Below are 72,089 nucleotides of genomic sequence, written 5' to 3'. Positions count from 1 at the left end.
AACTGGCGAGCAGATTGGGGGTCTTTGGGGCCAAGAATCTAAAAAAAGAATGCAGGACTAAGAAAAAATGAGGAAAGAAAGAAAAGGATGAGAAAAAGGTGAAGTATATTATTTTTGAATATGTCAAACTCGATCGATTTTTGTATTAAAAATGTGAGAAAAGAAGTTTGTTCGCTCGAATGACTTCGTTGCAGTCTTTTTTAATAAGATCTGCCACTTATGCCATGTCTGCCCCCCCCCCCCCACTTAAATTTTCGGCTCATTACGCGGTTCCTTTTTTTTTTGTGTATCTACAGTTTATTTCGTTATTTCAAATGCCTTTTGTGTTTTCAATTGACATTTTGGCTATAGTTTTCTTCTTCATTATTAACTCGACATTTTTCCCTAATTGCTTTCACCTTCTCCAAACAAGGCGTTTGTTTTTATAGTGACATAAGTTATATTTCGATCGTGATCGTGATTAGTAAGCAATCAAATGGCTCCTAAGAATAAAGGACTTAATTGTATTCGATCAAATATACTTGATTCTTATCATCATGATCGTCGAATATTCAATACTGCTTTGTTTCAGCATAAATCCTTTCACTGAAACGAAAATAAAACTGGCGTAAAATATGAAATACATAAAATTCAGTCTCCAATTAAAATTGAGAAGCACGCGCTGGCTATTAAGGGGTCTTTACGCATCAGTTGCTTGAAATTACTCCTTTAAAAGACCGGAAAGGGCATGGATATACCCAATGAAACATTACTGCTGTGTTGATTAAAGAGGAATCCCTTTAGTATCATATAGGTCGGCTCGAGAAAATGCTCTGTCCTTGCAGAAACGTGTTACGAATTCAAATGTCACGGCTTTGCAATTCATACTGATAAACAGCTAAAGCTGGTAAACAGTCATATTATATATAGACATGGTTAGATTATACCTGTTTGGCGAAGGGCCGGGTTACACCGGAACCGAATCAGTTGCGAATCCATCCGAATACACGTGTTTGGATGGTTTCGGGAGTTTTCTGTTCTCCCTCCGCGAATGCGAGAAAATTCAGGAAAGATTCGGGAACATTCGAATCCATCGAAACCATCCGAATTAGGCCGGACTCAGCTAGAATCGGGCCGAATTTATTCGAGAGAATTCGGTTTGGGTGTAACCCTGGCTTAAAACAGTTGTTTTCACATCCGTATTTTGACGATCCATACACAGATTTGAAATAAAAAGATAAGATGCGACATTAAATCATGATTAAACTGCAGAATGGGTTCCATGACAATTGCTTCGCTATTAATTCCAGACACTAATCGAATCACTAGCTTCAACCACTGATTTAATACAATACCCTAAAACCAACCATATCCACTGTAAAAACTGTGGTGTTAAAACTTACACCAGTGGGTGTTAATAGAGGACCACACCCTCTGGTGTTAAAATTACACCCTAGAGATTGAATATAACACCAAAGAGTGTACATGTAACAACCAAATGTGTTACAATAACACCTATAGGTACTAAACTAACACTGTCAATTTAACACCGGTGTAAAATAACTGGTGTGGTCCTCTATGTACACCGGTTAACACCGTATTTTTTGCTGTGTATGCCTAACTTAAAACCAGATTGCAACCCTACCCATATAAAGCCTGGAGCAATTGTCGCAGGAGTAAATGTCTTGTTCCTTTTCATATGTTAATCATAATCTCTAATTTGTTTAATTATCCAAATGTATGTTGAAAGAACGATTTATATTCACATATTTTCCATCTTTATCACTGCAGTATTTTGTATGTATACATTTGTATATGTTTATTGTTATGTTCATTATTTGAAAATAAAAATGAATTCATACTTGAAACGTGTCACTACAAAATTGCATCCATTTTCAGTTTTACTCAAAATGAATATATCGACATTGGAATGTTCTTCGCAAACGTCATCGAAATAATCTAATAACATTAATAATGGCATATGGCATACCCAAAATAAATGTACAAAGATCGAGTTTTACGAAAGCTTGCTTTCTCCATCTATTTTTTCTAACCGTATTTTGTGAACGCTATCAGTTGAGAATTATCTGGAAAAAATATTTAAAAATTACAGTAATATCATAGTTGGTTACGTTCCATAGTGATGGCTCTTCAATTCAAAGTATTCATGGCAGAGCTTTAAAAAGGTGAGAAGTAGCCTCTTTATGACTTTGTGAGATCTCAGTTATATACTTAAAGGTAAGCCTTTAAGAGCTACATGATTCCCATCCGAAGGAATTAACGTTATCTAACGTCAACAAACAAGGCACTAAGACACCTGAAGGCACAAGGAGACGGAATCCCCGCCCTCACCCCCCCCCCCCTCCTTTGACAAAATTCTTGGGCATTATTTTTTACATAACAATATTAATAACAGTGACATTCATATAGCGTTGATTACACTTTGTTTCTCAGCGCTTTACAACGTAATTATTATTACATCGGTCATCGGATCCTGGCATGCCCGCATACAATATCTGCACTTTCTCCACTCGCTGGGAGCATCCCAAAAGAGTTCCAATACTAAAAAAAACATACTACATAGGCTTTCGCATCCAACCTGGTACCCATTTAACACCTGGCTGGAGAGTGGCAAAGTGTGAACTGACGCCTTGTCAAAGGTGGCGAGGCCTCGGTGGGATTCGAACACACAACCATCTTGAGTGCAAGGCCAGAGTCCGAACCGCTACACCACGACGCTATGGTTGCTTGTCTCAAACATGTCAAATGTCTCCCTCCCCTTGATGAGATTTACCAGATATGAAAAAAGAAATTTCGCTAGGTATGGTGTTCGTCTGACCCAGGGGCGGATCCAGGATTTTCCAGGAGGGCGGGCACATTTTCCCGATGAAAATTTAACAATTAAAAAAAATAAGAAAAAAAGTTCCTCACTTTCAAAAAGGGGGAACATTTTGGTATAAACGGCATATTTACACTAAAAATGTGATTGTGGCTTTTAAAAGGGGCACGGGCCGAATGCCCCCCCCCCCCCTCGATCCGCCACTGGTCTAACCCCTAGATATGACAATTAAGGACAATGGGATTTAACTTTTTCTATTCAAAATCGACCTGTCCCTCGCGTGGGCTTTCCAACGAAATGGGAATCGCCATATCCTTCGCCACTCCCCCCCCCCCAAAAAAAAAAATGAAACATGGATTTACATCCAGGCACGTTGCCATGGTAATGAAACTGTAATGTTCTGCAAGATAAGGGGCAAATGCGAAGACATTATGCGTTCATAACAAAGCCCTTCATCTCAAGCATGCCAAGTGAAAATACAGGGCACTTGAGTCAAAATGGCGAACTTTATTCCGTTTCTAAAAAGAAGCCATGGAGAGCCAAGATTTGAGATGGCTTTCCTCCCTACAATAACTAGGACGGTTGTATCCATAATCATCCAATTTAGCAAGTCAGTAAACACTTATTTTGAAAGCAATTACAAACATTGTCAGCATAGATTGTCTTTGAAATCCAGTACGCGTGATATTCAACGAGAAAAAGTATACTTCACTTGAAACCATGATTTTTAGTCTTGAAAAGCGAAGTCTGCTCGTAAGTAAACAGATAAACTATAGAGACTTTTGATAATTTGAAAATACACGTACTGCGACCAAAGTTTGATTGGCTTCTTCTTTTTTTATTTAAAAATATTATGAAAAGATATTCGAAAATTCTCTGGAGGAACAGTTAACATGTTTACTTCTTTTGTAATCGAAGTCCATGTTTAATGTTTGCGGTGCAGTGGCTGTTCGTTTAAAAATGCTAGCATTTATCTACCCTTGTAAAAAGAATAAATGAATAAAATAAACAAAAACAAAGCATAGACGATAAAGAAGTGAATTCTATTTGCAAAGTCAATTAGAAGAAATATCAGCTCGAAAAAATACCTTTGAAGTTAATGAATAATCAGATTTGATTAACAGTAATTGGGTCTAATTTACCCAGGGACGGCACATGAGTGTAAGAGCTAATCTCCTGGCAGGCACTGGAATTACTATTACGCTATTTTGATATAATCATCATTGAATTTCAAGCGGGATACGAAAGTAGTTAGAAGTGGAATATGTCACGTCCCATAGCATGCGAACAGCTGGTGATATAGTTAATGGTCAACTACTATGCTGGCTATTTGGTCATGATCAACCTGCAACCAAACTAATAAGATATTAATACACTCAAGGTTATGATCATGAGATTATGCACTCCCAAATTACACATGAGGAAGTTCCGCAACCGATGCTTTCTGGAACCTAGTAATCCACTGTCAAAGGCACTTCATGATAAAGTAGTCTATTACCCTTTTTACACAGGATTTTCTTAGCCCCGGACTATCGCTAACCCCGTACTATTCTTAACCCCGTACTATTTTTTTCCTTTTCACACATGCCAAATTGTTATTGCTAACCCCGGATAAGGAATGCTTGCTTTTCACACACAAAACTCGCTAACCCCGGACTAGTGGTAGCTCATGAATATTCACGAGCAATTTAATAACATGATGGATGTCGATGAGGAAAGTATTAAAACACGAATTCCTACTCGCTGACTCATCGCCTTGTTCGCTGTTCATGAATATTCATTATGCTTACCTCTGATTGGACAACAGGGCCGGCTCTGTTGCGGGGCATGAATGGGAGCGCTTAGCCCACTTTCGTTTTACACTAGCGATCTTAACCCCGTACTATCGCTCTTAGCACCGCCATTGCTGGGATAACCCTGCTTTTTTGCAGGGCCAAATAATCCCGTAGTAAAGATGGGGTTAGCCCACTTTGCAAAAATGCTGTGTAAAAAGAAAGTGGGCTAAGCTTAACCCCGTACTATAGGTGGGGCTAAATGGCAATTTAGCCCCACCTATAGTACGGGGTTAAGGAAATTTTAGCGTGTGTAAAAAGGGTATTAGTCAAAAATCTGTGAATCAAAACAGCAGTTTCGTCCGTGACTCTGGAAAAAATACACTGCAAAAACTCCGGTGTTGATTTAACACCAGCCCAGAATCTATATATGTCTACACCAGAGAAGTATTGAAACACCAGTTTGGAATCAAACCGATTCTGTTTTAATACTAATTGGTGTTGTATAAACACATATCTGGTGTTAGATCAAAACGGAGTTTTTACAGTGTACATATTTGCTAGTTTTCGGCAGCTCCGAATCTTATAGCACGATCTGCTGTCCTGGTTCACCATTTTTCAACAAAGACTTTTAACTGTTCATTGTGATAAGACGGGCATTTTCAATAGATTTACTATGTTCTAGAATCCATCCCCGTTGCAATTGCGACTGTGGTGTTAAAACTGACACCAGTTGGTGTTAATAGAGGACCACACCCTGAGGTGTTAAAATTATACCCTAGACAGTGTTAGTTTAACACCTATATGTGTTATTACAGCACCTTTGGTTATTACATTTCCACTCTTTGGTGTTATGTTCAATCTCTAGGCTAGAGATTGAACCTAACACCAATGTAAATGTAACAACCAAAGGTGTTTTGATAACACCTAAAGGTGTTAAACTACGATGTCAATTTAACACCGGTGTAAAATAACTGATGGGGTCCTCTTTGTACACCAGTTAATACCACCGTTTTTGCTGTGTACCAACCCAACTCGTCAAGGGAAGGGTTATAGGGAGCTTTCGTTTCAAAGGCCCACAGATTCAAGAACAAAGTAAATGTATTTATTTAGCTGTGAGATCTAGCTTTGTCGAAAGTTGATGAACCGGAACAGAAGTTTCGGAGCTGACAAAAAAAAATGCAAATGTCGTTTATCCAGACTGTAGGACGAAACTTCTTCTATATTTGTTATAAAATGCCATTGAACTGTCTATATTGTTTTGAATATGTACTATTACTTCGATTTTATTTGTTTATTTTGTTGAACGGAAATAAATAAATCTAAATCTAACTGCTGTTTTGATTCACCAATTTTCGACAAAGACTTTTAGGCTGTTCATTGTTATGAAGGGCATGTGACAAAACATTTCCTATGTTCTTAAATACGTCATGCGTCGTGGAAGTGTTTAAAGAAAGGAGAAATTTACTATAGTTGCACGCACTTGACTAGATGTAGTGATTTCTGTTATGTCTCTTGACTCTTTGCCCGCCACGTGCAGAAGCACTCCTGTGCCACATTGATTTCAAGGTGCAACCTTAAGAGGGGATTTGCATGGACTTTGCTAATTCATCTCACAATAGCCTTTGATTGGTTAATTATGAAGAATGGCTTTGTGTGTACACAGTACAATGCGACGCACCATCACTATTGTGTAAGTGTGTGTATCAACAATAGACTTAATACACTCTGTGTGTGTTGTGAGTGGACTATGACTTGGGTCGAAGTTGGCAGCCCCAGGCATGTGACTCTAGTCGAACAAAGCGAGCAAAGAGTTAATGATATTCCCAAGTAAGATTTCTTATCAGACATATCGGTTGCATCTAACTAGTAATCAACATCTCTTATGTTTATGTTTCAACTTAAATATCCATCTCAAGGCGCTCCTATATTACTCCACCTATATATATAATTATGCTATGATATAACGCTTACTGCTTATATACATACATGCTTATATATATATATACACATATATATATATATATATATATACAGTGCGTATAAAAAAAAGTTTACACTTTGAAAAAGCTCTGGGAATTAAAAAATATACAACATGTAGGTAATTTGTTTACATATTATCTTCGGTTTGGGTCTCATCTATCTAATAAAAGTAAAAGTTTTGACAGAATGTTACACTTGAGTGAGCACTGTCCATTTTTGTAAAGCTCGCAGAAATCTGTTTGCGCAGAAATGCTTGTTTTCACGCTGTGTCAAGGGGAAAAGGCGAAATCAAACTTACCCTGCGAAACATTTCTCATACATTTCCCTTGCACTTTTAGTCAATTGAAATAAAACGGATGCATTCAAGCATTTTGTAACAATTTTGCCGCCAAAATTTAAATTTGAACACTTAGTAAGCACAACTTTTACCCTTTTTGTGCTAGCTGGATCTGAGGACATAACTGAATCTAAACAAAAGTTTATATCAGACATCTCCAGCATTTTTTACTAAGTTTTTATCATTTAAAGTGGGTTTACATTTCATTTTTCATTTAATACTTGTTTCTCCACACCTATTCCAAGCTTGACAATGATTAACAAAATGAAAATCAAGCCTAAGCCATTTCATGTAAATCACAGCTCAGTGTAAAGCAAATATCGTCACAATGGCCTCGGTGTGTGGGGGACTGGGGTGGGGCACAATGCACTCTTTGAAGTGTTTTGGGCAAGGAAACAAGTTAAAAAAGGTTAAAGATATCTTCAAATCAATTTTACTAGCTAAATTCCACGTGTTCTTCATGATTAAGTTCTACTTTTGTTCGCTTAACTATTTCAAAGTTCTGCGCAAATCATTTTTCACTAACTTTTCAAAAGTAAGTGGTGCTCACTCAAGCGGAAATATTTTTGGACAGTTATATCTTCATTTTGCTTGAATGGATCTGTACCAATGTTAAAATGTGGAAAAACCTTCAAGATATTACAAATGTATAATATTACAGGATTTTTTCTAAGTGTAAACTTTTTTTTGATACGCACTGTATATATATATATATATATATATATATATATATATAAATATATATATATATGTAGATATATACAGTATATATATAAATGTATATATATATATATGTGTGTAAAGTTATACATGTACAACAGCATTAGCAACTCTTTTTATTTAAATATTGTAAAGAAATGGATGAAGAGAACAGTGGTTCTATATATATATAATGTATATATATATATATATATATATATATATATATATATATATATATATATATATATACTTATACTTATATACTTTACATGTATACGTTTTCTAATCTTATTTTCATTGTATGATTGTATCTTATTTATATGTCCATTATAAAATATGTATATGTTATTTTTATTGTTGCAGGGCCTCTTTGTAAATCAGTTCTATAACTGAAAGGGCTAACCTGCGTAAATAAAACTGAAATAAAAAAAAATTATAATAAATACATAAATAAATAAATGAATACATAAATAAATAAATGGAATGCGAACACATGACCCTCTATTTCAAAGTTCGGAGACTGTCTGGGCCACAACGCCCTACAAATGTGATTTAAGATTGCCAAATATAATTAAGCTAACAAATGCACCTGGCTAAATCATTTATATACTGGTAGTTATATTTACTACTTTATGTAAAAAAAATTCTTTGAATTTTTTCCTCATTCTTGAAAACGTACCCCTTGCAGATATTTAATAATAATAATAGAACATGAGATTTGTATAGCGCACTTTCCGTCTTGATTAGATGCTCAAGGCGCTTCAGAGCAGAACAACAAAAACTATTTACATAATTATAATACATGTCTGAACAATAGGTCAACGTCTATCAAAAATCACTCTTAAACGGGTATGTTTTCAGGTTGCCCTTGAAGGTGGTCATTGAAGTCTGGGTTTTCAAACTCTGTGGAAGAGAATTCCACAGGTTAGGCCTTGTATGAGCAAAGGCCCGTTCCCCGCATGATTTCATAGTTAAAAGGAATTTGTAAGAGATTAGATGATGAGGATCGTAAATTTCTTGAGGGTTGGTAATTATGCATCAAAGACTTATTGTAACGGGGGAAGTTCCATTGACTATATGAAAAATCAAAAGAGTGATTTTAAAGAAAATGTGTTCTAATACTGAGGCTTTTATTCAGATATACGAATGTACATACTTTTCTGCCCCCCCTTCTATTTCCCCTACCCCATCTTCCCCCCTCTCTCTCTCTCTTTCTTCCCCCCCCCCCCCCTTTCTCTCCTTTCTTTGATCTCACATCCCTCTTCTACTCACTTAGTTTCCATTATTTTCCTCTCTATCTCCTATCCGTTCCTTGAATTTCATATGTATTTTTTATTTTTGAGGAAGAAGACATAAGATATATTCCAAAAAGCGTTATGCACCTTTGAAGACCTAGGATAGCCTCGATAAGAATAGGACTAAAATATAATTTTTCAAAAGGGAGGGAATGTATAGAATCTAAAAAGATCTATAAAAAAAAATAACCAAACTGCACTGCGATCAGTTTCATTTTATTAAGAGTGCGATGCTCGAATAGAATTTTATGACATATAATAAAATGAACTACACACAGGAAAAAATGAAATAACATTTCAAAGGATGACACGAAAACAATATCGAGAAAGGCTATATATACACGAATACAACAGAATAGATTGAAATCAATACTGTGGAATGAATGTAATCTACGGGGAATGAGAAATAGACAAAATGCATCATTTGTGTCCAGATGAAATGCGATTCCAAACAAATTTGATGGCGTGTAAAGTCACGTAATGTCAGCCTTTTAGCTTTCCGAGTCAATAACGATTTAAAGAACTCAATTTCCCCTTAACTAGAATCGTTTTCAAGGGTTTTCAAAAGACATGCTTCTCATGCTTTTTCGTCCCCCTTTCACCCGCCTAGGATCAACATGTCTGAAAAGGAGTCTTATGAGTCAAGAAAACCAGATATAAGAGCACCAACGTCACGTCTTTGTAGAGATATCTTTGCCTCGAGTTTTTCCGGAGAAGAACAAAAACCGACAGTAAGCGAGTCCTTCGATCTAAAATTAGACACCGCTCGATCTTCCCGCTCTTTTTAGAGAAAAAATGTAGGTATGTACATAAGGTTTGTCCTTTTTCATCGAGGCAGTCTATATATAGAGGCATTTATTGAAGATCTGACACCATGCCAAGCCCCTTGGTGATAGACAGGGGAAATAGAAAATAACAAAAATTTCCTTGCAGGATTACATCACGAGTCACGTGAGCATTTGCCGTTGTGACGTAGCTACCTCGTTTGATCGAGTTGCTCTGTAGCCGATTCTTCCATAATCATGTTCCAAGTCGTTTAATGTCATCATGTATGTCCTCATGTTTTACTATATATTACCTCTCTGATACTTTCTTTTTATATTAGCCCATGAAGCTAGGAGTGATAATAACGTATAATGTACAAGTCCTTGGGCAAAATACAGACGACGACTATGAAAGAAGTAAGAACTGGAGTTAGTAAAGGTGATGATTATGTCGTCTTACCTTCCCACTCTAAACAGACGTTTTACGCGCTTCTGGATAAAGAGGGGACATCTCTGCTTATTTATATTGAGTATCGGCAAAAACCATTTAAATTTCTTACAAAGTTTTTTAACTTTTTACTCATCCAACAATCCTTTTACCTCACATTTGGATTTTTTAAAGACAATGGCATCATTTCCCGCCAAACAAGAACTTTTTTCTAAAAGAAAAAATGGCACACAAAATTGTAGAATATCTACATGAGATATGAACATAGCCTTGATGGAATAAACATTGTGGAACAATCCATTTACTGAAAGGGGTTGCAATCGTAATTAAAAATTCTTCCAAAAGAAGAAAAAGGGGTAAGCTCTGAGAAGCATTTTGGTGAAAGTCAGGACTAACAATAAGAAACTGAATTTATTGAAAGTTTTAATCACAAAATAGCAACAATGACAATAGTTGCATTTGTATAGCGCTGAATCCTTTGTTTCTTTACACTGTATATATTCCAAACCCCAGTTATTGGTAACTGTTGTATTTTCAAATTGTTCACCTTGGTATAATTTGAAAGAAAGAAGAATAACAAGAAAAATAAAATAGTGATGATAACACAGGGGTCGTGTGCTCTAGTGGTTAGAGCATTGGACTCATAACCGTCAGATTGTGAGTTCGAATCCCCGCTCAACCATTGTCTCCACTTTGAAAAAAAAAGACCCGAGAGTAATTTCTGTCGTCTAAATGGTCAGCCAGTATGACTAATTAACTTAGACGTAAAATGTTTCATAGGTATTTGGTAATGTATCAGCTTGGCATTATGCTAGCAAAAAAGCTGTCCAGCCGAGTTCCTACGGTAGTTACCCTAACAGAAACGCTCCTAGGTAAATAAGACGTCGGCGCATCATCCTGTTTTTCTTGTTTCTCTTCTTTCACTCAAATCATTTTCTTTCAAAATGTTGGATAGCCCTTCCAATATTTAAAGAGAGTAGCGAGTCAAGTGGCGACATTTTGAATTTAAAGTACCAATGATACCAATGTATTGAAATGGTGGGAAACTAACTCCATGTTAATCTCAAAATGTCAGCTTTTATCGATGGAATGTCAGGTTTGTGATGTGTTAACGAAGCATGATCTCGTCACGCTCCCATTCAAGGGGAAGTTCACCCTGATGAAAAGTTTGTTGCAAACATGGCAGAAAAAATAAGCTAATATTGGTGAAGGTTTGAGGAAAATCCGTTAAAGATTAAGAAAGTTAATAAAATTTCAAGTTTTTGATTAATGACGTCATAAACGAGCAGCTGCCCTATATGTTATGTAATACAAAATGCATTAATTTCATTTTTTTTTTGGTTGTGATGACTTATTCTCTTTTTAAAAGCGGGTGTGAAATGATTTGTGAATTGATATACTGAAGGAAAAAAAAAAAAAAAAACATTTTCAATTTTCTGAGAAAACTACATTTTATTGGGTTTTTTTTTACCATACGATATGTTGCAAAGCTGCTCATATAATGACGTCACAAATCAAATAAATAGAATTCTGATAACTTTTATATTCTTTGATGGATTTTTATCAAACCTTCGCCAATATCATTTTCCGCTATTTTTACAATAAACGTTTTTTTCAGGGTGAACCTCGCGTTTCATAATAAACTCTCGAATATCACGAAATTGTGGCACAATCACAACGGCTAAACCGACTCCAGACGCCCGGCAGACGGATCAAAGCTGTTACGTTATTTGCAATGATATACCGTCGGTCGGTTTGGAGTCGGTTTTGGTTAGAGTCACACCCACGAAACCGGCTCCAGACCGATCAAAGCTATTACGTTATTTTCAATGACATACCATCGGTCGGTTTGGAGTCGGTTTCGTTGGTGTTACTGTATACATCAGTATACAAGACATAGCGTTAGGACGTGCTTCTCCTCGATAAATTCTCCATTTCAAACTCTTATGAAAATTTTATAATGATTTAAATGCACACAAAGTTATTTCTTCTTTCACTTTTTTTACCATTTCCTTCCATTCGCTTTGAGACTCAAAGAACTTCCAATCTTTCAGCATTATCCTTTCTCATTTATTTTTATTTTAATCATATAGGAATATTCATGGTTATCGAAGAGGATATTCAGTTTGCATCCGTGCCATGAATAATAATAACCCATTGAATACGAACCTGCTGACATGCGGACAAGCAAGTTAAAAGTACTTGAAGCAATTAAAAGGTCACCGCGAATCGGGCCATATTCTCCGTTCCATGTCAGCCATCAATCTCCAATCTGCCCTTTACATAAAATCCCTGTTATATGACGCGATGGAGAAGATTATCACATCGCCAATCTGCACAATGTATTCTTTTATGTCTGCAGATTAAATCCCATCTCCCTATTCGAACAGAAAGGTGCGAAATTTAGATTCGATTTTCGAGATTCAATTTCCCGCCAAAATGAAGAGGAGTTTGATATTGTAGATTCTCCTCGCAGACGATTAATTACTAGGAAGTAATTATGCGCACGCACGCGCGTCGCATTCTGTCAGCTGAGTGATGCCCAGCAGCCCATGTTCGTGTATTAAGTCTATGATCAAACGGAGTGTTCGATTTCGGGTGCGTGTGCGAAACGATACAAGCATCATGTTTGTTCTTTTTGTTATATTTTATCAGTTGTGTAAATGAGTGGTCAATGGGCTTATGCATTATATCATTTTAGAAAGTTAAATTCTTAAAGGACAAGTCCCCCCCCCCCAACAAAAAGTTCATTTTAATAAAAAGAGAAAAATCCAACAAGCATAACGCTGAAAATTTCATCAAAATCGGATGTAAAATAAGAAAGTTATTACATTTTCAAGTTTCGATTAATTTCACAAAACCGTAATATGCACATCCTGGTCAATATGCAAATGTGGAGACTGATGATGTCATCCACTCACTATTTCTTTTGTATTTTATTATATGAAAAGTGAAATATTCTAATTTTCTCCTCATTGTCAAGTGAAACAACGATCAATTCCTCCCTGAACATGTGGATTTATCATTGTTTAATACTATATGGTTCAGTCAAGTTGATCCTTTTTGTCAAACCTGCGAAAAAATGAAATATTGCATAATTCAAACAAAAAACAAAAGAAATAGTGAGTGAGGGACATCATTGTCCGTCTCATTTGCATGTCACTGAGTTGTGCATATCACTTTTTTATGGAAAATAAGCGAATCTTTACAATATCATAACTTTCTTATTTTAAATCCGATTTTGATAAAATTTTCAGTGTTATGCAAGTTTGATTTTACTCTATTTATTCATATCAACATTTTTCTTGGGTGGACTTGACCTTTTTAGAAAATCAACAACCGAGAGCAAAATTCATGTTTTATTTAAATTACTTATAAATCACGGGTAAATTACTTTAAGAATTTGCAATGGTTGCGTAACAACAAATTTCAGTCTTTTCTCAATGTTCCTTAGAATAAATTTCCCTTTATCTCTACAAATATCTCATTCATTTTTATGCCTCAACTGAAAAGGCTTTTAAGTCACGGAGGAGTTCTATTGACAAATTTGTTCTGTTCGTAAGAAACCTGCTCGTAACTTTCCTTAATACCATCTGTCAAAATATAGGCCTTGAAATATTACGAGAGGTTCACATTTGACACATGTTTTAAAGGTGGTTCTGCTGAATTTGCTCAGCGTTGAAAAATAAATGGGAAAGATGAACTTATACTTTTAAGACAAAAAAGGTGCATAAATGTTAATTGAAGCAGAGCCTCAACATTATGTCTACAAGATTAATAAGGTTGGCTGAAGAAATCATATTTTTAAACATATATAAATGATTAAAGTTACAAAAATATATTTTTCACAAAAGCCGTTTCAACTTTATTCTATTGAATAGAATTTTCTGCCTATCAACTCTTTCATAAGGACTGCCTTTCGGATCAAGTTTTTGAAATTGATCAAAAAAGTCAGTTATATTGACATGATCCTCCTCACCGTTTCCCTAAGCCAGAATCACTCGGTTACCATGGCAACTTGACAACTGTGCCCACTCCTTCGCATACATGTAAAGATGTCGTTTAAAATAGAAGTTCCCGTGAATAGCAGAAGAATCAGTTCTATGCACACATGACCGTTGGTCTATACCAGGGAGATCGACTGAGGGAGATAGGTTGTCAAAGATGGATGAGGGGTTGCCATGACAACGCATCATCGCGTCTATTGGAAGTTGGCTCCTAAATTAATTACATCTGAGCGAGGATCTTGGGTCTGCTCCTCCGGTAGCAAAGCGATTTGCAACGTTAGAGGTGTCTCTACATTTTGGCAGGTGACATGCGACACTTCATTTTACTGAAATAGTAGCCGATAATTAGAAAGCAATACCATGGACTACGTATTTCTTTCCTCAATACCTACTCTCTTTCTCTCACTCTCTACCTATCTACCTACCTACCTAGGCTACCTTCCTCTCTCCCCCTCTTTCATTTAACAGTCAAATATTTTGCCATACATCAACTGCCTTTTCTCTCCCCCCTCTCTCTCTCGCTCTCTTTCTCTCCCTCTTCCTCTTTCAAACTTTCTCTTCTTTTTATTTGTTTCTCCCATCCCATGTGACTCCTCACTTTATTTACCTTTTACTCAATATTTCTAATATCTTTCTTAATTATTTTTGTACACAAATTACTTTATGCTCTTGCGTGAAAATTATTTCAATCAACACACATCCTTTCTTCTCGCTGAGGCTATATACTCCCTATTTCTCATCTACTATGAGACCCGTTATCAATTTAAAAACGTGTTTCTCTTGCAGTTAATGCTGTTGTCATTATAGCAAACGTTGGGGGAAGACAAGTATCACCTGAGAATCGGTCGCTTAAAGGGATACTCCAGGACGAAAATAATTAATAGTTCTAAATAAATAGGGTAAAATTCACAGAGCGAAAATGCTGAAAATTTCATCCAAATCGGATAAAAAAGAATGAAGTTATCAAAATTTAAAATTTAGCAATTTTCTGAAAACAGATATATGCGCATCATCATGAATATTCATTAGGTGGGCTGATGATGTCACATCCCCACTTTCCTTTTTCTTATTTTATTACATAAAATGATAATTGTTTAATTTGTTATACACGTGTAAATGATGCGTCTTCATTATAATGAAATAAGTTGCAGTAATAAATAACTAATGCACTTAATCAGTTGTCAATCCAACTGTTTTAGTTCTTGGTAGAACATTTTTTAATAAACCTAATTTTATATTTAAAAAAATCAAAAGAACAAGTGGGGATATGACATCATCAGTTTGATCATTGAATATTCATGACGACAAGTCATGCCAAGAACTGTTTCTCCGGAATAGTACAAGTCTTTGAAATTCAGTAACTTTGTTATTTGCTATCCGATTTTGATGAAATTTTCAGCATTTATTTTACTCTATTTATTGAGATATGAATATCTTCAGCCTGGAGTATCCCTTTAATTGCTGCGATAATGGTGAATACAGACGAAGGCGTCCTGCATGGAAGTTAACGCTGTATGCTATACAGTGGAAAAAGTCGTCTTTTTTATTAATTGCGAAGTTCGTAAAGATACTTTCCTTACATAAAATTAAGCTTGTCCCAAGCTATTTACTAGTTTGTCACAATCTTATCAGACATGTTTTTTTTTAAAGATAAACGTTCTGCAATTTAGCTGCGACCTTAAAACTAACTTGAAACAGAGTAACCATCTTGCAACTAGCTTGCGACTGGCTACTTCGTTCGAAATATGTAAATGAGTTGCACGCTCGCTCAAATCAGCTTGCAGCAAGCTTGATAAATTTTTAAACTCCTGTGACTAGCTAGTCTACAAGCTTGCATATTGAGGGCTAGAAAGTGACAGGCTTGTCATAAAATTTTAAAGTTAGTTGCTAGCTTGTTGCAAGCTAATAGACCGGTGTACTAACATATTCAAATTTTATGCATACCAGTTTCACAAACGTTGCCTCTAACAACCGGAAAGCTTGCCAGAGGTTTGCCCGACATAGCAACAAGTAATGTATGCAAAGTGGATTCCAAGTATTGAAATACCATTGTTAGGTACGGGTTAATGGAATAACTCGTTACTATGCTCCAAGGGAAGAAACATCCATAAATTTGACTACATTAGTAAACCGGTCTATTTGAGCGAGCGAGCACTCAACTCATTCAGGTATTTGGAACAAAGCTAGCTAGTCGCCAGCTAGTCACAAGATTGTTCAGATACGTTTAAAAATGTCTATAAGGGATGATATTCAGAGTTTCCTCTCAAAACACTGCTGGATGTATAAGCCAGTTCACGGTTAGCTAAATTTGACTACATTAGTAAACCGGTCTATTTGAGCGAGCGAGCACTCAACTCATTCAGGTATTTGGAACAAAGCTAGCTAGTCGCCAGCTAGTCACAAGATTGTTCAGATACGTTTAAAAATGTCTATAAGGGATGATATTCAGAGTTTCCTCTCAAAACACTGCTGGATGTATAAGCCAGTTCACGGTTAGCTCACGATCAAGTTTTCTCAAATGACCTTTGTGATTTTTCATTAGGATAAGCACTATCATTTTCAAATGTAGATGTTGCGTAAGCTTTACCAGTAGAGTATTCAAATTCTAAGAACAAAAGGCATTATATAGATCAGGTGACTAGAATAGTACATCAGGGATAAAGTTTGGAAATCTGTTTTATTGTCTGCCTTTGGCACATTTGACTATTGTTTAGGCTACTGTCAAATACCAGTGATTATGAAGGCTCTATTTATTACTCTTCAGCTTGGATGTGATAAATATTTTGAAAGGAATACATGAATAATCATCAAATCACAAATGCCTATGTCAGTGAATTTGAAAGCCACCTTTATGGTTGTCTCCAATGACCTTTTTCTGCTCGTGCGCAGTTTTCAACCGTGAACAGGCTTATTGACAGCATATACGGCTACGAAGCTTAGATTTTTATTTCTTATTTTTATTAGTTTTTTTGCAAACGTCCACAAAGTCACTCAATCCATTTAACCCACAGATGAGTAGTAATTCGACATCTTCACGTGCATGAGATATTAATTTCACTCGATTTAAACCGAAATATCAATCCGTTTGTTGCAAAAAAAAACGATCTATTAATACATTTTCAAGGACTAGGGCTATATGAGTATCATGCTTGATTGGCAACAGGGAAAGCATGTTAAACGAGACCAGAACACATGCCTCGAAGCACAACTAAAAATGCTTTCATTCGAAACATAAAATCGTGTAGATCACGTTTTGCCTTCGGTTTGAAATCACAAATAGTTTATGCTCAATTGCTCTCTTTTAATCAAAATGGGTTATTTTTGTTTGGTCACAGGAAGAGCGCTATATTATACACCGATATATTCTTGCATGTGTAGCGATGAGAATATACTGAGCAGAAGAAAAGTGACCCAATTCGACGTAAATTTAAATTGGGTCGAAGTACAAATATATCGTAATGATACAAAAGAAATCCAAAAGCAATCCTTGGAAGTTAGATAATAACCAGTGGTGAAGTCAGACAAAGACTAAGTATAGCATGGTGAATGGGGGGAGGATTCTGAATAGCTGCGAGCGAGTGAAGCGATCAAGCGAAACAAATGGCATTTTAAAATGAAAATCTAATTTTGTGACAGACATAATACTAAGGAAATATCATGTTTCACACCTTTCTACTGTCATTTCTCTTTCTTCTTCCTTTTTTTTTTGGGGGGGAGGGGGAAATCTCCGCCCTTCATTTGTACGCCAGCGGTAATAACACTCGTATCATGATAGCAAATTCATCACTTGGACGAGGAAGATTACTTATTTGTCTCGGTCAGGAAAATGAATGTTTATCAGAAAATATAATTTTGTTTAAATGTTACACAAAACAATTTCCAATCATGGCAATAGAATCAGAATGATACGCCGCGACGCCCAGTGGCGTCATGAGCAAGAGATTTTGAGGGGGCCCGATAGGGTCGATGGAACAAAATTTGTACCTTCTTCATACAAAAAGATGTAATACTATTCAGATAATGTTATATTTCCATCATTCCCTTTCCGTTTCTTTCATTTTCTGTTTTCCCCTTGGTCGTGAAACTTTTGGTTTGGGGACCATGTCCCAAGCCCACCCCCCCCCCCCCCCCATATGTGCGCCAGCCAGTGGTGAAGCCCAATATGCTGGTCTTGTCATTTGAATATCTTGAAACGTATTGATACATGTTGCCTGAGTGATGAAGCCACCCAACTATATACATGTTCACCGAAAACCGTTTTACCACAATGCATTGGTTTTAACAACAGTTATTCATAACGACCGGAAAGGGTCGAATGCATGCCTGACTAGTCAACAACCCATGTAGGCTCGCATTTCAAGGAAAGTGTAACCGTATAAATTCGATTTCAGAGCTCTGTAACTTGGATCGCCATAACTGGAAGGAGTGCTTCAAAAAACAACAAAAGCACCTTCAATTGATTATGCAATAAGCCAGGTACGTAGCTATGTCAGTGCATAGATACATTCGAGACATTCTTGAAGCCCCCAGTTAGAAATTACCATAAAAAAGCAAACAAACCGAATTTGTCCATACCGTGTGAGTCAAAAAAAAATTACACCTCACAAATCCCCAGTTTAAGGGAAAAAATATACCATTAACAAAATGGCCTGAGAGAGTATGTTCTCCCAAATAATTTGATACCATATTAATGTGGTATGTGTGAATGATTTGGTGATGAAACGGTATTCTTTGCAGTGAAGTAAATTTTCATTTGCACCAAAGTAAGACATGACTGCAATGAATGAATCCAGATGGCAATAACGTCACAATCCTACAAGGGTTGCATTCAAATCCATCACAAAACACCCAATAAATAATTTACATTATAATTGTAGTCAGTAGTATGATATTGGAGTCATCATCTATTATAGGCCTATCATATAAACAAGATAAAATGAATACCTTGTGACGTAATCTAAAGGTGTATAATGTTGAATTCTTAAAAATAAGCCGGAATGATGTATGTCGGGCAACCAGAACCCGTATCACACCCTGTACGTAATTACGTAAACCACTCACTATAACTACAAGAGAAAATGCATGTATACGTACCTGTCATTTCTCCCGTGCCTGCATCCGAGTTCATAGGCATCCTTTTGAGATCCTTGTAGACACCCAATGACGTTTCATGGTGTTATCGGGTCTGATTCCAAAATAATCCTGCATAATGCTCCTTTTTAATGAAAAATCAGATATAATTATTGCGGTGAAAGTCGCACAACACAATGCACCAAATTAACTGTAAGTGGTTCCAATGTAGTTTCAACCTCGTCCACTCTTAAAGGATAGTAACATATCATTCCACGGAGAGAGGGGAATACACAGTTTTATACCACCCCCCCCCCCTAAGAAATGAAGATAAACTGACAAAAATTACCCCACAAATGAAGAATATTAGAAATTTTCAAGTCAATGCACATGGTATTAGATGTCACTTTTAAAAAATGCTTCTCATGTTATCTTTCACAAAAAAAACGCAAAAACAAAAACATTATACCAATAATTCATATTCCCTTGAACAACGCACCGCGACCGATCATATTGTTTAGTCCGATATCGAAGTTGAATTATTGATTTTGCAGGAAGTCTTGTATATTTTTCCAACCTGAAAGTAGGGTTCAAAATGATACATATTTCCTTCCGCAGTTATTGTTTTCTTTCTTTTCGCACGCTGTTATTAAAGAATTCGAATTGGGTGCTATTGTTTATGGTATATACGGTGCGTCCCATAAAAAAGAAACCCTACTCAAGAGCTAGATATAAAAAAAATATTGAATATTTTTTTATCATTAATGTAACATCAAAAGAAAGAATGAAAACTATTCTTTGATTTTATAACAAATACCTATAGGGAATCCAGGGCTCCGTTACACAAAGCATACCGATTGATCGTACGCTTGATTTTTACATTGTATATAGTCAATGCAATCAATCGTGGAAATTATTTATACGATCATTGCTAAGCTTTGTGTTACGGGCTCCCGGTTTCCTTTTTTCTGTGAGACGCTCTGTATAACTGGAGCACGTCCAGTATAGTATGCCAAACGAAAGGTAATTTATGTCCTGACATAGCACCGCACCTGGCACATTGCATAACCCATTGAAAACATTGGCGTAAGATAGGGGGCTAGCATATATAGGGTCCATGGACCACCAAGAAATTTCAGGACCAATGAAAACAAAGAGAAAAGAAAATGAAAGGAAAGGGGTTGAAATATGATATAAATCTATCAAAAAATAGAATTCTGTATTAAAAAGGTAGATAAAAAATACATGTCTGCCCCACCCCCTAATTTATTTATTTTTGCTACTGCCTCGGTCATCCCCGGAAAAAGTGTGTGCACGCGGGGAAGAAAACATAAGAAGAAAATAATACTCTTTAGAACGTGTAGAAATTCCGGGTCAGTTTGACCCGGGAATTGTCAAGAGTCGAGTCGAGAGGGGTGAGGGAGGATCGATAGAGAACGGGGAGGTGGATTGGTATAAGAGAATGAGCTGTATAGGAGCTTAAGAGGGGTGAGGTGATAAAAGAGATAAAGAATGAAGAATGGAAAAGAAGTGCCTGGATAGAAGAAAAAAAAATGAAGATGGATAAACAAATTCCCAAACAAAAACAGTTGCTATATGAAACGCAAATCAAAAAAATAAAATGCAACTTGATCTTTAACAAATTGAAGTGCTCAAAGTTGACACCATACAAATCCCATAAATTTAAGGAAATGATTTCATGAACACATAATTATTTTATATGGCCTGAAAAGTATCTTCTCCCAAATAAGTTGATACGATATTTATATGGTAAGCCATCACACTTTGATAAATAATATATATTATTTGCAGTGATGTAAATTTTAACTTGTGCCAAAACAAGGTATGACTCCAATTAATGAATCCAGATGTCAATGATGTCATAATTCTACAAGGGTTGCATTAAAATCCATTGCGAAACACCATTTCAATAATTAATATTAGAATTTTCTATTGTTTAATGAATACTTTTTATCATCAATTCTCAAATTAATTTAATTGGAAAGGGGTTTACTAATACATGTATGTTTATTAACTCGTGAAGGATTAAGACATCAATGTGATCTGGGTTCATTTACTGCACATGCTGCAGCCATGCCTTACTCTGGCGCAAGTCAAAATTTAAGTCAAAATCGCTGCAAAGAATACCTACTAATTGTCCAAGCGTGAAAAATTACCACAAAAATATTGTATCAAATTATTTGGGAGGAGATACTTTTTCAGGCCATATATAATGATTACGTGTTCATGAAACATTTTTCCTTGAATTTGGGATATGTGAGGTGTCAAGTTTTTTCTACTCACACGGTATATAAAACATCTGGTAGAAAGGGGGGTGAATGGTTTGCGGAACAGAACAGGTAACTCTCAAAGTATGGTAGATAAATACGATTTGAAGATGTGGGGTGCATCCCCCGTGAATTATGAAATTGCGCAGATGAAAAAAATGATCAAAGTTAAGTATGAGCCAGGGACCTAGAATAGTCAAACATGCTGTAATTCTACATCAATTCCACCAGACACGTGAGAGCGTAAAACATATTCCCGTTGTTGTGACGGTCGTATGTGGGGTGATTTCCACGAGTAATTACATGAATGATCTAGGTACGTGTCAATGTACCGCTTTTGTGATTGAATTGTTGCCATGGAATATAGGTGATGTTGAATACTCGCTATTGTCAGACATAAATAGTTACAGCACCACCTACGTCATGTACGTAGCATTGATTTAATAAAAATATAATAATAATTAAAGATCTGTATAACGCACATATCTGTCGATGACACTCAAGGCGCACAATGAACTACTTATATAAAACAGAAAATAAAATAAATAAATACACAGAAATTGAACAAATTGACAAGAAAAAAAATACACAATCAGTTAAAGTTGGTCGTCAAAATAACAAGTAGGCCTATTCCCACAACAATTAAGGAAATGCTTCCTTCATGAGGTAAGTGTTTAATTTGTTGTGGAATAGCTCTCTCGACTGGCAAGACTTACTGTCCGATGGGAGTGAATTGCACAATGGGGACCAGCAACAGAAAAAGATCTGTCACCCCAGGACCTCTTCACTCTCACTTCTCAGATATCCTTTCAGACTCGTCACCATTTTGATCAAAAGAGTCTCATCGTGATCTAGATGATAATTATAGATGAGTATGGCGTATGAAATCATTATGGGACAAGTCCACCCAAAAAAAACCCGTAATTGAGTAAAAATGCTAAAATTTCAAAATGCTGAAAATGTAATCAAAATCGGATGTAAAATAAGGAAGTAATGACCAGGGGCTGATCCAGGATTTTCAAAAGGGGGGGGGCAAATTTTTCGGAGGATATTTCGTCCGCGAAAAAAATTGACAAGCAAAAAAAAAAAAAAAAAAGGTCTTCAACCACAAATAAATAATATTTCGTACCCGAAAAAAAATTACAAGCCAAAAAAAAAAGGTTTTCAGCCAAAAATTATGGGTTTTCGTACAAGAAAAAATATGTCAAGCAAATTCGCCTGGTAATGACATTTTAAATTTTCGCTTAATTTCACAAAACAGTTCTATGCACATCCTGGTTGGTATGCACATGTGAGGACTGATGAGTGATTACATCACTCACTCGCTATTTCTTTTGTTTTTCGTTACATGAAATATGAAATCATGAAATTTTCCCCTCATTGTCATGAGAAATAAAGTTTTATTCGCCCTGAACATATTTTGGAACTACCATTTTTTTACATTTTTTGGTTCAGCAAGTTGGTCATTATTGTCAAATCTGTAAAAATTAAAATATTGTATAATTCCAACAATGAAAAACAAAAGAAATAGTTAGTGAGGGACATCATCGACTCTCTCATTTGCATATCACTGAGTTGTGCATATAACTGTTTCGTGAAAAATAAGCAAAACTTAAAAATGTCATGGCTTTCTTATTTTATATCCGAATTCGATGAAATTTTCAGCGTTATGCTTGTTAGATTTTTCTCTATTGATTCAAATCAACATTTGCCTGGGGTGGACCTGACCTTTAACAATCATCGAGTACAAATTAAATTTCAACAATCTCTATCCTCAACATCTGTATCGCGTAACTGAGAAATTACATCATACGCTTGGCTCACGAGATCAGGGGCCTCGTTGCACAAACTAATATAAAATGAAACGCAAGTATTATCGCATACATTCGTAATTCCGAAGCTTCGTTATTCCGAAGGTTCGGATATTCCGAAGGTTCGTATTTCCGACGGTTCGTAATTCCGAAGGTTCGTTAGTCCGAAAAAGAAATGAGGTTCGTAATTCCGAAGGTTCGTTAGTCCGAAAACTAATGATTAACGAGCCTTATTTCGTTTTCGGACTAACGCACCTTCGGAACAACGAACCTTATTTCGTTTTCGGATTAACGAACCTTCGGAACAACGAACCTTATTTCGTTTTCGGATTATCGAAGCTTCGGAATAACGCCACAAATGTTCGGATTAACGAACCCTTTTACGTTTTCGGATTAACGAACATGGAGGTATAGGCAATTTACGTGTTTCGGAATTACGAACCTTCGGAATAAAGAACCTTCGGAATTACGAAGTGTAATTATGAGACATGCGCTTTGTTGTTGTTTTTTCTTTTCTTTCTTTTGAGTTGCGTTTAAAGGAATATCTTTCTCCAACGAATCACTGATAAATAAAACAGAATAAATACATCAAAAAGACACATAACAAAAAAGAGGAGGGGGAAGGAGGCATTCCATTTTGGAAGATTTTTTTTTTTGTAATATCGATTTCGTTCAACTACGTTTGATGGTATCGATCCTGACAATCGATTTTCAAAACGCTACCGGGTAGTCAGATCTTTTTTCTGAGGTGACTTCTTCAACTCAAACCCGAGAGTATTCATTTTTCTACTTTTTCCATTGGGTTTCCAACATATCGACTGAAATTTGTCAATATTTAGGTCAAATATACGATGACCCGGCGTTTCAAAAAAATCTTCTTTTTTGTTTTATTCCCTTATCGTTTATGATATTTTGGAAATTATGAAACTTCGGTTGTCGACGCAGGAATGAAATTTCATTATGTCATCACAGAGCAAAGGTCCAGATTGAGTTTTTTATAAATTATATTAAAGGAGGTAGAAGTTTGTTGAAATCATGATTTTAGTGAACCAACAAAACGCATTACCATGATATTATCAAATGATAAACTTTTACTAAACAATTTGTCAACATATCACTGGAATCTAGTCAAATAATTTTTGTTGACGCCCAATTGTTCAAATGATATTGTTTTGTTTAGAATATGGTAATTTTCCTTTTTTTCATCGACGCTCGATCATTTTGTATAAATAGATTTGCTCGTATTTTGAGAGGAAAGAGGTGTATTTGTTTGCCTCTAAAGCGGTTATAGGTTCAAATTCAGCGGACAAGACGCTGATTTAACATTTGTCGTGGCGCACGTGTGCATACCAGGGACCCATCTTACAAAGAGTTACGATTTACCAAATCCATCTCAACTGCATGGAAATCCATCCATACCATATTTTTTTCTACAAGAAATTTGCACAATATCCTTTGTAAGCAAAGAGAATCATACTGAATGTTTAAGAGAATGATGAATGCATGAATTTACATCACATCTAGAAAATATTTCGAACAAATTTGCATTTTACAGATGTTGACGTTGCTGCATGGCCGTCCATAGTTGTGATTGATTGAATCAATCGAAATGCTTTGTAAGACGGGGTCCTGGAACTATCTGGCTTTTAACGACAATGCCCCTGGGAAAAAAAACATCGTCGTTGATATCTAAGACTATTAGAGTCATATTTTCTTCATAAAAATGAAGTCCGATTACATTTCTTAAAAAGCATAACATCCCTGTGGTACACCCCACCCATTACAATGAAGAAATGTAAAGTATAAATTCATAAAACCATAACGCGATTTACAGCTTACATAAAATCACAGCCATTAAAGAACTGCGTTATGACAGATTTTTAAAAAGAAAGAGAAGGAGGAGCAGGACGGGGAGGAGAAGAAGAAAAAAAGAAGAAGAAAAAGAAGAAGAAGGAGAAGACAAAGAAGAAGAAGGAGGAGGAGGTGGTGAAGAAGAAGAAGAAGAATAAGAAGAAGGGGAAGAAGGAGAAGAAGAAGAGGGAGAAGAAGAAGAAGGAGAAGAAGGAGGAGAAGAAGAAGAAGAAGAAGAAAAAGAAGAAGAAGAAAAGAAGGAGAAGAAGAAGAAGAAAAAGAAGAAGAAGAAGGAGGAGGACAAGAAGAAGAAGAAGATCGACAACAACAAGAACACCCAACAGCAACAACCACAAGTGTACATAGGGAATTATTAATACTGCATCTAATGAGGGGAAGAGGGTCAATTTCTCACATCTACAGGCAATTTGTGGGGGGCTAGAGACCTTATTGGAAAATAAGCACCATAGTAATTACTCTTGCCTGGTAAGAGGGGAAACGTGTGATGAAAGGTCATCTTAAATTTGATTTAATCATCTATTTTGGGTGAGCGCCCCCAATGTGTCGAGCGTGAAGAAACTATCAACTAAATAGCCCTCTCTTCTATTGCCCGCATGCATATTACCCGAATCTCAGCAGAGATTTCTTGCTCCTGTGGGTATCCTTTAGCATGAACCCACTGGCGAAGAGATGGACGGCTATAAGGTGCCATGCCCCCTCCCCCCCCCCCCCCCGAAAAAAAAAAGAAAAGCAAAACTAAAAAACGTTTTACGACCAAAAAAGAGAAGAGAGAAAAGGAAAAGGGGTGAAATATGATATTTTCTAAACATTATTTTAGTCAAAATCTATCACAATATCAAATTTAGGTACAAAAAATTATTTGTTCGCCCATTTCGCTTTAATACTAGAAGCTCTTTAGAAATTTTGCCTTTATGCCTAGTCTTGCCGCCTCAAAATCTCTTACTCACTACGACACTGTATGTGTACCAATAATGTTTTGGAGGGTATGTCATTCCTTTTTTTATTGATTGATCGATTTATTTATTCATTCACTTTTGAATTTATTTGATTTGAGGCAAATGTGTCCAAATAAAAGGAAAGTGATGATGTGAACAACAGAACAGATGTCCTTTTCATACTCTCGGTTGTTTGTTTGCTTGTTAGTTAGTTTGTTGGTTTGTTGGTTTGTTTGTTTGTTTATTGTTTGTTTTTTATTGTGGAATGAAATTACATTTTCCCCTTATTGTTGTTCTTTTATTGGTGCTACCTATAATTTTCAATAATAAGGGTTGTCTTTGAAACACTATAAAAACAAAGAGTAAAATTGTACCAAATATTGGGTAGAGAGGGAACATGCATGTTTGCTGGGTATTTTTTTTACCCCATATTCGGCTATTTCAACGCAACATTGCGTAAGATTTACCCAACCAACATGCATCTTCCCATTTTACCCAATATTGGTTAAACCTTTTTTTAGAGAGAACTGATTAAAGTTATTTAAAGCCACAATCCGTTTGATTGGCTGGAGGAATTAAACTTTCACGCATCCCTTAAGTAATTAGCATCTCGATTCTGTTCGTGACCGTGAATAGCTGTAATCAAAGTCAAGTTTTCCCAAAGGCAAAAGTTCTCAAAGGGCAACCCTTTATTCGCTTATATAGTAACAATTATGCTTATTTGAAAAAAGACGGACCATTTTTTATAAGATACCTACATCAGTTTTATGGATTGATTTCTGTGACAAATATTTATATGATTAACTGTGAATACCCTACTTAATTTCTACCGGCATGCAGCTGTCATGATATATAATACATTGTAAACTCCTGAAGAAGACGGAGGACCGTCGAAAATTCGAGTGAACAATAAAACGTTTATTGGCAATCAAAGCATTATCTCCAGCATTATTTTGTTACCTTACAGAAGCCAATACGTGAAACTTTAAGATATATATATATATATATATATTAGTTAGCTTCGGTCAAACTTTATACGTAGGACATAAATTTATGTGTTTAGAAATGTAGGTTAATCTTGATATTGCCCTTTTCCAATTAAGTCTTTGTCTCCCAATATCAGTAATAATGCATATAACTTTGTATTAATTTGTATGGCAGCTTTCTTCAGAAAATCGTAATTCTTTTCCCAATGTTTTTTGTTGCTGCTGTAATCACGTCCAAAACCCTTTTTTTCAGAAAGCGAAGAGTATGGGGTTGTCATTTATTATTGTTTGAAGAAGAACTGGGCCCCTCATTTCCCCTTCATGGCCCTGAATGTATATACCACGAAGCCCTGACATCCACAAGAACTTCCACCATGAGCTGCATAGTTTTCGCTTCTTGAAGTCAAGTTCTGGGCCCCGTCTAACAGAGAGTCGCGATTGATCCACTCAACCACAACTATGGAAAGCCAGGAACGTCGACATCTAATACACATGTTTGTTCTAAATATTTTCTAGATATGGTGTATTTTCATACATTTATAGTTTTCTCCAAAATTCAGTGTGCCTCTCTTTGTTTACAAAGGTCATTGTGCAAATATCATAAAGAAGAAATTATGGCGTTGATGGATTGCCATATACTTGAGGTTGATCAGATCAATCGTAACTCTTTGTAAGACCGGGCCCTGGACTCACCATTAAAAATGAATTATAAAGGGGGTAGTTATATTGATCAAGGAAATATCGTTCGATGTGATGATTATAGTGGTGCTGGACAGAGTCAATGCGATGGGGGAGATGATATTTACCCTGATGACGTCACACGTAGGGAACAGTAATTCAATAACGCGGGTAGAAAATAAACCCCGAGCCTGTAAACTTCGACCCACGATGCTTGGAGGAGGGGGAAAAGAGTAAATAGATGAATAATTGAAATGTCACCCGACTGTCATCACAAACAAGAACGTGAACGCACGGTGGCGGGCATGATCGCGAGGGGGAAGAAGACTTAAGTCATGCTGCGCTCATTCACACCAGTGAAACCGACCCAAACCGACCGATGGTATGTCAATAGTGAAAACGTAATAGTTTTACACGGTATGGGGCCCGTTGCAGAAAGAGTTGCAATCAATCGCAACTCTACAAATCATGCGCAACTTGATTGTCAACCAATCAACAGCGCGCATTAGGGACTTGCAATGATTTTTGGACTTGCGTTTAAACGCAACTCTTTCTGCAACGGGTCCCTGGAGTAGGTTTCGTTAGTGTGACTTGATAATGGGGGCAGTCCCCCCCCCCCCCCCCTCCCCGATATTTTGAAAACTCACATTTTTTGCTGATAAATTTAACATAATTCACCAATAGTGTGGGCGAAATCCCTTCAATTTCATTTTTCTTTAATGCAAAAGAGCCACAAGGACAGGCTCGGTCGCTTCGCTCCCTCACTTTTTTGAACATATATGTAAGAAAGTTAACATGGTTTAAGTAATACAATGTGAAGCGGACATGGAGCTTCGTTGTAACAGACCAAGGGTCCTAAAAGTTACCTTGCAGATTACTAATGAAACCTAGATTTTGACTGGTGGCTTATCCCTGTCACAATGCTAGCTGCTACAATCTTGATAATGACAAAGTCAGCACAATCGTAAGCTCTTCTGGTGAGCTTTAAGATTCATATCTTGGAAACCTCGATTTTAAACGGTTGCTTGGCCCTGTCAACATTCTGATTACCATAATCTAAGGTCCAAACTTTTGAATCCGGTTTCATGTGCCCCCGTTGAACGGGGGTGGTGGCCAGATCCGGGCATATTCATTTCTTAGCACTGGCGGATCCAGAAGGGGGCAAAGCTGGCCCGTGCCCCCCCCCCCCTTGATAGGCACAATTAAAATTTGTGATGTAAAAATGACGTTTAAACAGAAGAGTGCCTCCCGCCCCCCCCCCCCCCCCCCCCCCTTGAAAGTGAAGATCTTTTTGTTTTCATTGTCATTTTTTTTTGTGGACAAAATGTCCTTAATCATTGATGAAAAAACTTTTTTTTTTTTGGTTGGCTTATCAATTTTTTTCTCGGGGAAATTTGTCCCTCCCTTTTGGAAAATCCTGGATCCGCCCCTGCCTCTTAGCCCTTATATAACCCCTTATCTCTCCACTTTGTATGATTCAGTGGATTCTCCATCCTCAACTCAACCCTCCCTCCACTTGCTTCTTCAATGTCTTCCGTGACCATCCTCTCTTTTTCGAACTGCAGAACTTTTTAAGTTTAAAACTTAAAAAAAAATCAATTTGGACACTATTACAGTAATTTTCAATCCCCCTTCCCGGCCATCCTACCCCACATTCCATGATATAAATGTATAAAGATAATTATGTTTATGATAATAATAACGTTTTATTTACCCAGGGTAGCCACTTCAGTTAGGAAACTGCTTTACCAGCGGGCCCTGCATAACATTGTTATTAATATATACCCTTCTCCAGTCTAAATGCTGAACGCCTGGCATGCAAGAAGGCAGAAGGTCACATTTACATTGGTCTTTAGTAAGACTCGGCCGAGGATCGAACCCACGACCTCCCGTTCATGAGGCGGACGCTCTACCACTTAGCCACCATCATGCCCGGTATTACATAATCGCCAAACATTATCCGACACCGAAGTTGTTTTTATTGCGGAAGTTGTTGAAGGAGATTTTTCACTCACCGGTGTTCAAAAATAATGTACAGATTTGGCGGGTGATGTCGTTGGCGCCTTCTCCTTTCCAAACTCTGTATCCGCCCCGGGTATCCGTTGCACCCGCTGGCCGAGAGGTACTGCTATCATCGTTTGCTCACAGGGGCAAGACAAATATACAGAGCAGCATCCCACCAATCACACTCGGATACGAGAGCAAATACCATCTCCTCCTTCTCCCTCACTATCCGGAGCTCTTCCAATCGGCCCGCCTTTATTCCAAACACGTACACCAGAAACGCATCCATTAAAGGGTTTATTTGTAAAATATCGTTCCCCGGTGATTACAATTTTTCCCGCCGAGCGTGACGGACCGAGTCGGCGACAACAACAGGTTGCCTTCTTCTCCGGGACTATTTGTTTTGCCTCCATGATAGAATTGATAATGAATGAATAAAGAGAGTCTTTTCCTTTTCAGCGTCCATAACTACTGCTTGAGATCTTTTGTTCTTTCTCTCCTTTCTCACCTTTATTTCAAACTAAGATTTCCTCCGCTTTTTTATTCCTCTGATTACAATCCCTATTTACTTCGAGCGCGTATCCAGCATCAGATCCTAAAAAGGATTATTTTCTTGGGCCCAATATTGTCTGGGGACAATAGTGACTCTTCTATGCTTGTGCATGGGCCCATACATTTATTTGTCATCGTTGATGCATGGATACGCTATTGTATTCGTATGTCCTTTTCTTTCTTTCTTTTTTCATGGACCACCTCGACATCTGCTTTTTATTCTTCTTTTGGTTATTTTTTTTCAATCTTATTCTACCTCCTCATTTATCCGCCCTTTCACACGGTAAAAATCGTAATATGAATGATTCCAGTAAAATATATAAGGCTAATGACGAATATTTAGCACGTTTGAAACCAAACGGGAACATGATTAGAATGATTAGAATCACGAACGCTAATCACAGTCACGATTTTAGCAATCATCATTACAATGATGATTCAAGATTCACGTGTGAAAAGGTCCTCTATTATTTGATTTTGTTATCTTTTTGCTTCCTTCGTATCTGCGTCAGAGGGGTTTTTTCGTCCTCAATACATCTTTATTTTGGTAATCATAATATGATCATTATTTTTTCTTTATTTCTTCACGAGGTTGTATCATTATCCAGTAGCGAAATGAGTCAAAATATTTTCGGGGGCGTACAGTGCGTATAGGGCAAAATCGCTTAAAATTCGAGAGCAAATTTTTTTTGTAATTTTCAAAACCAATAGCTTACTCTGTGACAGATTTATGCAATATCTGTAGAAAATAATAATACATTTCACCCTTTTTCTTTCATTTTGATTTATGTTTCTTCTTTTTTTTCCCCTTGGTCGTCGAACTTTTGAGGAACCATGCCCGCAGATATATCCATACTCCCGCGTCTTTATCATCTCGTTTTCCACCTCTTTCCTTCCCTTTTTCAATTTCTCGTACTACTCTTTTTTCCTTATCAAATCCTTTACCCATCCCAATCTTCCTCCTTTTTGGAATGATCCACTTTCTACAGGAAGAAAGAGAAATGCCCTTCTTTTTTTATCTCCACCTCCATTTGCATCCATCTTTTTTATGAAGCTCCTTGTTTTACCCCCATTTACTTGATAACACTGACGTCGGATGCTACATTAGCAAAATGAGTATCGTCACGTTAAGCTAACATCCTGATAATGACTAATGCTTTACTCGCACTTCACTGTCCGGAATTATTCCGTTTCATTTTTATCTTCTTCTCCCTCTGTCCCCCTCTCTTTCTTTCTTTTTCGTATTCTCTCTCTCTCTCACACACACAAACACACACACACTTTTCACTCTCGCTCACACACCCTCACATACTCGCACACCATTACACCCTCTCTTTATTTTCCACTTCCTTTTCTATCTACGTGTTGTCTTTCTTTTTCAGTTCGTTCCATCTCTCTCTTTCTAATTTCTTTCCATTATGTTCCTCCATCTATTTATTTTGATCTATCAAACTCTCTCCCTCACTCGTTATCCCCCTCTCTCTCCTCCTCTCATTCTCCCTCACTGTCACTGTTTCTCCCCCCCTCTCCCTATCTCTCTCTCCCCCTCTCCCCTCTCTCTCTCTCTCCCTCCCTCTCCCTCCCTCTCAACATTCCTTGGAAAATATTACTCATTTCATTTGTGCAAAACTAGCCAACTTAATTTGTTTTTCGATGGAAGTAGTTTAACATTCCTCTTGTTAACAATACTCTTTTTTTACATTATCTCTTCTATCTTTTCTAGTTTCATCATAGCCCTAATCAACTCCTGCTTTTCCAACTACTCTGGTTATTCTCAATCTAGCCACTTTATCGTGTTTTTAAATCTAATAAAAGTACGACAATGAAATCTAACAAGATACACACACTAATCATATTTAGCCTTCAAAAAGAGCTGATCGTTCCGATACTCATAAACTCATATTGTATGTAAAATATCATTCTGAAACCTCGAACTATATAATCACAAAAATATATCTTGTCATATTTTGATATCATGCTTTTTGGAGGCTCACTTTTCAAAATTAAAGTGTAAAGGACTTTGTTTGATTCCTTGAATCGGATAAAATAATCGATGACCAGGAAATAATTAATTTCATCCAGCTTTGGCAGTCCACTTCGAACTGACCCCGAATATATACTAAGTTCAAATCATCAATCGTTAAGGAAGGATATATTTTTGTCATTCTTTTGAAATTCTAATACGGTTCTACCAACTTTATTGCAGCGATTTTCCATTATGAATTTCAACTAGTTGTGTTGAATTACATACAGGAAGTATGAACATTTTTATAAATTAAATATGATTATCAAATGGCAATCTTTGCAGATATTTTGAATTATTTTTTCCAGAAATGTCACTTCTGTTTCCTCCGGGACCCCACGGACCCCCCCCCCCCCCCCCTCCCCCACACACGTGTTGGCTCTGTACAATTTTTTTTCTGATAAAAAGCTATAATTTGTTTATCTGTAGTTACAAATGTAAGTACAAATCTATATTCTACTTGGCCGCCTAATCATATATCTGGATTGTTATCTACTTTAGATATTAAGTGATTTTTTTATTATTTTTTTTAGTTAAAGTCACTTCAATACCAAAAATACTTAGAAAGGAATTTTTTTCCTGAATATAGAAGATGAAAATTTGAATACACGAATAAGAATCATTAATATGAACAAAAGTAAAGAGGAGAAAGAAAGTTTCCAACGAATTACCAATAGTGGTTCCGGTTTTCTAGAAGCTTTTCACATCCCCCAAGCAAGAACATGAAAACGGTTTGTTCCCGGTTTTCCAACGTGCATTCTTTACAAGGTTCCTGCTCATATCAATTTCCCACCTTGTTCAATAAGAACACACCCTTTTTAAACCTTTCTCGCGAGCCCGTTTTCACAACTCTTCACCCGAACCGCACCCACACAAGCACACCCCACACCCTCCATCCCCAGGTCTTAAACATTCTTCTCGCTTTTTCTTCCTCCATACCTTCCCTTAACTTCATCCACACCCTCTCAATAATTAACCTTCCTTCCGCGTCTGAATGTTTCGCTCGCCCTTTCTCCATCTCGACTCGCCAGCCAGCCAGCCAACTATACGGCCTGCAGACCCATTTTCATTCTTCTCCTGCAATTTTCCCCCTCACCGCACTGATTGTCCAAGCAAGCAACGTTGGTTCGAGACGCCCGTTAGTCCAATAAAACGCACTCATTCAATTTCCCACTATTTTTAGAGCTCCATTTTCGAGTTTGATTCAATTAAGACATTTCTGAGTAAGGACAAACGTAGACAGGGAAAATTGGGGGAGAAAAGTAAGAAAAAGTCAGGAAGTAATCAAATGTTGTTAAAGAGGGGTAAATGGGGGAGGGAGGGTTTTCTTTTATTCTCCGAGTTTGCAGCGGGTGCGCATGCATCAAAAGGTTTTCATTCTCCCTTAAAATGTTCGCTCTTTTTTGTGCTTTCCGGGGTGATTTGAACACCGTGTTTGTCAAAATCTAATAATAATTTTCTGATTATTATGTTCCTTCCATAATTTCCTTTTAACTTAGTGACCTAAATTCTAATATCATATATGTGTGTTTGTCTCCCCTTCTCGCCCCCCCCCCCTCTCAATCTCAATCTCTCTCTCCCTCTCTCCTTCGTTCTTGGTCTCTCTGAATCCTCTCACATCCTTTATCCATCTTTTGCATTTTCCATTGTTTCTTTTTTCATCTTTATCTTTGTTCTTTTAATTTCCCCGCTCTCTACGCGTTTACATTCAGCATAATAATCATTCTAAACATTGGGTGTACTAAAAAACAACATATATACCCAGTGACTTTATTATACACTCTACGTACACTACACTTAGCACTATTTACACTTAACAGTTCTTGATGATGAATGTCCAAGTTCCGTTTCATAAGTAACCGTCTGAATTTGTTTTTGCCAGCCTCTTCACAAGTTCGCCATGTCCGCCGGAGTAGCCTGCTAGAACACTTGAAACTTTCAAGAAGATATATACGGTCCCATGTTTGGAGATTGTTCGTTTACTCTGTAAATGGAGTATAATGGACTTTCCTTTTAAAACTCTATCAAAATTATACCAAGAATTTCGAGGCATCAATCGAAAGACAATTATCCAAAAAAATATTGTATAAAATGTCCTGTCGCAAGTTGATATTATATCATTTTTATCTCCCTTCCATGTCACAATTAGCATTCTACCTAAAACAAGGTTAAACACCTTAGATATTGAATGTTCTGTAAGGATATTAGTTACCAAAAAAAAAAAAAAATCCCAAAGTTTGTAAAATAGAATACAAAGGAACAATTCTTTTGCATTTGTTCAAAATGAGCTCTCTGGGCATTGTAACGTAGTTGCTGTGGATGAGGGTTTTGTGGGGCGAGCAAGAAGCGTAAGGAATAAAAAGTGTGAGCGGTCAGAAATGTCTGAAATAGGACACTTTTTAAAAAGCGGCGAGCGAGCGAGCTAGTAAATATTTTTGACGAAAACCTAATTTTGTGGTTGATTTAGACATAGCTGTCAGAAAATAATATATTTCACCCACTTACCTTTCCCCATTTTTTGTTTTTTTTGGGGGGGAGGGTCGTGAAACTTTTGGGAGGCCACGCCCCAACCCCCATCTATACCCCTGGGGCGAGCTTTACTGTGGGGAGTGGACGGTGTTTCGATTAATAGAAAGGAAAAAATAGGTAGCATAATCAATTTCAAGTGTTTTTTCTATATCATGAGTATATTTCTGAATAGTTTCTAAATGAAACTATGAATATTTCTGAAGATGATTTGTTTCTCAAACTTTCAAATAGGTCTATAAACATTTTAGTTCAAACGTATGATTGTCAAAACATTTTACATAATGGTAAAATGCTTCAAGATATCGTGCTATGTTTATTTCTAACCTTACATTACGCAAGCTTTAATGACTATAGTAAAACAAACAACACCCCAACAATAACCTTCTTTTCATGTCACATCTCCGGTTTGTGAACATTTCCATCATTACAAGTTATTGCTCTCCATCAATCTCTCCATCTCTTTCTTTCCACCCCCCCCCCCACTCCATTTCTCACCTTCTCTCTCTGTCACGCTCGCACACATACAACCATACACTTACTTGTAAGACCCGTCTACCATAACGTGGACCCGTGTAAATGAAAATATCGCCAGCTAAATGCGGACCCCTCCTCTAGAATGTGAAATGTTACTCACTAACCGTGGACTTGCCCCTGCAACTTTGTTTTTTGTTTTTAGCCACACACATGCGGAGTCTATTTGCAGTCGTTTGCACTAATTATCTTATTCTTATACCGCGGACAGTCCGCGGTTGGAGGGTGTTCTCGATACTAATGTGGCGTTTAAGATAAGAGTCTACGTTGTGGGTAAATACAAACGCACCCTTCCACACACACACGCTCACACACCCTCACACACACACACAATATATATCTCTCTCTACTTTCACACGCAAGCCCTTCCTTTCACCGCCTTGATCAAGCCCAATATCCCCTTTTCCAGTTCATTATTCTCAAGTTGACCCATGTCAGCACGCCATAAGGTCTATACATATATATATATATATTTTAAAATGGTCTAACCGTTTAGGCCCCTATCATCCAATATGCCTACATCCAGTTCAGAAGAGTTATCACTATATCAAATCTATTTAGTCTTCCCCAGTTTCCCAAATTAAGTAACGAGTGGAACGCCTCTGGCAGTCTCGCCTGCATCACGCCATTCAATATAGCAGCAGTGCTGACTTTAAAAAGCAACTATTGAATAGTTATTTACAAAAAACTCACAATTCATATGATAATAAAATACTATGTTCATTGATCCTAAATGACCTTTGACCTTGGTCATGTGACCTGAAACTGAAAAAAGACGTTCAGTGGTAGTTGATTACTCTTATGACCAAGTTTTATGAACCAGATCCACAAACTATCAAAGTTATGATGGAAATCAACAAATACCCCCCCCCCAACATGGCCAAAGTTCACTGACTCTAAATGACCTTTGACCTTGGTCATGTGACCTGAAACTCAGGCAAGGTGTTCAGGAATACTAGATCACCTTTATGTCCAGGTTTCATGAACTAGGCCCACATATGTTTTAAGTTGTGATGACATTTCAAAAACTTAACCTTCGGTTAAGATTTTGATGTTGATTCCCCCAACATGGTCTAAGTTCATTGACCCTAAATGACCTTTGACCTTGGTCATGTGACCTGAAACTGAAAAAAGACGTTCATTGGTAGTTGATTACTCTTATGACCAAGTTTTATGAACCAGATCCACAAACTATCAAAGTTATGATGGAAATCAACAAATACCCCCCCCCCCAACATGGCCAAAGTTCATTGACCCTAAATGACCTTTGACCTTGGTCATGTCTAATCAGACTCTAGCAGGATATTCAGTAATACTTGATAACCATGATGTTCAAGTTTCATGAACTAGGCCCATATACTTTCTGAGTTATGATGACATTTCAAAAACTTAACCTTCGGTTAAGATTTGATGTTGTTGTTGACGCCGCCGCCGTCACAAAAGCGGCGCCTTTAGTCTCGCTCTGCTATGCAGGACAAAAATGGACAGAAACTCATTTACAATGATAATCATGCTTATCATTTTATTGATAATATAGTATAAAACAGCATAAACTGTACATGAAAATATTTTGAGTAATATAATGGATATGGGAAAAAACATATGTTGCTAAGCTTCTTTGAATAAACAAATGAAACCATACATGTAATTACTTTGAGAGAACATTATTGTCTAAGTAATAAAAAACATGAACTAAAACAATCGGTTATTACTAGATAAAACTAGCATACTCAATCCAGCACCAAGGTTTCCTACAAAAGTATATATAAGATGAGTGGGGAAACAAAATGCAATGAATAAAAACAGAAACAAACAAATATAAGTAAAAATAGGATATAAATATACTTTCCAGCCAGTGTAAACATAGTGAACTTGGGCAAAATATAATTATGTATGACATTATGTGAAGAAGGGGGCGTGGCTGACACGTGAACATAAAAATAAATGGATGAGTCAAATTGGTGAAACGCCAGTGAGACGAGTGTTCATAAATATGAAATGTGTTTATTCTATGTGAGCTATAATGGCGGGGAGGGAGGGCGAAATAAAAGGAGAGAGTGGAGAAGAAAGATAGAGACAGAAGAAGAGAATAAGAGGAAGATAAGTGATAGAGGGATGAATGTTTAGAGAGAGGAAAGAGGAGGAATGAGTGAATTGGAAGAGAGAGAGGGTGGGTAAGGAGGAGAAAAGAGATTTAAGAAGAGAAGGGAGGAAATATCGAGAGTGAAATTGTTCAAAACGGAAAGAAAGAAAGAGCATGCAGGACAGAGCAAAAGAGGGGGATGGGAAAAGGAATAGATATGTTCATTCAAGTGGAGATCGGCAGAATTGGGGCAATATTAAAGGAAAAGAATGTGAACAAAAGCCCCACACAAGACAAGCTCAATGAACATAAAACAAATAAGCAAATTCCCAGAGTACTTATAATCAAATTTTAAACATCTAACAAAAATGCCTTGCTTTCTAGAATGCAAGTGAACATCAGAGAATTTTTGCTATGTACTCCAAAATCTCAGGAAAATCAGCAACATTGTTACTAAATGAAATTCCCTTGAGATTTATAAGATACATTCTACTGGCTCGAATATAAGCATGAATAGCTAAGAGCAAATACTTGGTGGTGGCTGTAAATTTTTGTATTACTTTCAATCTTGGCTAAATTTACTATTTAGTAGAACTCATTTCTTCTTAATTCAATGTAAATTCTCCCAAATGGGATTGGGAATTGATCTTCAAAGGGCTCGGGTAATTCAATGCCAAGTTTGCTGAAACTATAGGAAATTTGTAAACACTGTGAGTACATAATACACCATGGACATGGTGTTCATTTCACTATGAAATCTACATGTACCGGTACATGTATGTATGCATGAATTCTTTTCATGAGCCACTGCAATAAACTAACCACATTCAGAAAATGGACAATTATATCTAAATAAAAAAACGAGGCAAGAGAAAATAAATTGTGATATGATATTATTTTAAATAGGATTATTTGTAGTGAAATACTGAAGCATGTACAGACATGGGCTGACAAAATTTCTTTTCTCATTTGATAATCATTTTGGTCAGTATTCAGAGATACCATATCTTTGTAAAGCAGGGAGAAAACATGCTACTACATTGAATTTCTAATAAATAACACAGTGAAATACTATATGGAAATTACGAAGTAAAAACATGTACTGTTCGATATCATTATTTCATCATTATAATAGCATTCTGATGAAATAACATTCTATTCATTGTGAAAACAAGTGAATATTTTTGTTGCATTACATGCAATTTGTAAACCAAAGCAACCATATATGAGGCAGTTATACAATGTGAATACTTCAGAAAGTAGAGAAGGTTAAGTAGTCAATTGAATACACAATCATATCTATGAATAGAAATTGTTTTGAGAGATGCTTTGTAAAACTTGGTTTATTTGCTGTCAATAGTTTTTGCTGGCCTTGAATCCATTGGCTCCTGTGCCCAATTCAAATCCTATACAAAGTAGAGATTTCAGTAGTAGACGGGTTAACCCATTGCCTACTAGACCCAGGTGATCACTGTACAAAGTCTATGGGTATTATAGTATTCAGTAGTGAACAGGTTAACCCATTGCCTACTAGAACCGGGTGATCACTGTACAAAGTCTATGTGTATTACAGTATTCAGTAGTGAACAGGTTAACCCATTGCCTACTAGAACCGGGTGATCACTGTACAAAGTCTATGAGTATTACAGTATTCAGTAGTGAACAGGTTAACCCATTGCCTACTAGACCCAGGTGATCACTGTACAAAGTCTATGGGTATTATAGTATTCAGTAGTGAACAGGTTAACCCATTGCCTACTAGAACCGGGTGATCACTGTACAGAGTCTATGTGTATTATAGTATTCAGTAGTGAACAGGTTAACCCATTGCCTACTGGAACCGGGTGATCACTGTACAAAGTCTATGTGTATTACAGTATTCAGTAGTGAACAGGTTAACCCATTGCCTACTGGAACCGGGTGATCACTGTACAGAGTCTATGGGTATTATAGTATTCAGTAGTGAACAGGTTAACCCATTGCCTACTAGAACCGGGTGATCATTGTACAAAGTCTATGGGTATTATAGTATTCAGTAGTGAACAGGTTAACCCATTGCCTACTAGAACCGGGTGATCATTGTACAAAGTCTATGAGTATTACAGTATTCAGTAGTGAACAGGTTAACCCATTGCCTACTAGAACCGGGTGATCACTGTACAAAGTCTATGGGTATTATAGTATTCAGTAGTGAACAGGTTAACCCATTGCCTACTAGAACCGGGTGATCACTGTACAAAGTCTATGTGTATTACAGTATTCAGTAGTGAACAGGTTAACCCATTGCCTACTAGAACCGGGTGATCATTGTACAAAGTCTATGAGTATTACAGTATTCAGTAGTGAACAGGTTAACCCATTGCCTACTAGAACCGGGTGATCATTGTACAAAGTCTATGTGTATTACAGTATTCAGTAGTGAACAGGTTAACCCATTGCCTACTAGAACCGGGTGATCACTGTACAAAGTCTATGTGTATTACAGTATTCAGTAGTGAACAGGTTAACCCATTGCCTACTGGAACCGGGTGATCACTGTACAGAGTCTATGGGTATTATAGTATTCAGTAGTGAACAGGTTAACCCATTGCCTACTAGAACCGGGTGATCATTGTACAAAGTCTATGTGTATTACAGTATTCAGTAGTGAACAGGTTAACCCATTGCCTACTAGAACCGGGTGATCACTGTACAGAGTCTATGGGTATTATAGTATTCAGTAGTGAACAGGTTAACCCATTGCCTACTAGAACCGGGTGATCATTGTACAAAGTCTATGGGTATTACAGTATTCAGTAGTGAACAGGTTAACCCATTGCCTACTAGAACCGGGTGATCATTGTACAAAGTCTATGAGTATTACAGTATTCAGTAGTGAACAGGTTAACCCATTGCCTACTAGAACCGGGTGATCATTGTACAAAGTCTATGTGTATTACAGTATTCAGTAGTGAACAGGTTAACCCATTGCCTACTAGAACCGGGTGATCACTGTACAGAGTCTATGGGTATTATAGTATTCAGTAGTGAACAGGTTAACCGATTGCCTACTAGAACCGCGTGATCACTGTACAGAGTCTATGGGTATTATAGTATTCAGTAGTGAACAGGTTAACCTATTGCCTGATAGTACCAGATGGTAACTGTGAAAAAGTCATTTGGAATTTGGTAACGGCTACAATGAACAAAATTTCAAATGTTTTTTTTTTCTTGTTGCAGTGAATAAGCTTTCATTATTGTTCTGCTATAGTCAAACAAGTCACAACCAACTACGTGAACGAAGGACCGATAATATGACCATCAAATACAACGTATTAACGTTGATCAATCTAGCATTAGTTAAAGCTAATGTTAATGTTCAATGAAGAATAGTACAGTTCAAAATGATTGTTAAGATAATAAAATCAACAAGAGTACTTTGAAATTGATATTAAATGTAGAACTGGTTGTATCTATGGCTCCGAATCAATTAAAGACAATAGATATCGCTGAAGGCGCAATTATGCCCAGGGAGACAGCTGTGGAAACATAACTTGTGAAAACAACTCTGAGGGCCAGGAAATATGTTGGTATTTTCACATGAATTAGCCTCACTCCTGCAATGTGGATCACAATCAATATTACTGCTGAATTTAGCCCAATTAAATCAAAAGTTTGATGTGACATTCTAGTTTGCTGAGCAATATAATGAAAATGTGTTTTTTCAAGAAAATACTAGTGGCATGGAGCTTCTGAACTTCGACAAAATGTTTAATATTAAAACATTGTGAATATACAGCTCCAACCTAGCTGCTATCACATATCATACTCGTATAGAAAATGAAAATGAAAAGAAATGGAGCTGATCATTTCTCAAGATATGTCAATACTTATATAAACTTCCACATATTTCCACAAATTGTAGAGAAAAAGGGTGATAAACTTTACACATAAGCAGTGTACACAACAAAAATTTGAAGTATACTCTGACTTTTACATCATCTTTCCAAAACATCTTTACAACATACTGTACTCTTCTTATAGAGATGGATTATGAAAACATGTACAGACTAAAAAAACATAAAGACAATTTCAAAACATATATGTAAGAAATGATTTATGTGTAATATGAAGAGAAGAAAAAATAAACATGATTTTCTGTACAGCTGTACATCCTTAGAAAAGGAAGCACAGATTAGTACCATATACATACACATGCTTCCATTATCAAATTTGTTGGGTTTTTTTATGTGTAATTTAGTTTTTTCAGATATATATCAATTAGATATGATTGATATTATACTTTATTTTCAGGTTTATGCCTATTTGAGCTTATTAATCATGTTTTATTATCGTCTAAAAGCATCAGGCACAATACAAATCAAGCTTTCCATCTGATTCAGACCAAACCAACAATTTCATCTTCTTTTTTTTTTGCTATTCTGGTCTAGTTATGATTTTCCTTTCGGTCTGATATTGGTCTAGAGTTGAGTCTATATGTATTGCTGGTTGGTCTACCTTCTAGCATTGGTAAAGTGTTGGCCAGTAGAGGCAGCACTGAAATGATGCTAAAGCTGATATAACAGGGGCCTTGTTAGAACCTGTAATGTCGCAACGATGCCTGATCTCACTTAAATGCGTTATTCACATCTTGGATTCATGTTTGACTTCTCAATCCAAAAGATGTGACAGGGATGACTGTAGTACTATAGCACTAAATTTTCTATACAGCTGTTGTTGGTGTTAAGTGTCAAAATGCAATGATGGATTGGCACGATATTGAATGTGATTGATCACATCAACTACAACTATGGAAAGCCAGCAACATCAAAATCTGGAGTGCATACACCCATTCAAAGTGTTTTCTAGATATGATGTATACTTTACATGCACCATTGTCTCGACACACCAGTGTGTTCCTCTGTTTCCAAAGGGGGTCATTGTGGATATTTCTTAAAATAATAATTTATGACATCAACGTCTTTCCATAGTTACAATCTATAGGATCAATCCCAACTCTTTGTTAGACTGGGTGGGCACTGATGTAACTTTACAACATAATACGAGTAATATCAATCTCAATTTCCTGCTACAATGAATCGAGATCAGCACAAATACATTAGAGTATGATGTGATGATGTTAAGCAGACATACATGAATACTATCGCGGGGGAAACAACAATATTTAACAAACATGGCAAGAAATGCATATTTCCCAGACAACTCCCTATGTTAAACCTTTCCGCAGACTGCCTGCGGATTTGTGAAATATGTAGAAATATTATAAACAAGACACTTGATCTTTATTAGGTACCCTTTTCCACTGGAAAAAAGGAGGGTGTAGGAAGGAGCACCACAAAACGCAGCAAGTGTAAATGACTATGAATCTTGTTAGAACAACATTATGATACCAACTCCGAAGGATGATGTAGGATTTGAGGGTAATATTGTTTGAAATACTGTACCGGACATACAACAATAACTTATACTACATGAGCGAGTTTGGCACGAATGGGGGCGACTGAGAATATCACTGCAGTTCTTTGAAAACTACGACTATACAGGACTTGTGCCAACAAATGAAAATAATAAACCTATTTTGCATCTATCAAAAATCATTACGAAGAATAATGATCCTACTGACTGACATCTGATTGATACTTCTACAGGTGATTTAGATGCTCTCATTACCTGCCTAAAACTAGTTTACTGGAAACTAGTTTAACGTGTAATGAGAACGGATGAAGCGATCTTGGAAGCGATCTTCCAGACCGGTTCATAAAACCACCTCGCGATGTAGTTTTCAAGATCGCTTTGCCTTGTTAAACTGGTTTAAGCATAAGTGAGGACACAACCGTTCTTAGGGAAGCAATCTTCGCACATTTTGAGCATGCGAAACGTGTCACCCCACTGAGAGCGTTCCCATAGCAACAAGACTGCTTTACGTGAAGTGATTTCGAAAACCACATGGGAACGTTAGCAAAGCGATCTTCAAAACTAGTTTCCTGAACCGGTTTCCAGTAAACTAGTCTTAGAAAGCGTAATGAGAACGGGGTCTTTGTGAACAGATTTCTACGCACAGGTTTATGAGATCATTTTCCTATCGAGTCAGCAAGCAATAAGCGATGAAAGGATCCATTAGCCCAACATCGGATAATGTATTCATTGAAGAACCTGCAGGACTATTGCAATCAAGGCACTTCCTTGGTGTAGGTAATAATCATCTACGCTGCAGAGATATGAGGAAGAACAAGTAATCTACTATTAAATGTTGGATGATCATAGCAACAGTAAATATAAATCAACAGTAAACATACAACAAGATATGGACATTACCCAGACGATGACGACGGGCTTGGATTGACTATAAATTTGTTTCTTGAAATAAGTAAATCCAAGCCCGTTTGACCACCAAAGTGTATGAATGTATGGTAAGACAACCTTTTGGTAGAAAATTAGAAACTTCTAAGCAATTAGTGACATTAACCATGGTATTGTGTCAGAGTAATCATCATTGTCCAAGCTTTAACTGATGTGCACATGTGTGCTTTTATGTGCTTGGTAAATTGTCAGCTTTTGAGGTCCTGAGCTAGTTTATATGATGTCACAATAGTTAGCTTGCTTAAACAATCTTAAAACTTACTGGCCCGTATTCTGAAGTCAGGTTTAACTTAGACCATGGTCTATCTCTGTGCTAAAATTATGGGAAGCCAAAAGTGTCAACATTTTTATCAAGTTGTATGTTTCTTATGTTTACTGTGCTCTTTCCTGATTCATCGATGGTGAAGACAATCATCTTTTTATACTTCCTAGACAATTATGAATGTCTTGAGAGCCAAATGAGCTGAAATATGATATCTCTACTGTTAGTGATTTATGTAACAATTGGCTATCCATACTTAAACCACAACTTTAAAAATGGGTTGAAGTTAAACCAGACTTCAGAATACGGGCCACTGAATTTTGATTTATAATATGGTAATAATTCTGATTTTAAAAACAATCTCTCTACTTTATTGGCCATTGCAGCTACTGAAGTTTAGCTTTAAACATAATTTAGCATATGCACCAAGTAGGGTGCTGCAAAATGACTATAGCCCAAGTCCTGTTTTAACAAGGGGATTTCAAACAGTTCACACTTGCAATCCAAACCTCTCAAATCAACATATAAGCGAATTATTTTGAGAGAACTATTAATCATCGAAAATGCAATGATCTTTCTTCAACTTTGAGAAAACATTATGTCTTGTTGGGTGTAAATTTTGTATAGTTTAAAACATGAAAAATTTAATAATTCTTGCATTGGTGCATGTCTCATCAGAAAATTAAATGGCTGTAACGTCTTAAATGTATGCCTCGGCGTTTTTCAAAAATGTATTGCTATGATTGTGCTACTAACCAATTTGTTATTGGTTTATTGATGAAGTATTTTATCCTATTTTCTGCAGTAAAAGTATCCTTGAATATGATCTATCATATACCTGTGCTGTTTTATTGGTTTGAAGTATTTCATTCTATTCTCTGGAGTAAAATTACCCTGGAATATAATTAACTGTATACCTGTGCCTTTATGTTGATTTACAGCATAAGAACTTGTCATTGTAATAATTTTGACCACAGAATATAGACAACATTTGACAATATTATCCTGGAAACACAAAATGAATTCTGACTCGTACCAGCTGAAGAGAAATCATATCAAAACATACACAATCAATATCATAAATATGGAATTCATATTGAATTTATACTGCTATACTATAATATGTGTGACTTTGCATAGACTGTAACAATGAATTTGACTAAAATACATAACTACAATGTAATTATCATAACAAGATGCAAATATTCAATTTGAAGCATTAGCAAGAATACGTATAAAGGTTTGGAAAGCAGTTAACAGGAATGTTACTATGACTATGTACAAAAAGAGGAATTTGAACAAGAGTAAAAAAGGGTAGGAATACATTTGTCAATACAAAATTTCATCATATTCATAATCTGAATACTTATCTATTTACATGTTCATTAAAAAGATATGTTAGTTTTACAGTTCTTCTGATGTATTATATTCATATACATTCTGATGATACAATATTTTAACAACAATAATTTTCATTATTGGCACTTACATGTACAGATGAGCTAAAGAGGGTAGAAAGAGAAAAGTCTAACTTAAACACAAATACCAGTTGTGGTAACGATTTCAAAATGAGTTCGTACATAATCCAATCAAATTAACACCCAGGTGTCTCTATGTATAAATAAAAAAGATATGTCCGAAAGGATTCTCGATATTGTGTAATTGCTGAAAAATAAGCAACATAAGCATGGAACTCCAGCTTTTCCAAGCAATTATAATATCTTGTCCCAAATGTGCTTATCCATTTTGGAGATCGTTGCTGTGATCATTTTTCAGCTTAGACTTCATGATTTCACAAAGTTAGATTCATGCAAACTGTACCAGATCCAGATCTACGATGATATGGTGACAACCTTGTCTTACAGAAATTCTAATGGAATCATTTAGTGGCAGTATGCTCAATGTAGCTAATGGGTGATCAGATTGATGAATGCTCAATAAGAAGTATCACCACAACATGAGCTGACCAATGCGGTGAGGCATTGTACCAGATGAAACATGAAGTGTGGTCTTTAGCCAGACTTCAATCTTTGTTAAACACCCCCTCTCTCGGGCTACAACATGGAGAAAGTATTTCTGCAAAACAGTGTTTAACCCTTAGCTTGCTGCTGTCCTCAATTTGAAACAAAATCACGTAGACCTCACCTGCAATTTTGTTTGGCACATTACGAGTCGACATCGCAAAAACAATTTTAGGGGAACCATTTCCAGTCATGTAATTTCTGTTTGAGTCAATCGAAACAGACAGTGCAACGAACATCCATTCAAAACAAAATGGTTAGCTTTAGAATTCTTCTGATAAAACGAGAACATACTTGCTGAAACATTGAGTTTGGGTGCTACTTTTCAGGACCAAACACATGCCCAAGAAGGAATATACGGAGTACCATAAAGCCTATACTCTACATTGACTCATCCTCCACCATGTAAACAGTCAGGATAGTTTCCCTCGATGATCTCATGATCACTACCAAGCAACTGCTAAATATTCTCTGGAATAGCACTATAACAGGGTTCCCACAGAAATCTGAAATACAGAATTCTATGACTTTTCCATGACTAAATGTACTGCTTTCCATGACTTCCCGTGATGTCCCGGGAGTTATGTGGAATTTGGGATGTCACAAAACTGGTAGAAATGGAAATCATGAACACCAATTATAATAGCATAGTATGAGAGTTGCGAGACACAACAACCTGGAAAGCTGCCATAGCCAAGAGGTAAATGCAATTCCATGACTTTTCACAAATTTTCCAAATTCCCTGACTTTCCATGACCACAAATTTTTCCAGGATTTTCCATGACTGTGGGAACCCTGTATAAAAATCCAGATATTATTATTACTATTATTGTTTTTTACACTTGTCCATTTCATTTCAATTTCTAAACTAGTTTGTAATAAGTATGGTGACTGGGAAGCACATATGTATTCATTAAAGACAATTGAAAAGTGTTCATGTAATTAGAAATGTACCCTAAAAAGACATCAGGAAAAAAAAATGAACGTAACTCAAACTCCTTCCCCATTACAGCCACATGCATTCTGCTACGAGACAACAACTGGCCAAGACAATATATCTCAGATCCTAATCTTTATGAATCATTATTCTTATTTACAACATAAAATTTACATATATCAGGAATGAATAATCAACTGATCGTCTCAACTTAAAGAAAGTTACTGAAGTCAGCAGTAGTATGAAGATAGATTCTTGATAAAAAATAGTACTCGAAATTTCAAAACTCCTCCATATCAACAAATTTGCAGTACTTCATAAGCTCCAGTAAAAGAATTGCATTAACATTTAGAGAGTATCAAGTACTGCAATCAAGTACTGCAAAGAATACATTTTGAACACTGAGATGTTTGGATACATAATCTAAAAATTGGCTTCAATGCTTTTACTTAGAAAGTTTTACAACTGCACCATATCTTAGAGGAGTTCACATATTTTCACAATATGCTCAAATACCAGCACTTTGAATATTCAGGAGCAATCAAGCTTAGTCGACTGGGAAGTGTTTGTGCTACCACCAGAATGTCCATATCATTCAAATGATTATCAACATGCAGTCGCTAAGATGCGCGTGAAAACGACCCCCTTTGCCACAAGGAGAAACGTAGGCATCAATGGCTGATCAGTCTTCAAAGGAAGGTGGAAGATGCAATAAAGCTGATGCGCCTCTCTGGAAAAATATAAGGCAACTCAACGATGGCAGTGTAACAGTTCACTCACTCAGTGGCTATCAGGATCACACTCGGGCAGCATCATCGTAATCATTGTACATCCGGGTTCCGCCGGTGTCGTTGGGTCGACCTTTCCTCGGTCCAGCCCGCCTTGAATCGTATTGGTATTCATCCACGAGTTGGTCCGAGACAGACTTTGACCTCCGAGGCTCTTCCTTGTAGTCCAGGTAGTCGGAGGTGGAGTTGGCTCGCCTGGAACGATCCCCGCCCTGCCCTGAGGGGTGCGGCGCATGGTTGGACACCGGTCCGTTGGGGTACGAAGTGCGCCTAGGACCCTGCTGGTGGTCGTTGTGGTTATTGTAGCGGGAGTAGTTCTGTGTCCTCGCATAATCTTCTTCAGGTCGACTGTTCTCTGACATGGAGTAGTAATTTGGGTCCTTTCCTCTTGGTCTCCTGTTTGGTCTGAAACACACAAATGAAAGAAGAGTTCATTCAGTTCCTGAACTATTACATTTCTTAGTTCAATACTTCAGAATAACATATGCCAGAAGTTTTCCATGAAATGCATAGGTAATCAAGACTAAAAATGGAAGAGAAAAAAAGAGAAAGCAATGAGCATGGAAGAAGCTAAAGAACAATCACATGACATCATATTATTCATTAACAAAATAAACGTTTTTAAAGATTCTTAAAGTTTTCAGTATCAGCTGCTTGAGATGAGCTAAACAACAATACTACTGGCTTATTTTCACTGGAAAAGTTACACCACTATCGTTACCTATATGATGAAAATAATTCTCATGTCGAGCACATAACTTGACATTGCTTACCTGTCTAAACTGCCATATCCATGCCGATCATCCTGCTGAACACGATATCTATCCCGTTGATCAGGGTATTTATCATGCCTTTCATCACGTTGAGGTGGACGTTCTCTTTTATCCTCTTGTTGCCTCCTATCGTGTTCATAATACCGATCATCCCTCCTTGAATCGTAACGATCATCACGCTCACCATCCCTCTCGGGATTTCTTTCATCCCGTCTTCCGTCGTACCGACTGTCCTTATACCGTTCATCACGTCTTGTATCCTGGCGGTGATCTTCGCGTTTGGGGTTCTTACGCTCTATTGACTTATCGCTGCGAGTTCCGTAATCGCCCCGCCTTTCGTTCGGCCTCCTGTCCCTTTCTTTCTCATCACTGTCCCGTTTCTCTTGCCGATCCACATCCATATTCTCCTTCCCCGGTGCTCGCGCATCAGATCTGTTCTTCGCACTCTCAACGCGATCCGTGCGCTTCAGACTCCTCCGTCGTTCCTGCCTCGACGGGTCAGAGGAGCGATTGTCCCGATTTCTATCGTACCGTCCATCCCTGGGTTCTTGGGCACCATGATCTTTCTTCCCATTGTATCTATCGTACGGATTCTCTTCTAAGTCTTTGTCATTCCTACGACTGTATTTATCATCGTAATAGCGCCCTCTATCTTGACTATTCCTCAGATTGCGAGGATCGGCATACGGATCATCAGAGTATCTATTATTATATGTCCTTTCATCGCGCCTATCCTTGGGATCTGAGTAGATGTCATCTCGACGCTCTTTCCTCCGGTCTTCGGCCTCTGGCGGGAGTCGTTCATACCGGTCTCGGTCAGGCACCCTGCTGTTCTGACGATCTCTTTCACGTTGCTCCGCTCTTGCAGCCTCTAGTCTTTCTCTTTGACTCTGAAATACAGACGATCACAAAGAAAACGATAGAAGATTACCCAATCAGTTGATACTTACAAAAACTGGCAATTTTCAAGCACCTTCAAACCAAATACATACTAGGTAATAGCTGAACACTTTATACAGAAGCATCATGGTAAAGTGGTCCTGTCTCCAGTCTTATGATTAGAAGCTCATGGGTTCAAATCCTTCTCCATGGGGTGTTTCACAAAAGAATAAAGTATAACTTGTCACACTTAAATTTCAGTTGCATGGGGTGTTTCACAAAAGAATAAAGTATAACTTGTCACACTTTCAGTTTCAGTTGCATGCGTTATGCAATGCACAACCACACTGGTAAGATCATACGCATGGGACGCCCACCACCATGCATCAATCAATCAGAAAACGTGTTAAATAACATGTGCGCGTTGGTGTTTAAGAATGACTCTAAGTCACACTTCACTTTTGTGAAACACATCCCCCCCCCCCCACTATTCCATATTTTGCCTAGGGTCGAAGGACTGTAGAAAAATCAACTTTGGGTGATAGTTTTCACCATATCCCCCTTGAGACTCTTGAATACTCTTCAATGAACATACCATAGTCTCTGGTTGACTGTTAGGATCTACTCTGGTCATCATCTGGGTAATAGATTTGACCATTACTAGTAGGCAACAGATTATACCATTATCCCCTCTAAAAAATCATTCTTCTACAAACATACCATAGTCTCACGCTGACTATTAGGATCTACTCTAGTATAATCTGGGTGATAGTTTTTACCATACTCCCTCCAGAAAGTACTCTTAAATGAACATTCCACTGTCTCTTGCTATTAGGATCTACTCTGGTATAATCTGGGTGATATTTTTACCATACCCCCTCCAGAAAGTATCCTCAAATGAACATACCATTGTCTCTTGCTATTAGGATCTACTCTGGTATAATCTGGGTGATATTTTTACCATACTCCCTCCAGAAAGTACTCTCAAATGAACATACCATTGTCTCTTGCTATTAGGATCTACTCTGGTATAATCTGGGTGATATTTTTACCATACTCCCTCCAGAATAATCCTCAAATGAACATACCATTGTCTCTTGCTATTAGGATCTACTCTGGTATAATCTGGGTGATAGTTTTTACCATACCCCTCCAGAAAGTACTCTCAAATGAACATACCATTGTGTCTTGCTGACTGCTAGGATCTACTCTGGTATAATCATCTTCATCCTCCTCTCCATCATCCATGTACTGACCCTGGTTATCACGGTGTCTTTGCTGATATTGCTGTCTGAGTTGCATCATCTTGTCCGCCTTGCTCAAGGCGTCTTGGTTTTCTTCCTTGATTTTGGCTTCTCTCATCTTCTGAATCTCTTCTTGGATCCTGTCGAGAAAGCGTGAAAATTGGTTTATACGTGGTTAACGAAGTCCAAAATTGAAAATATGCTGAAAGGGTTTGACACTGTGGCTCGTTCGTAATTGTGGGCCTGTCTTGGTCTAGTGGTTCTGACTCTCGCCTTTCAAACAGTGGGTCGTGGGTTCGAATCCTAACTATGGCGTGTTTTCCTTCAGCAAGAAATTTATCCGCACTGTGCTGCACTCGACCCAGGTGAGGTGAATGGGATACCTGCCAGGATTAATTCCTTGCACGCACTGAGCGCCGGTGATGGTAGCTTGAGCTAAAGCCGGGGTAATAATAGCAGTGCTTTGTATCCTCAGGCAAAAAGCGCTTTATAAATACAGCTATTATTATTATTACTAATTAAAAGTTCTCCCTATCTCAAGATCCTTTTAAGCAAGGCTCTCCTGCATTAAAGTTATTATAATAACGGTAGCTTTGCCATCCACTGTTCAATTCATAGTATCCCTTAATAGGATTTGCTCTTGAGAATTGTTACGAGTACTATGGTAGTTACCACTGATTCACTGCATGGCAAAATTACCATTACAGTGAATTTTAGTTACAGGCCCTAGGTATGAAATAAATCAACACATATTTCTATATATTTACAACCTTACGACAGCTCTTAACTCTACTAGACTTTGATATATCCTATGAATATATTGTCATATCAGGGGGGAAGCATAAGAGAATACCCTTCCTGATATGACTATCACAACAACTCCATCAACAATATAAAATAGAAAAAACGGAAATAGAGACAATAATTTATAAAATTACCTTGAGACTTCTTTAATTACGCAAAAGCGCCCTCCTGCGCTGACAAGAATCGCACATGTACATGACAATATATATATATCCTTTGAGACATGACGTCTTTGAGCACTTTACAGAAACTTACTTTTCATGTTCCTGCTTGGCATGTTGTCTTGCCTTCCTCCTCTCAATCTCTTCCTGTTCAAGTCTCTCTGCTTCAGACATCTGGGTCTTACTGCTATCTTTATCTTTTCCTTTCAGAGCATTCTCGGACCCTATGGACTTGCGGTTCTTCCCAAATCTACGTAAAAAAGGGAAAGTAATGTGATGCTACTTCATTATTTTGCAGCATGAATAAACACAAATACCAAAGGTGGCAAAATTAATTTTACATTTTATGAAGTAACTATAGGACCAGAAATGTCTAGATATTCGTAATGGTGACCCTTTTTGTGCTAAATCAGATCTCTAATCTTTCCTGTTTTCCATAAGGGAAGTGCATTTCCCATAATATTAATCCAATTATGGGGAAGAAGTGAAATTTCTATTTAGATGCTAATTACCAATGGACGTATTTTTTTTACACCAATATGTGACCCCACCCATCCCACTTACTCCAAAGTACCTAAAAGTAACTGAAACTGTGGAATACTCATTCCCCCATACATTTTGCATTGGAATACTTACCTAAAGAGTCTTTTAACTGGAACTAAAAGTATTTAAATCTAATCTTTAACTATTAATAAATTTGTCGAATATTAAATATTCTAAATAATGTCACTACAGTGCCTAATGACATGTGTACCTGCCGCACCACCCTTTTCTCCCTCCCTCTTTCCTTTGCCTCCCTTTTCCACTCTTATAATTTCTCCATCCATCTCTTGTATATAGGTTATGTTAATTAGTATTGGAACTAAGTTTAGGGACTCGACTTTTTTACAAGCTCTGCTTTTCTTGGCAAGTCCCTCCGTTCAGTTAATTTATCTTCAATATTTGTTATGAAATGTCATTGAACTGTATGTATTATTTTGAGTATGTATTATTTTGAACTTGCATTTACACTGTACCTTCGTTATATCATTTTTTTTAATTGAAATAAATAAATCTAATCTAAATCTGAAGTAGAATACTAATCAATCCCCACCCCTCACGCCCTCGCTCCTTCCTCCCAAGTGAAATACACATCCCCCCATACCTTTTGCATTGGAATACTTACCTAAAGAGTCTTTTAAATCCTGTACCAAAGCTCTTTACTTTACTCTTATCTTCGTAGTTCCACCCCCTTCCAACCCCTCACTCCCAAGTGGAATACTTATCAACCACCCCCCCCCCCCCCCCGCCACCTGTTGCATTGAAATACTAACCTAAAGAGTCCTTTGAACCCTGTCCCAGAGCTCTTGGCTTTGCTCTTATCTTCTTTCTTATCTTTCTTCTTCTTGATACTTCCAGCAGACTGGATGCTTCCATCTCCACCACCGGTCCTTGGGATACCATATCCTCCATTCTCTTCTGCTTCCATCACTAAGGAAGAAAAAGTATTTGATTTCATTTGAATTTATAAACATTATATCATTTAATCAGTTTTGACTACTATATTGGAAAATATGGTTGAAAACAAAATCATAATTTTGTATTCAAAATATCATCCAAAGACCAATACATATTTAATTGAAAATGTATAAAAACTGCAGTAAATTTCTTAAAATACATACGTGGTATCTTACAAGGGACTGGTTTAATATAAAAAGTTTACATAACACTAAAATTGCTTTCAAAGGATCGAACTATAAGGGGCTCTGTACATATTTCCTCGTTATCTGGGCCTTTCTATTACATGCGGACTATTGGCAGGTATAAAAATTGTCCATTTCCATTTGCAATAGAGTACCGAAGTGTGACGTCGGTTGCCATGGTGTCATGGCGGGCTGGTTCTAGACAGAGTCGCAGCTGACGATCGTCTGTACACATTTGTAAGGCTTTGGCTCGTCTGAAAAATAGGATGCAAGTGATCACATTCCGATAGCAGCCATTTTCTCCTATGAGAAACACACACTTTCATTCGGCGGGTTCGTTTGTTTAGAACCAGGCCGCAGTAACACCATGGCAACTGACGTCATCGCTTCGGTACTCTTATAGCCTCCTTACCTGTATACATTGAAGGCATGTCCCCGTTGGGTGACTGATCCCCGTACGACCTATCCACGGCCGCTCGGAAGCTGTCATTGCAGACGCGACCTCTTCGGACCTTTGCCCTGGGTCGACCAGGGAAGTCCTCCCTCTGTTGGTGAACGTGGGCGACGGCCACCTCGAGGCTCTCCAGGGAGCTGGATTTCTCCATACCCAACCCAGGCCCCATGGTTTTGGAAGAACCTGAGAAGAAAAAAGAGGACCAATAGATTTACAGATAAATGCTAGTTGTGGTAACGATTTCATAATGACTTCATACAGCATCCAATAATCCAATACATATGGTCAAAGAGCCCTTTCCCTATCTGCCCCAGTACTCTGGAATTATCTACCGTTAAATATTATTATTTAAATCTATTCTTAAAACTTACCTATCTTCAAAATAATGTTTATAATGTTCATTATAGTATGTTGTTGTTCATTACAGTATGTTGTTAATTATTGTCAGTTTTCATTAATTATGGAACTTTTATACATTGATTTAATTTGTTCTAATTTATATGACATATATTAGGTTTAAGTTTAAGGTTTAATGGATAATCGAAATTAGGTTTAATGTACAATTTATTAATTTAATATATGTTGTAAAGTGCATGGAGAGTCTTTTGACTATTATGCGCTATTTAAATGTCATATTATTATTATTATTAATAAAATGGCCCCTCAATATATGTGCCAAAGGATTCTGGAAGAAATTGTGTAATTGCTGAAAAATCAGCAAACTAAGCACGGGATTTGAGTCAAATGTCAGGTATTTTTCCATAACAACACACTGTCCCACATTTGTTTATCTGTGTTGGCAATCTGTAGTGTGATCATGTTTCAGCTTAGATTTCAGGAATTTCACACAATTCAGTTTATGCAACTGTACCAGATGTAGATCCACATACTTTATGGACCAAAAGCAAAATTCACCTTAGAAGAGGTACATTGAATAACACTGCTTTGAATAATCTAAATGGAGAAAAACTTCTTTCACTTAGGTAATATTTTGACCTAGTAAAGTCAACCTATGTATACCTAACTCTATTTCATTTTGAAAAGCTTATATGCATGTACAAATCATAGCAGAGTGACTTGATTATTGACTGTTGCTCTTTTATAATGAAAGGTGTTGTGTTAGTATGTAGATAAGAAGAAATTATCAATTCATTAAGATTGATGCAAAAAACAATCCTGTCCTGAATTATAAAACGAAGTGACAGTAATATGAACTTTTCTGCAGTGTAAGAGAGAGCTTAAACCTTGTACAAAAAAAATATATATATTTTGTACAAAACCACTGGGCCTTATTGCATGAAAAACTATTGTACTGTCACTCATCATAAATGAACTTCTCCATGAAAGTTGCAGTCAAGGGCAAATTTAACATTAATTGCATGTTTTATGCCATAATAATGATAATGATAATAATAATGATATATATACATGTATATACATATATATATATATATATATATATATATATAGCACTTTTAGTGGCAAAAGTTTAAGTTTAAAGTTATACAGGTTTGTTATTAGATGTTTTTGGAAGAGATTAAGAGAAGAGATGTTTGGAGAGGTCGAGGGAATTTGTTCCAAAGACGGTTGGGCAAGAGACTGAAAAGAATTGAAGCCGGCCTGTTTTCTGGATTTAGGAAAGACATAGGAAGGAGCAGATGTAGAATGAAGAGAGTATGTTGATCTTTTTGTAGCAGAAATAGTGAAGAAATGTTAGGAGGAAGAGTGGTAGACAGAGCTTTATGGCCCGAATTCACAAAGGTGGTTTTGAAAACCCACGGTTGAGTCCATGGTTTATGCAGATTTCCTGTCTAAATTACGCTTAATTTAGCACGTATCAGGCGCGTGTATAAAACATGTCCAATGCTGATGCGCGCTTTTGTCACAGTGCGCCAAATTGACGCCTGTTACCATGGTTAGATACGCTATTTTATTCATGAGTCCACTGTTTGAAGAGTGGACTCATTATTCGAAACAGTGGACTCATGAATAAAATAGCGTGGATAACCACGGCAACAGGTGTCAATTTGGCACACTGTGACAAAAGCGTGCATCAGCATTGGACATTTTTTTAATATACGCAGTAAAATAAGCGTGATTTACACAGGAAATCTGCATAACCCATGGACTCGACCGTGGGTTTTCAAAACCACCTTTGTGAATTTGGGCCTACAGGTTTGAACAATAAGGGCCTGGTGATGGGCTTTAGGCCTTTAGACATGTGAACTTCGTGGGTATGGTTAAGAAAAGGAAATGTAACAAGAATGATAAATCATGTCAATTACTCAACCTTACCATACCTGAGAAGCAAACAAACAAAAGAATTATCAAACAAGTTGATTATCAAAATATGCTGTGAAAGGAAATTCAGTGGATATTGTAACGAAGCTAGATAAAACAGCGAGGAAGCGTTTCATGAACTAACTGGATGTTTTATCCGACAGAGTTTGTTTTATCTGACAGTTACCATAGTAACCAAGCTTCTCACCCAATAAAAATCAAGGAAAGTTGTCAGCTCTGACAACTTGTCAGATATGTTGATGAAACGCTCTCCGTATTAAAATAGCATGACTTAACACTACATACAAACCAACACACATAAGGTGGCATTAAAAAAATTTAAAAACAAGATATAAATATTTTTTGGGAAACATCAAGTGAACTAATTGGATGTTTTATCCGACAGAGTCTGTTTTATCGCACAGTTACCATAGTAACAGAGCTTCTCGGCCAACAAAATTAAAGGAAAGTTGTCGGCTCTGACAACTTGTCAGAAATGTTGATGAAACGCTCTCCATATTAAAATAGCATGACTGAGAACTCCATACAAACCAACACACATAAGGTGGCATAAGATTTTACAAAGAAAAGATATATATATGTTATGTGGAAACGTCAAGTATTGCAGAAAACAAATTTACGTGCAGAGCTGAAAGACCTAATTCACACCACACGAAAGACACTAAAACTAATAACATTTTATTAAAATATCGGGGGTTGCTAAAAGCTGAAGGAAAAGGTTGCAGAAGTGTTATAAAAAATGCTATAGAGGTATGTTATTTCACATAATGATAACAAGCAAATGGTTATACAAACATCTATTGGCACAGTGGCCCGTATTCTGAAGTCAGGTTTAACTTAGACCCTGGTCGAACTCTATGCTAAAATTATGGGAAGCTAAAAGTGTCAACATTTTTATTAAGTTGTATGTTTCTTATGTTTACTGTGCTCTTTCCTGATTCATCGATGGTGAAGAAATTCATCTATCTATACTTCCTAGACAATTATGTATGATTTGAGAGCCAAATGAGCTGAAATATTATATCTCTACTGTTAGTTATTTATGTACCAATTGGCTATCCATACTTAAACCACAGCCTTAAACCTGAGTTTAAGTTAAACCCGACTTCAGAATACGGGCCATAATGTTTTCCAAACACTTTGTTAAAGCATTAGAGGATTTCTTTAAACAAGCAAAGCAATGAAATAAGATAAGCTGTAATATTTCTTTCAGACACAAAGACAAAGTTTCTGTAGTAATTACTCTGACCAATGGGTCATACTAAAATACCATTAATAAATAGTACATATGAATGTCTGTGCAAGAACTAAAGGGAAAATAGTCTTCCAAAAACTGATTATTCAGAAATCCTCAATACCCACAACAGACAGATAAACTTATTCCGAAAATCCCATATTCACTTCAAAACTACAAAGAAAGAGAAAGCAAATGAGTTTTGATTAACGGTGCACTGCAAAAGAAAAGGAAAAATGCAAAAGAAAATGATTTGAAGCATGGATGGAATGGGAAGCAAAAGCAAAGCCCCCTCCTGTTTGTGGATGATGTTGTTTCTTTATCAACGCAAGAGGGCGCCAGCTACTTACTCTCTTCAACCCGACTAGTGCTAGGTTTAAAGTCTAGGAGGGAGTCCATAGAGCTTGCTCGGAGCAGACTACTCGTACTCGCAGCAACATCTGTGTAAAGACGGGCAATGAGGGGGATGGTGGGGACAGCATTCTTAGTTTATTTTATTCCACTAAAACCTAAATATTTATTTAAGACCTAAAATAAATTTGTACTAAAATATCCTGATTAAAATATCAATGGAGCTATGCTTTATCTATATTTTATGTATGAAACTGCCCTAAACTTTTGTTCCCTAACCAGGTAAAAAATCTAATTTTTAAGCAGTGAAAAAAAATTCTCAAGAAATTTTCTTCAAAAAAATGTATGTACAGTATAATGCATTTAGTACTTCAACAACCTGTTTATTCATTAAAAAGAATATTCCTGCCAATCAATATCAGGTTTAAAAAAATCAAATCACCTCTTTACTGGTTACTACAAATTCAATGTCTCAACAAACATCTGTAATTTATGATGATGTTATGATTTTCCCTTTTTACAAAATCAACATACTGAATTAAAAAGACTATCTTGCACATGATTATTATTAAAATCTATTTCACTTATTACAAGGGGCTCACTAGGGGGCTCACATTACAAATAGGCAATGTTCAAATCGATGATAAGCGCATCAAAGGGGATACTGAATATTTACAATGCGTGAGAATATGATTAAACAGAAATGAAGGACATTGATGAATAAACTCAAAAGGGTCAACAAACACAGTTTTATAAAATCTACACACGAATGCCAGTTGCAACTGATCGGAGGGTTAAAAGGCTAAAATTCAATTGGAATGAGTGATTTATAACAAAACAAACTTATTTAACAAGACCAAATAGCTTACAACTGTGGCCAGAGAGTAATAATTTTCTGGGCATGAATTTAGGCTAATGTCCAAGAACTGGAAATTTCGGTTCATAGAAAAAATATACTGAAGGCTTGAACAAAAACACCATGCTAAAAGCTAAAATAAACATATAAGTTATGAACATACTGTGTGTATAAAATAATGCATAAAATAAAGTGTGCGGCTTGCAAATATGTGTAAGGATAACAACAATATATGCACAAATGCAAGTCTTTAAAAATTCATACAGATATTTGATGGAGAGGTTTTGCGTTACACTCAACTGCAAATCATAAAGATATGATGAAAGGTAAAAAAATATTTATTACAAATAATTATGTACAGTTTTCAAAAAAAAATTTGAATGCTTACAGAACAACAATTTTCTTAAAAGAATGTTGGGGGATATATGGTGACAAAAACAAAAGCTTCGTTTTTTTTTTAAGGTGCTGCGTGTTCAGAGATTTTACTTGAACGTCATCTTGGTTTATTGAAGTCCTGCACCCTTCGATACCGTTTCTTGGGGGTGTATAAAAATTCATATTGATGAAAGAATATAACCCTTGTTAAATTTATAATTAGTTTCCCAATAATCAGTGCTTTTTTATTTTTGTTAATTTCGTCCACTTGCTATTTCCATTAACACTCATGTGCAAACAGACCTTCACCAAACTTTGAAGTTCTGATATGATTTCTGGAAATGCTTACTGAAAAATAAGACAATTTGTGAATTCATTTATTTGGGCTGCTCGATTATGCCCCATATATATATTATTCCCCATTAAACACAGTTCTGTGGATAAGCATATTTAGGTTTGATTGGTTTTAGAATGACCAGTAAATTATGTGACAGTGCCACGGCAATATTAGAAAAAATATAGCGCCAAATAAACCTTTTCTTTTTAACCAATACCTTGTCCATAGAACAACATTCAACAACACCTTACCTTTTTGTGCTGTGGTTGTTTGTTTCTTTGGTATTTCGCCTTTTGTTTTCTTGTACCAGGCCATCTGATATGAATAAAAGAACAAAACAATAATTGTATTTGAAAGGTGCTTTACAGGAGGAGGGAAAAGAGAAGAGGGGAAGGAAAGGAAAGGAAAAAATGAGAAAAGTGGAAAAGAGGAAGAAAGGAAGAATGATTCAAGAATTTTATTTGACACATGCAATATGAAGGAGCTGTAGATGTCACAACCGAGTAGTGCTGGTCAGTATTTGATTTCAACGTTAGCTGCCAACAAAATTATCGCCACCAAAATATCCCCAATAACACGGTATATCGCCGAGTCTAAAAACTAATTATATACTTCATTATGAGCCGCAATTCCGTGAGAGCAGGAAACAGGAAATGAAAGTAAAGCTCTCATCGGTGCTTGTCCGTGAAAAGCGAGCACTTAGGTACCAACTTACATTTGGATTAAAGCAATACGTATCAGCATTTTGGTCAATAATTACTGATCATTTTTTTATAATTAACAATACTTTGTTCATATCGTATTCATATCAACATAATCATAAAACCAAAATAATGTTTTTTTTCAATATCGCATATTTTCACATAATTTTGATAATATTGACATATCACCCAGCATTACAACCTAGCCCCTCTCTCCTCCTTTTTCATATGCAGTAAGGCTGATTTCCCTAAATCAGAATATTCCACATCAAGGATACAAAATTTAAAGCTCCCTATTGCCATGGAAAAAGATAATTGCCAATATGAATTATTTACCTGCTTGGCATCCAATGAGCCTCCTTGACGTCTCTCTGAAAAGCTGGCCCTAGCATAGTTGTCTCGAGCAAAGTTGTCGGGATCCGGTAAGGGACTCAGCTCCCTACAATGATAAAGCGAGTGAGTAGAACAGTGAGCGCATTTGCTATAAATATAACTTCTGCTTGATTTCAAACATGTGCTGATCGATTTACAAATTTATATATCGTTCTCAGGAGACAAAGCTGCCATTTGAGTAAGAAAACCCTCTTTCTATTCTGGTAAAATTACTTGATGGCGCCTTATCATTAAAACAAGTGGAATGCCTCTGGCCGTCTCACCTGCATCACGCGATTCAATATAGCAGCAGTGCTGATTTTGAAAACTACTATAACTCGCACAAGATGTTCAGTGATACTTGGTTACTCTTATTTCCACGTTTTATGAACTAGACCAATACACTTATAGAGATATGATGGCAATTCAACAAATACCCCAAACGAGGCCAAAGTTCTTTGACCTTACATGACCTTTGACCTTGATCATGTGACCTGAAACTCGCACAGGATGTTCAGTGATACTTGATTACTATTATGTCTAAGTTTTATGAACTAGACCAACACACTTTCAAATTTATGGCTGTAATTCAACAAATACCCCAAACGTGGCCAAAGTTCTTTGACCTTACATGACCTTTGACCTCGATCATGTGACCTGAAACTCGCACAGGATGTTCAGTGATACTTGATTACTATTATGTCTAAGTTTTATGAACTAGACCAACACACTTTCAAATTTATGGCTGTAATTCAACAAATACCCCAATTTGGCCAAAGTTCATTGACCCTAAATGACCTTTGACCTTGATCATGTGACCTGAAACTTGCACAGGATGTTCAGTAATACTTGATTACTATTATGTCCAAGTTTCATGAATCAGATCCATAAACTTTCAAAGTTATGATGGTAATTCAACAGATACCCCCAATTCGGCCAAAGTTCATTGACCCTAAATGACCTTTGACCTTGGTCATGTGATGTGAAACTCATGCAGGATGTTTAGTGATACTTGATTAACCTTATGTATAAGTTTCATGAACTAGGTCCATATATTTTCTAAGTTATGATGACATTTCAAAAACTTAACCTTAGGTTAAGATTTTGATGTTGATTCCCCCAACATGGTCTAAGTTCATTGACCCTAAATGACCTTTGACCTTGGTCATGTGACATGAAACTCAGGCAGGATGTTCAGTAATACTTGAATAACCTTATGGCCAAGTTTCATGAACTAGGTCCATATACTTTCTAAGTTATGCTGTCATTTCAAAAACTTAACCTCAGGTTAAGATTTGGTGTTGACGCCGCCGTCGCCGTCGGAAAAGCGGCGCCTATAGTCTCACTCTGCTATGCAGGTGAGACAAAAAATGAGGTTGCCTATATGTATGTGAAGAAGACAATGCTGAAAACCCCTATTCTTTTTCTATTTTGCTAAGTGGTTCTAAGCACAATACTTGGTTTATATCAACTGTGAATTTAACACCTGAATTCCAAAACGTACACATCCAGTTGCAAATGGACAATTACCATCACAACGCAAATTTTGGTAAAGACCAATACTGTAACTTACCCATCTTTAGCACCACTCTCCCAGTCCAGGAGCCACTGAGGGGGTGAGGGCGCCCTTGCTGAAGGTGAACTGTGGATCGACAAGTGCATAGAAGGACTAGCATCAGACTGCATAGCCATCTCTCCTCCTGATGATGGCAGCGTCTGTCCATCAGAAGACTTCCTTGACCGGCTGTATATAGGTTCTCCATCACTGCCTGGGTAGGTGACCTTAGCCCCCTGGTGCCTCGGAGTGGTGGCATGGTGCGGTTCAACCGACGCTTGCACCACAATTTCATTACCCCGCTGCATGCCACCGTTTGTTGACCGGGAGCTCAGGACTCCATCGGAAAGGCTGTTCGGCATCAAAAAGCCGCCGCTGCCGTCCTTCTGAGGGAGTGGAGACAAGAGTCCGCTATCGACGTTGCGATCTCCTGCAGGACTGGTTGCGCCCTTGTTGAGATTGTTGGTGTGGGCCAGGGGATCCTGCTGGTCGAGTCGTCGGGCGATCACCAGGGAGATCGTGGAGCGGGGGGACTTCTCGTGAGACATTGCCAGACGGAGGGTTTCCATTGCTTCGCTGTTTGACATGTTGGCCAGAGAGGTGTCATTGATGCACAGGAGTTGGTCGTTTGGACGTAAGCGGCCATCCTACAACAAAGATAGCAATAACAAGATACATATAAATATGTTATCAGATATGTAAAAAAATTGTGATGCATACACACCACAAGTAATGGCAGTAATACCAAGTAATGGGTAGATAATCAACGCCCTTAGTACAAACTCTTCTTCTAATTACATAGATTTATGAAACAAACTTTATGGGAACATAACACTTTTTTGCAAGCAGGGTGGCTAAGCTAATCATCTATTCCAATTACAATTCTCAAATATTTTCTTTAACTTTGAGAGGTATGTCACAATGCAAGGGTTCATGTTTGTGTATACTTTTCCTAATGCATCACACAAATGGACTAAACACACTGGTGTCAATAGAAATAGCTACAATACAGTGTATCCAGCATACTAATTACTGAGTAAACGTACCTTAGATGCTGCTCCTCCATGGATCACAGACTTGATGAAGATTCCTAGATCTTTGCTGCTGTGTTCTTCCGTAGCCCCGCTGGTCTTGCCTTTGACGCTGACCCCTAACCCCGCTGACCCAGTGTCATTCAATGGAATGTCAAAGGTCATCACTGCTCGGTTCTGGGGAGAGGTGACCGGTTCTTCCACTGTAGCGGTATCTTCAGGCTGCTTGGGAGGAAAAAAACATCAAAATAAAATTAGATATCGGTCATATCAAGTTTAATCACTGAAATCATGTCCTTAGAAAAATGTGGGCCAATGTAGGGAAAAGGGTTTGGGGTCAACTCTCAAGTTATAAAGCAGCACAAAGAAAATCAAAATCATATGTGGGTAAGCAGCATAAGAAATTGAAATACGAAAGTAAATGATAAACCCATAAAAATAAAAGTAGATAAGGTATATCCTTCTAGGTAATGGCAATGTTTCATCTATCATTCCTGTTGAAGTCCAAGTAATGACAGGCAACTAATTACGTCTGAGATTAATTTTTTTGCGACAGGCCTCTCTGGATTTATGACTGGGCCCACATATAGAAATTGTGCCCATTTTTTATGCTGTTTAACTGAAAAATATCTAGTCTTCACTCTATCATTAAACGATAAGAAAATCAATAATTTCATCAATCTTTTCTTCCTGACAATCCCTCCATTTATCCTGTCAAGTGATATAGAAAAGTACCAACCAACTGTCTTGGAACCATCTTGACCGGTGAGTCTTGTCTGGACACCACTAGGTTGACCACACCTCCGAGCTTGACACTTCGTAGGATGGACACAGCTTCACTTTGACTCTTACCGGTCATCTCAATACCATTCACCTAATAACACAAAATAAATTTACATGAATATGTTATAATTGGTCAGTCCAAGGTGTTCTGTCCTATGTGGTTCATGAAACCTAACCCTAACCATTCAGTCAGTGTTGTCATCATATATGTTCAAATTTTTAAGCAGATAGAACTTAATAAGAGCACATCGAATATAAAAGAAAAAAATAATAATACATAAAATATGAGCATATACATATCGTACTTTTTCATGAACTTTACAAAAATTCAGTTAGCCCCCCCAAAAAAAAAAATAGTTTGCCATAACTATACAGACCCTTGTAAAACTTATTGACTTTGGAGCTTTCATATCATACCTCTAAAAACATATTTTCTCAAAGACTGACCGACCGACCCTATTTTTTTTTTTGTTCTTCTGTTATTACAAATAATCTGGGGGGGGGGTATATTTTGAAACGAAATCAAATCTCCAAATTTCAACTTCATCATGTACAGTAAGATGTGTTGTTGCTTTCACATGAACTCCATGTATGGCTTCTCATTCTCATAAAAACCTTTATGATACAATTTTTCTGAACATCGGAAAACATTTATGAAATGCCTCTCAAGGATAGATTTGGATTTCTGTACCTCCATGAGCCTATCTCCAGGTTTTAGCCTGCCGTCAGATATGGCTGCTCCTTTAGGGAGGATGTTCTTGATGAAGATTGGATTCTTGCCTCCAGTTGGGTTGTCTCGAGACGTCACGCTGAAACCTAACCCTTGAGGACCTACTTGATCAAAGAAAAATGGCACATATTTAAGAGCCTTTTCATACGAAAGTGGATCCTTGATTGTAACATTGTACCCCTCGAGACCGGGGGGGGGGGGGGGGGGTGGTGATTCATAAAGCTGTTCGAAAGTTAAGAGCAACTTTAAGAACTTTAAGAACTGGTGAACCTATCTTACGTGCTAAACTGTCCCCAATTAACATTTTGGTGTATACCATTTACCACTAGAAAGGATCACCGGTCATTCTTAGAGTCGCTCTTAATTTACAAACACCTTTATGAAACACCAACCCAATTAAGGACAGGTAGGTGTGGTCTTGGCCATAGCCTCAAGGAGTAGGTAATCAGAAGAGACCAGGAAATATCTAACAAATAAGAAGGTAACAATAAGTTAATACATGTACATCTAACTATTTTGTTGTAATCCTCAAGGCAGACCTTGGCCTCAAGGACAAATATGTGGCCTTGTCCTTGGTCTCGACAGTCTGGCCTAAGCTTTCCGGCCTTATTGCATGATTGCAGTATTCAATTAGGGAGCACACTCCCATTTAGGGAATACAGATTTGTGCTATTCAAACATTTTAAACTTTTTTTTAAATATTTTTTCATAAATCTCTATGTCTTCTTTTGTCAGTTTTCCTCACACGCTCCAGGATTGATCTGCCTTTGATAAAATTTACATATGGATTGGATTCTCCATTCATATGCTAAATACAGAAAAAGATAAGGGTAATGTCATGAAGGATCTCCTACCTTTCATAAGCTGAATATAAAGCTTGCGACCGATCCTCCTGGTGCTCATGGGTGCTATAAGCTTCGCATTGGGGCTCTTATCCGTCGGAGATGACAGGGCAGTGGTAGGAGATCGGACGGGGATGATCGGAGGGACCTTCCCTCCGGGAGACTTTGGTGGGATGGTGATCTGAAGGTGGCCATTTTCCCTGGGGGTGGTGGAGGATGTGGCAGCGCCGACGGGGGCTTCCGTGCTGAAGAACTTGTCGCGTTGAACGGTCAGCTTTACGGTGGGGTTCCGCATGGCGTCTCTCAGCATTTCTTGGGCTCTGATGGTGAGATACGTTGGGTGACGTTTATGAAAATCTTAGCTGCATTGCCCTACAGATTATCTAATATGGTGTATAACTGTCCTCCTTAACACAGAGCTACCAACTTAAATATTCCCCCTTTCAGGAAGAATTTACTGAGGATGAAAGGAGATTTTTCTCGATTACAAAAGACACAATGAAAGATATCAAAGTATAGATTGGGAGATGTTGAACATCTGCAATTTTTCACTAGAAAATCAGTCAATTTTCAGGAAGTCTCCCTGACAATCAGGGAAACTTGGCAGCCCTGCTAAACATGATCAAACCTTGCAAGCAAGATGGCTAAGTTTGTCAGCTGTTTCTTATTAGAATTATTATCTGTTTCTTATTAGAATTATCATTTTTGCTAATTACTTTGTGAGGTAGGTTACGATGCTACAGATCTTAATAAACTGATCACATACATTTCACAAGAACTGAAATTGTACATAAGTCATAGAATAGGGAGGAATGCAGAGGAGAGGTAGAGAGCGAGATGCCTCGTACCAAGCCAAACAAAAGTTATCAAACTTTGATGTCTAGCCCAAACAAGACCTAAGACCAGTTGCATAAAAGTAACCATTATGGTAACTTTGCCATCCAATGGTAACTTGCATGGAGTCCTTGATTTTGATTGGCTGTTGATTGGCATTACCATGGTAGTAACAACTGGATGGCAAAGTTACCATAATAGTAACTTTTATGCAACGGGGCCCTGGCAACATCGATAATATTTTGATGTGATGAATTTCTTTATAAGACAACAACACACTGTAGAGGCTACATTAACTTTACACAACTTCAATATTGTTGTATGCTGGGGAGCATTTTGTCAACATTCGTTGTCTGACAAGTCAACAGATCTGACAATTTTTCTGGCTTCTGATTGGCCGAGAAAACAGGTGTCTGCTTGTTACTATGCTAACAGTCAGATAATGACAACTTGTCAGTGCTAACATTTATGAAATTGTCTCAAGTATTTGAAGTTATTCTAGGACTCACCTATTAAATGAATGAAGTGATATATCACTACCGTTGATCTGTACGATGTAGTCACCAGGTAAAAGACGCCCATCACGTGCAGCTCTGCCACCAGCTTCAATACTGTGAACAACTATACCAAAAGCACTGAGGGAATAAAAGAATACAGATATTACTATTAATATCTATGGGGATTTATATATAGCTTAGTCTATCTAGAAATAAATATCGTCATCATCGTCATCAGTATCATCATCATCGTCATCATCTTCATCATAATCATCATCATTCTCATCATCATCATCATCATCACCATCATTATCAGCATCATCAAATCATATCATCACCATTACCACTACCATCATCATCACCATCATCATCAGCATCATCATCATCATCACCATCATCATCATCATCCTCATCTTTACTATCATCACCATCATCATTACCATCATTTTCATCATCATCATCATCCTCAACATTACCATCATCATCATCACCTCATCACCATCATCATCATCATCCTCATCATTACCATCATCATCATCATCATCGTCATCACTATCATCATCACCATCATCACTATCATCATCAATATAGGGCATTCTTACCTTCCGTCTTCTTGTTCTATCTTACTGATGATGTGAACACCTAACGGTGTACCATCGTTGGTCAGCACAATACTGTCTGTCTCTGCCTCCACATCTCCTTCAATCATCACATCGGGACCTCTCTCTGAACCGACCTGAAAAAGAAAACAATGAAAGACATTTATAGACAGGTCGCAGGGAGGGGGGGCTATTGTTTCTTTCTCTCTCTCTCTTCTTTTTTTCATATCTGCGCGGTGTTTCACAAAGAGTTAAGTGTGATTTAGAGCCATGCTTAAATGGCAACATGCACATGATATGTAATGCGTAATCTTATTGACCAACACGGTGATGTCTTTCATACCGCAAGCAACTGAAAATTTAAGTGTGATTTTAGGTCACACTTAAATCTTTGTGAAACACCCCCCCCCCCCCCCCCCCCCCCCCCGAGTAATTCATGCTACCCGATTATCATGGGGAAAAAATTTCTAGCGCTTCATTTCAGCTCGCCAGACTGCAATTGCTACATTATTATCACATTCTATATCAGACCTATGGAAATATCCGGGACACTATTTTGGGGGGTGGGAGTTCCTGGGTTTAGGTGGAAATGTTGGGGGTACACAGGTTTTAGGTGGAAATGTTGGGGTACACAGGTCATGTGGTCCAGTGGTTAGAGCATTGGACTCATAATCGTAAGTTTGTAAGTTCGAATCCCCACTCTGCCATTGTTTCCACTTTGATAAACAGACCCGAGAGTAATATCTATCATCTATAAGGTCAGCCACAATGACTGATTAACCTAGACGTAAAATGTTTCCTTGGTAATTGGTTATATACTAGCAAAACGCTGTCGTGCCGAGTTCCTACGGAGTTACTATAAACAGAAACAGAAATTCAACCTAAGCCTCTGTGTAATTTTTTCCACAAAATTGGACTGGGTAAAATGTCAAAACCTTGGTAGGGTCACATCTGCTGAACAGGCTACATTTCTGAGGTAGAAAATACTGGCTTGAACATAATCCTACAGCCCATTCTCATCAACAGTCTTTAACTAGTTTAATGGAAACTGGTTAAGTGGAAACCCCTTCAACATGTGATGGGAACATCAAAGTGGTCTTGGAAGCAACCTTAATATGTGGTCTTTCAAACCAGCTCTGGAGATGATGAGAATGCAAGCAAAAAGATCTTCTAAACTAGTTTCCTTAAAACTGGTATATGGAAAACCGGTTCAAGAAATTAAATGAGAACAGGGTCCTACTCACTTTGCTCTCGGCCTTCTGCTGTGCATCGGTCCATTTGTTCATGCTCGGATGGGCGCTGGAGAGCGACTGACGGGCAGAGCCTGCGGAGTCACGGCCAAAACGGGAAAAGGCACTGTTCAGCTCGTCTCGACTTCCTCGACGAGATCGCGGCTTGTCTCCTGAAGTCTGGAGGGAGAAAAATCCAGAAAGAGCATGTGTAGTTATTTCTCAATGTTATTTCGCATTAAGATGAATGTTAAAATCTATAATATTGAGGTATTCCCTTTTGATGTACATGTACCTATGAAATAAATGTATACCATTCCCCCCCCCCCCTTCCTCCTCTAAACAAGATCTTATTTCACATATCTTTCATTCATAGCCTTCATATTGCGAATCCTGTATGTTATTCAAGTTGTATAATTTTTTTGGTAGACTATTAAAAAAGACAATTGGAATTGCTCTTCTCAGCTGATATGTAAGTGAATCAAGCTGTTATATCATTCATGTTATTATCATTAATCTGTCTATGTTTCTGTAATGTTATATTTAAAAAGTAATGTGAGTTAATAGTTACCAGATAATTCCTATGCCTATTTGTGTTTTGCTGATATTAATTCAATTCAATTTAACAAGATTCTTCAATAATTATTTAAATTTAACTTGTGAAACCTGCTGTATGACCAATATACAACACCTATCCATACAAATAAAAACTGAGTAAATATAGTTATAAAATATCCATCATAAAAGGGAATATATTCTATTCAATGTCTAGCTTCCTTTTTCATCTTTAGAAATGATCATAGGCTCAGTTTCATCTGTAAACAGATGGGGGAATTCACCCGTAATATAGTTTCTTATTCCTTTTCTATAATGTTATCAAATGCATATTGTAACTTTTCAGGTGCTTTGAAAAAAAAAATTGATAGGAAATCAGTTCTACATCAACTTACATACAAAATAATAAATTCATACAAAATGAAATGAATATGATATTAGAATATCAAAATAAAATTAAGTCAGATTACAGCAATAATTCTCCTGTTTGTTGTTGTTTTTTTTAAAATGAAACCTAAGTCTGGAGATCGCCTCATGAACCGTGGATATCAAACAAACCAACTACATGATGTAATCCCCCTTCCCAATCACAAACCAGCTACATAATGTAACCCCTCCCCTCCATTACAAACCAGCTACATAATGTAACCCCTCCCCTCCATCACAAACCAACTACATGATGTAACCCCCCCCCCTCAATCACAAACCAGCTACATGATGTAACCCCCCCCTTACAAACCAACTACATGATGTATCCCACCCCCCCCCATCACAAACCAGCTATATGATGTAACCCCCCCCCCCCCTCCATCACAAACCAGCTACATAATGTAACCCCCCCCCCCCCTCCATCACAAACCAGCTACATATTGTAACCTCCCCCATCACAAACCAACTACATGACGTAACCTCCCCTCCCCTCCATCACAAACCAGCTACATGATGTAACACCCCCTCCCCCCCCCCATTCCTTCACCATGAACCATGTATATCAAACAAACAATCAACTGAAGTACATGGTATGCCCTGGAGTTAGTTTAGAAATTAATATTTCAAGGCTTATCTCATCTAATTATCTCAATGGAAGCCAGCTATAATGGTCACAGTGCAAGGAGATGCGACCCGTCCCCGGCGTTTTTGAAGGCATGGTCATGGACGGCTGAACTGAGTGTGCTGCTCATCGTTTGCCAGCACAGCTTGATGTTGAAGGGGGAAGTTCACCGGACATGAATTTGATTCTAATAAGAACAGAAGAATACATGGTGTACCGTGAAACCTACTACATTATTCTTCTTATACCCCTTTCATATTGCGCTTTTCACCGGCGAACTTCACCGGCGAAGTTCGCCAGCGAAGGGGAAATTGTCCAGTATGAAAGACACAGGAGAACTTCGCCGGCGAACTTCTCCACCTCTAGAGGTGGAGAACTTCACCGGCGAAACTGTAAGTTCGCCGGTGAAAAGGCCAGTATGAAAGCAAACAGGAGAACTTCTCCTCTTTAATGACGTCAGAGGTCAATTTTTTCTCTCCCGAAGTCCCCTGTACCGAGATTCCGCGCGCGATTGTTGCAAGCTCAGCTGAATGCTATGGCCAAGTAGATACCCTCGAACATAATTTTTTTTACTAACAATATTTATTAAAAAGCACTTTTTACATGTATAAAATGCACTAAAATATAAAAACAAAGTGATGTTGTTTGTTTTTCTCGTAATACTTCCAAAATATGTTGTAATTAATTTTTTTTATACCTTCTTGTAATAGGTAAGAAGTAATGTTTACAATTTTCTTTCGTTTGTTCTGCACGTGCCGAGCACTGACTAAATCAAGGGAATACTGACACTGTTTACTAGATCTAGCCGTCATCTTGACAAAAAATTACTAACAAGTTAGATCAACACAATTAAAGGAAATAAATAATCGTGGTGCCGCGGAAATGCCGAATGAGGCCAATCGCCCGTTGACTTTTGCCGGAGAAGAAATGTCAGTGCAAAAGGTACAGTGAGGAATGCGAGGCAGAGAAGTTCGCCGGCAAAGTTCGCCGGTGAAAAATGAAGAGGGCAGTAAGAAAGGGGTATTAGAAGAAACCTTCAGAAGTTACAGCAGAAGAATTTAAGATAAATTGGTGAAATTGGATGAAAATTTATCAAAGAATAACAACATTTTTAAAGCTCTGATTTTGAGATGTAAAGACGAGCAGCTCATTTTCATGTGATATCAATTCGAAAAATGCAATATACAAAAAATTGAGTGATTTTTTTAGGGGGTTGTTGGATATAGCATCAGATACATCATTTTCATACCCTCTTCTATAACAAAATGTTTGAAATTCATCATGTTTGCTTGAAAAAAAAAGGAATTTATGGAATTTATATTACATGATATGTTGTATATGGGGATCTTGTTCACATATGACATTATAAATTAAATACTTCAGAGATTCATATCAGAGTCTTTTTTAGTCTTTGATGGATTTTTCATCAAATCTTCACCAGGAGTTTTCTCTAGTTTTTCTGCTCATCAATAATCAAGGGTGATTGAACCATGAACCATCTGATGAAGAGCAACTGAATTCTCCTCCGAACCACGTGTTCTCTGAAAAATTACTGCATTCTACGTTGTGGTGGATATGCCCTTTTAAAAGCAATTTCCATGAATAGAAAGTCACTGCCTATAACCGCATAATGAAGCCATCATAATAACCAGCCACACTCTACAAATTGGTCCTTCTCGACGACGGCAAGGGACGAACCCTATATGGACACTGGCAAGTGGCAACCACTCACTGCCGAATTTTGTCATACACTTCATGCACAAATTGCCAGGAGGCTGCCGATATTGCTCCTTGTTGAAGACATGTATGCAAGTCTTCTCCCTGCCTATTATGAATCGATGTATGCAATGTTCAAGTGCACTTTTGCATCATTCTATTAAAATGATAATGAAGATTCCTGAATAATCATTGCCTTGTGTCAAGTTTATATAGAACTTTACCACATTATGTAAGCTGTACGTTCTAATATGTATTTCTACATGTATATGTTTGTAGGACTATAT

General features: G+C 37.3%; 1 protein-coding gene across 1 annotated transcript; it reads right to left on the bottom strand.

Moving 5' to 3' along the window:
- Positions 1–41,883: 41,883 nt before the first annotated feature.
- LOC129273975 (partitioning defective 3 homolog) lies at positions 41,884–70,898 on the bottom strand. Its single transcript, XM_064108926.1, has 18 exons — positions 70,854–70,898; positions 68,496–68,660; positions 67,255–67,388; positions 66,665–66,790; positions 65,334–65,641; positions 64,441–64,580; positions 63,706–63,840; positions 62,982–63,188; positions 61,954–62,582; positions 60,345–60,447; positions 59,559–59,622; positions 57,739–57,828; positions 53,812–54,036; positions 53,031–53,187; positions 51,812–51,967; positions 50,688–50,892; positions 48,630–49,519; positions 41,884–48,261 (listed from the first exon to the last, which is right to left on the bottom strand). Exons 1-18 carry the CDS (start codon positions 70,896–70,898, stop codon positions 47,865–47,867), a joined length of 4,176 nt encoding a protein of 1,391 aa, XP_063964996.1. The 3' UTR covers positions 41,884–47,864.
- Positions 70,899–72,089: the final 1,191 nt, after the last annotated feature.

This window comes from Lytechinus pictus, chromosome 13 (assembly GCF_037042905.1).
Source record: "Lytechinus pictus isolate F3 Inbred chromosome 13, Lp3.0, whole genome shotgun sequence".
Classification (NCBI taxonomy): domain Eukaryota; kingdom Metazoa; phylum Echinodermata; class Echinoidea; order Temnopleuroida; family Toxopneustidae; genus Lytechinus; species Lytechinus pictus.
The sequence above is the reverse complement of the archived record's forward strand: the minus strand, read 5'-3'. Positions and strand labels throughout refer to the sequence as shown.

Coding starts and splice junctions, on each gene's coding strand:
- LOC129273975 (XM_064108926.1), bottom strand. CDS start 70,898: ATGACGGCTAGATCTAGTAAACAGTGTCAGTATTCCCTTGATTTA. Junction 68,661..70,853: donor GTCAGTATTCCCTTGATTTA/GTCAGTGCTCGG, acceptor TTCTCCCTCCAG/ACTTCAGGAGACAAGCCGCG. Junction 51,968..53,030: donor GGGTTCAAAGGACTCTTTAG/GTTAGTATTTCA, acceptor TTTTTTACGTAG/ATTTGGGAAGAACCGCAAGT.